The sequence below is a fragment of the Egretta garzetta genome, unplaced genomic scaffold, assembly GCF_000687185.1.
Source record: "Egretta garzetta isolate BGI_Z169 unplaced genomic scaffold, ASM68718v1 scaffold268, whole genome shotgun sequence".
NCBI lineage: Eukaryota > Metazoa > Chordata > Aves > Pelecaniformes > Ardeidae > Egretta > Egretta garzetta.
This window is the reverse complement of record NW_009260600.1, coordinates 2,635,242-2,702,683: the sequence shown is the minus strand read 5'-3', so window position 1 is coordinate 2,702,683 and position 67,442 is coordinate 2,635,242. Positions and strand designations below refer to the sequence as shown.

Genomic DNA, 67,442 nt, shown 5'->3' with positions numbered 1-67,442 from the left:
TCCTGCTGTATACAGAGAGAAATGTAAAGAATATATGAAACAGGTAGAAAAATTTGACCTTCAATAAATATTACTTATATGTAGCAAACTATGGCTTTAAACAGGCTCATAATGTCTAAGCAAAATCATTAATTTCTTTATGATAAGCAGGTATATTACTATTTCCCTTATAAGTAATACCAATTTGTTGGTATTTTACACAAATGATACATTCAAAATTGTCACGCACCAGGAAGTTCTTAGTTTAATTCTCAGCAAACTGAAAGACAAATCAACCTGTTCCTTGGTTGTGGAATGGATTGCTATTTTGGTAGACAAAACTGATTCCAGCTGTTCTGTTTAAATATGAAGAGTTTTTGCTGTGCACTGTAAGAAGATTACAATGGCAATTCTGCAAGTTTATGTTTTGTGCTTATGGTGACACATCACCAAGGAAAAGAAGCAGCCATTTTGCTGCTGCTTTGGTTTTTTTAAGGTATAACAGCAAGCAAGTGGTAAGAAAATATGTTCACAGTGATTCTTTGAATTATTATTATTTACACTTAGTCTGCACTGACTTTACAATTTATGAGTATTTTTCCTTCTTTAGCTATTGCTGTTATGGCGTTAAGTCTCTGAAAGAAATACACATCTAGTTGCCCAAAGTATGGAAGGGTGGGATTTTTTATATTTTTTTGGTAAGCATTTTTGTAGTAAAATAAATATACAATCACTATGTAGACAAATGCATCCTGTTTCAGGAAACAGCTTAAGGGCTTGGTATTGAAAATAGGCTGTGTTCAGTAGTTGCAGATGCTTGACCTGGCAAAGTTCCAGGGTTGCTAGTATCTTTTACATTTAAAGGAATTTTAAATAGTTGAAAAGTCCATATTAACAAAGATGCTTACTTAACACATACCTTAATGTCTGTGTGTAGATCACTTACGCAGAAGATGCATGTTATCTGCAGTTCAAACAAGGAAGTACTAGAACCATGGGAAAATATTTTTCGTGTCTTTTCTTTGGAAATAAACATACATGAACTAAAAACTGTCTGCAATATGGGAATTGTTCTCTTGCATCGTAAAGCATTTAGTAATTTTGAACAGTGTCGTGGTTTAGTTTCTGTTTATGTTCTGACATAATTCTGTGAATTAGTAGCATGGTTTATCTTCCAGTTTTTCAGCTTTCAAAATAAATGAATATACATTGTAGGACTTCTTAATGCTTATAACATTTGGTAGGAAGAAAGCTTTAGAAAGTGTCATGAAATCAGCTTGATCCTGAACCCTGCTGTGCTCTTAGCTTCAAAGATTCAAATAAATTCATTAAATTAGGTCATAAAGCCTTTCTTGCAAACTCATACTTTGGAACAGGCCCCAGTTTGTTAGTTTTGCCACCTTTGGCACTTAAATCCAGTTGTTATATCAATTTTTTTGTGGATGTTTAGCAAATAGTTTGGTGCAAAACTTGAGGACACCACCATCAAGAGACAAAAATCCTACTAGTTATAAAGTGAAATAAAAGATAAATCTTCCAGTAAAACTGTAAAGCATCTAACACTTACTTGACCTGGGGAATTCCTCATCTCCCTCCTTCCTGTCTTCACGCTTGTACACTATGTGAGTAAAATGCTGGGAATAAATGAATCTTTTTGACCAATTCCTGACCACCAGTGTAACAAGAGCCCGTAGCTCCTCAGCTTAATTTTTGATGTAACTAGCATGATGTATTGAAAGTCATGTAAATGTCTGAAATAATTTTCATTTGCTACTGTTTTCTCAAAGGTTAAGTAGCCCTGGATATTAAAACTATCTTACTTGCCCTTTGAAAATTTCTTAGTTTAACTTACGAGCAGCTGACCTTGGTTTGCCTTTTTGTGTGAAGGCGTTATAGCTACCTTCTCAGCTGACTGTAGATTGAGCCTCTTTAATTTCTTTCTGGAAGCTGCTTTCCATCCAGAAAATGTGCTCGGTTTCATAAAGGCAAAGTGGAGATGAAAGGTGTAACCATGTGCATGTCATCTTTTTTAGTCATCCAGTCCGTTCACTTTTTTCTCAGATTTTCATATCTCTGTTTTTAAAGAAAACAAGTCCATTTCATAAAGGAATAGATGTTAAGTTTTGCAGGAAGAAGCGTGCTCTCAGAATGTTTCTGCTGTTGTTTCATCTGAAGCCACATTTGTGCAGCGTGTGGTCTATTTCTACAAAATACCTAAAAAAGCAATTTTTAAAATGTGAAACTGCAATTAGAAGGTCTGCAATTAGGAATCCTTGTTTATAACTCAAAATTGGAATTACTGCAAGACATATCATAACAAAAGAATGAAGGAATGACTTCAGAAAGCTACTTAACTTTGTACTTTTTAGATATGGCAAAACTTCAGACTTGATTTTTTTTTTCTTGCTCTCTAATACGCCAGCTGCTTTTATCAGTTCCTTTTTTTTTTTTAAGATAAAGTTAAAACGTTTATTTTGGAATGAAGTTCCTAAAATGTAGAGCTAGGTGCAGCTCAGGTCCTCCAGGTTGATGACTATTAGACAGAAGTTTCTTCTTCAAGCTGTGCTAATGTGGGGGATGATAGAGATCTGGGAGTCATTCCGTTATCTGTTCTTGTTAAATATACACCTACAACATGTTACAAAGTGAATGATAGAAGTTTTGGTGCTGTTAGGACTTCTCAGTTTTGGCTTAATTTAGCAGATTCTGGGAACAGAAGAGAGACATGGCATTGCAGTAGGTTATTTTGCAGTATCTGTGTTTCTCCTATAATGGCCACAACTTGCTTTTAGGGTCTGTTGTATTTAGATTTTGTATATGATAATAGTATTTTGCAAACTCATTATTCTGCTACTTTAGAGTTAAGAAAATGCCTAACCATTTGGGTCTTGTGATTATTGTTATAATTCTTAGTTCAGGCTCTGACATGGGTCAAGCCTGGTTTTTCTCAGCAGTGGAAAGAGTAAACACAGGCTGTGGAGCTTCTTGTGTGACAACTGCCCAGAGAATTGCCTCATAAGCATAATGTTTAGTCCTGCCACATTTTTCATGCTTTACTGTAGTAGGGCATTGACTGATTTGAGGATAACTTCTTGCATGATACAGAATATAGAAGAAAATGTCTCCAGTCTAACAACCAAACTGTAGTGCATATTCATAGAATCATAGAATGCTTTGGGTTGGAAGGGACCCCTAGAGGTCATCTAGTCCAACCCCCCTGCAGGGAGCAGGGACACCGCTAACTAGATCAGGTCGCTCAGAGCCCCGTCCAACCTGGCCTTGAATGCTTCCAGGGGTGGGGCCTCCACTACCTCTCTGGGCAACCTGTTCCAGTGTTTCACCACCCTCATTGTAAAGAATTTCTTCCTTATATCCAGTCTAAACCTACCCTGGTTTATTTTAAAACCATTACCCCTTGTCCTGTCACAGCTGGCCCTACTAAAAAGATTTTCCCCTTCTTTCCTATAGGCTCCCTTTAGGTATTGAAAGGCTGTAATCAGGTCTCCCCACAGCCTTCTTTTTTCTCTGTCAACTTTTGAACTTGACTGTTTTAGAAATTCAGAATAGCATTTATGTGAAAAAAAATTGTCTCCTAAGGTGTCTTAGCCTAAAATAGAGTGTGAGGAAAAGTCTCTGAAATCATACTTGTTTATTCTGTTGTCTGAAAATAATTCTTCCTCTTGTCCCACTTGAGGGCTGTACAAGAAACAGAGAGTGGGGCTGGTATCAGAGCAGCAACTTGCTTCCAAGCCAGTGTCTTCTGGGAAATGCAACACGAAGCAGCAGCTTTCAAACCCTGCCAGCTCTTGTCATATTTTGCTCTATCAGCCTCTAATTTATTGCACTCTTTTTGGGAAATGCTATGTTCACAGCTAATGTAATTACCGTCATGCTGCTCTAATAGTTACTTACAAGTCAAATTAGAGCTGATCATGAATCCTCTTGACAAAATAGCTGTTCCATTAGAGAATGTTAATTAGTTGAAACCAGTCCTCCTTTTTAGGAATGTACATGCCAGACTTGATGGGAAGGGTTTTCTCTGCTGCAAAATGGAATTTCTAATCAAAGCCAAGCCTAGAATAGCAAAGAGTCTAGGGGTTTAATGATGCTCATGGGAGAGAAGATATGAAGCTTAAGAACCTCTTCTGTTTCATTAACACTAGCCTAAAGATGCTCCCTTTTCTATCAGTGTCTTTGGTAAGTACTATTCCCCACTGTATAAGCAAATAAATATTTTTATGTTTTGGCCAAGATAGCTAAACCACAACTGTCTCAGGTGTGGTATCTCTTGCGAGATACCACACCAATTGTGCGAGACAATTTTCAGATTTCTGGTCTGAATGGGACAGGAAAGTTACTGAAAGCTGGGTCTGTTCCTACCTAACACACTCCAGCTGTAGTCTTCATGTTTCAGAAAAAAGCCCGGAGTAGGGTTCTGTGTTTCAAAAAGATTTTGGACCTGGTGGCTGCCAAGCAAATCTACTTTTGAAGACAGGCAGATAATTTCCTGTGCAGCCTTAATACAAACCATTAGACATTTATATTACTTGAAAGGAATGTTTTTAGCTGACTTTCTACTGAAAGAACTTCAGAACAAAGAAATGAAACAGAAAACGTATGGAAAGATATATATGTGTGTGTATAAAGATGCAGTATCCTAAACGAATGTTTAAAAAAAAAAAAAAAGCTAACTTGGCTTGTAGTTGCTTTGATAGCTGAAGAAATGACTCAGGACACAGACATGGTAGTTATCTTTAGGCCTCAAGATTTGTTTAGGGTAGGAGGAGCTTGGTAGCAACTGCTATATTTAGGATGTCTGACAGTTGTTGAGTGCTCATGAACTTCTTCAATGGTTTCTGAAGCTCTGAAAGCTGCAGGAGGATTTGCTGAAGAGAATTACCTTTTCTTTGACCTGCAGTGTTCAGTCTCATGACTTCAGGTGTTTAATACTGGTATTTTGGTTTAGGTCTGAGAAAAATTCATGAATTGCATTTGTTTGTCTTACCCAAGTAGTTGTCATAAGACAACGTACACTCCCTTAGGTAAAGAGAACTGTTTTATCCTGTATAATTTATTCCTCTCCTGAGTTGCAATTGCTGTTCTGTGGTAGGGTGAATAAGAGGAGCTGAAATGGACTTTCTTCAGGTTTGGTGCTGGGAGAACATCAGCTGTCTGCCAGGACAGCCGTGCCTCCTGGGGCAGTGGCTGCCCTCGCTGCAAGGCTCTACCTAGGAGCTGCTGGGACAGCTGTGGTGAGCGGCAGAAAAGGAGCAGCTGCCTCATGAGGGAGCTTTTCCAAGTTCCAGAGCTGTGAGGAAAGATGAAAAGCTATGGTTCAATGGAAAGCACAAGATGCTGTGTTGGGCACAAGACTTCTTCCCCAAAGAGAGCTGCAGCAGATGTTTGAAATATCTGTACTCAGTTCGAACAACTCATCTTCGGATGAGGGTTGAGATGCCAGCCGATGTGGTTAAGCCTGAGGCTGAGACTTGAAATTGAGACCTTACTAATCCTGTCACCACAGTGTAACTAGCTTCTGACAACCCTGGTACACAAGTGTCACATGCGGAGTCATTGCTGTATCTGAGGCTTGTGAAAGACTATCTTTGTCTTCCTTTCATGCCTGTCTGAAAGCTGCCTTCTCTTACAGAAGTAGTAGGAAACAAATACCATGTTTTGGCAATTTGCGTGATAAGCACAGGAAAAATTTCTAGTCAGACATTAAAAAAACCCCAAACAACCCTACAATAGAAGCTGATTGAAATAAACCTTCCAGGGTTTTTGTGGGGGTGGTTAGTGACAAGAAGTAGTAAGAGAAAGACAGAAAAAAAATGTTAAAATGTTTGTTGGGTTTTTTTAAGTGTTTCATGTTGTGTCAGCTAAAGCATTGTTTTTTAAGATAAGCAGACTAGTAGGTCACATCAGTCAAATGGCAAGTTTTTAGACTTTTTCTTTTGAAAGCCTCAGAAATCACTTATTAAAAATCTATTAATACACAGTCAAGCATTGTGATCTTGGTAAACAACAGATTTATGATTGCTTAAGCAATTGCAAGCCATCTGCATATGTTTTATCCAAGTCTGCTTGCATGGTTCTATGTATTTTTATGAGACAAAAGTCCTATTAAGTGTTCAGAAAGAACAAAATCAGTGTTGGCAATTTATGCTGACAATTGTGAGTCTAGTCTTTCCTAATTTTGTAGACTTGTCTTTCTAGCCTAAATAGGTTATATAAATTTATAACAGTCTTTTTTATTATTTTTTTTTCAGGAGAGAGTATTGAAATTGTCACTGAAAAATGCTGAGGGCTTTAGGCAGTAGTATTTTGAAATTGAAGTTTTAACTTTTTTTTTGTAGAACGCTTCTAAAACTACTTTGTTCCCTAGCTTAACTACTTCTATTTTGACATAAGAACTGGCAAGAAATAAATGTATGTTGGAGAGCAGAAAGTTCCTACTACTGGAAAAATGAGAAGTTGGAACAGCCTTCCAGTCAAAAAATCAGAGCAAAAGGTCGCTTTTATATGGAATTTGTTTACACTGAAAAATATGATCTAGTTGCCAGCAATAGATAGAAATCAATTCAGCAACACTGTACCCTATGCTCTGAACAGAAGCAGAGTGCTTGCTGCTGTTACTTTAGCAGAGCACTGTGTTGCCCCACTTGTATTAGTCCCATATGTTTGCACCACATCTCAACAGATGCGCCAGACTGCGCCGCAGTCCTGACCTGGTGTCAGGCGGGGATTAGCCATCCGAGCTGACAATGCAAAGATGCCTAGATCAGGTACCTGATACGGGTTTAACGAGTACTTTCCTTTCGATCTCTGCCCATTTGATGTCCTCCAGGAGCTTTAGAGATCTATTAAAAAACAATTTTTGAGCGGGTTTTTTTGTGAACAGGATGAAGTCATTCATCATTAAGTGTGTTTCCTTTAGAAAGCATGTTTTCTCCAATGATTCTGAAGCGAGTTGCTGTGAGTTGGTTCTCTGCTGTATATCGGCACAGCTTAGAAAAATCTGTTTCAGACAAAGGCAGCTGCAAAGAGTTATAGACCAAAGAATAAAAACAGAGCACAGCATCAGCATTACTGTGCTGCCTCGTTGCTGGGGTGGAAGGAAAAGCTGGAAGTGATCCATTGCCACTCCCTGCTGCTGAGCACTCTAGTTGAGGTGCTACTTGGATAAAGCTGATGTTAGATCTATGATAAGATAGCAGGTATTTGCAAAAGGAGTATTGTGGGACATAAGGTGCTAGCACGAGGTTCTTTTATGCCTTTTTAGGAGGTCCTTTTTTAACACTCGCAGCTCCCCTTGACTTTAGAAGGCTGAGCTATTCTTAAATAACACCAAAATGGCTTTGCAAACATCAATTTAGCCTGGCCAAGTGGCATCTACACAAGAAAATAAAATTTCCTCACTGTTAAGCTTCAATGGTACTTTTCTGAAGTTGATGCAGATGATTGAAAGGAAGAGTAATAGGTTCTTCTTGGAAGTCCTGGTAACACCAGAATACTTTCTGAACAGGACGGAGCCAGACAGGTATCTTAAAATCATGGGTGTACTTCAAGTGCTGTGGGTGGGAAATGCAGGTTATTAGTGCCAGTAATTCATGTAGAAACCTCTATCTTAAACAGCATCTAAAAAACAGGATGTTTTTCTACCTCTAGAGTCCAGCTTTAATTTGGGGGGGTGGAAGGGGAACAACAAACCTTCCTTTTATAATCTCTTCACGGCTAGTTCCAAATTTCCCTGAATTGTTTATTGACGAGCAAAAAAGAACATTTGCAGCAAAAAGACCTGGGATTAATTCCATAGTGCTTTCAATTGGTTTACCAGTAAAATCCCTACACCAACGGTACAGCATAAGAGGTGCTTGTGCTCTTACTGGTACTTTGGTGTCTTAGTCTTTAAAAATCAGGAGATATGGTTGATGATGCATATTATTATGCTAAAGTTTTCAGTACATTGCTATTCAATATTGAAAATTCATGGTAGCATACTGGCTTTTGGAGAATTCATTACCTTTTTAGTTGAAAAAAAGAAGTATCTTGACTATAAAAATATACCACATAAAAAAAAGAATATTAAGTCCCCATAAACTGATACTGCAGCTATTAAAATTACTTTATTTCCCAAAGTGCACTGTGAAATGACAATGGTAGAGGCAACGATCTTGATCATATTCCACTTCAAACATGCCACATGTGATTATTTCAGGGAATAATTTTCTAATGTACACTAAAGTGGTATCTTTTGTTCTCATTTCAGCTGAGCGGTACTAGTGTGAAGTTGGTGTTTTGGTTTTGTCGGTTTTTCTGACAATCTTAGTTTAATGCTGTCCCACTTCCTGACTTACTGGTACATGAATCCTTTTATGTTAAGTTAGTTTTTATCTGTTGCCTGTGAACTATGGTCACCTCACAGGTAGACTGGAGATGAGCTACTAGTGCATAAAATGGTGAGCCTGTGAAAAGCCTTGTGATTGTCTTAGGCCATAAGATGAGTAAAGCTGCTTAAGTAAAGTAAATAAATACATGTAGCAGCAGTTTATGAATTGCCTAGTGCAATACCAGTTGCTCTGGTGAGGTTTTTTTATCCAAATGAACCAACATTTGTATTACTGGTCTTCATTTTTTCTTAGGGTGCAGTGTCTTCTGTGATGTGTATGTGGTGGTGGTTTTTGTGGCCTTTTCTAGATTAGGCAGCTATTTTGATTAACTAACAACCAGCTAAACATGGCTGTTTATGTTCATGAAAGATTGGATTTAATGACCACTGTGGTCATTTGCAGTCCAACAGTCTTGTCTGCTTGGATTTCTCAGTTAAAAATGTAAAATCTGTGTTATCACTGAGCCATATGCTTTAAACTGTCCAGTGCAAGAAAGGATTTCTTCTCATGGTTAACAATTCTTCAGCAGAGATGAGTAAGGAAACAGACTGGCTGAGCATTATCTTCTCTTTTAGCAGTGAGCAGTCCTAAATTTCAAACCAGAGAAGCTCTCTATGTCTTGGTAGAGAGCTGATCCTGTGACTACCCGTGCCGGTGCGTGCTTGAGATAGGCTCAAGATTTTGCTAGTGAGCAGGTCACAGCTGATCTGTGCAAACAGGCAGTGCCTGCTACCCCATGCCTCTGCAGGACAGAGCTGGTGTTCCCTGCAGGCATTTTATTGCTGCGCAGTTGGGGATGAAGAGGCACCTCCATCTGACCTCGTGGTGTGAGAGCGCTAGCAGCTGGGGACCATTCATGGTGGAATTCCAGCATTTCAACAAATATGTGCCTTATTTTCCATTACTGCCTGTAGCAATCTCCTATCAACTATGTTCTCATTGTAGTCTTTTTTTTGGTTACTGATAGGAGAAAAAGTTTAAAAAAGCCATCTTGAACAATAATATTGACAATACAGTTGATTCACTGCAAAGAATTAACATATGCAATAGCAAAGAGGAATTGTTTGGATGATGGTTCTTTTTGTCCGTTCCACTGCAGTTACTGCAGTTCCTTGAATCATAGATGATCATAATGATGTGGTTTACGGACTTAAAATATGAGCTATTGGCTTGTTGACTGCATATGTTTTTGCTGTACTACACAAAAACTGTCTTGGATTTAAGTTATGTGGTGCTCTGGCTAGCTGGGTGTGAGAGGGTCATATCAGAATATTTGCACTTCCTTTTGGAGGATTTCTTCTCTTCCTGAAGCCTTGAGTGATTCAGTTCAGAGCAAGCCAATGATTATGCTCAGCATAAAGCGATGAAAGACAGGGGTTTGTAGCCTTTGCGAAATAAAGAAATGGAAAAATTTGCTGCTTTTCAGAAACCCTTTACTGCCAACAAAGCATTTCCACTCTGATACTAGCCTTAAGACTGCTGACCTTTGTCAAAAATTACCCAACAGCCCCTGAAAACAACTGGAGGGAAAAACTAACAAATAATCATACCAAGTCAGGAAGGCAAAAAAAAAAAAAACCAACCGTTCTTCATCCGGGTAGGAAGATAGTAACGTGAGTTTTCAGCTAGGCATTATTTTTTGCATCAGTTCTTTGATTATCATATTTCACAAAATGCTTAAAAGGAATTTTGTCCTTTAGATGAGTGATTCTAAGTTTGATGGGGTAGACTGACAAAGTCTAGACTGATAGGACTGAATTTGTGTGTGTGTGTGCTGTGATTCACATTCTCTGATTTTGACAAGGCTACATGTGGAAAGCTTACAGCAGCAGGACATCAGCCTGCAAAACTGGGACTCAGCATAACTGGTCAATTAGAAAGCTTGTAGAAAACCAATTGAAACATCATACTTGACTCTTCCTATCAATACAGATGAATTTTATGCAGAGGAATACCCACAGATTGTGAGGAGTTTTGGAGAGTATGGTGAAGAACATGTTTTTCTTTAGGTTAAAGAGTCCTTATTGCATTAAATTAGTAGCTTATTTTTAAGCTTCTGGGTTTTATTTCAGAAAATAACATACACTTTCATTTTAACCATGCTTTCTATGTGAAATCTGAGTTTATTATAGATTACAATAAATATCTTCTATCTCAAAAAAAAAAAAAAAAGTCAAGAGATAAGTGTCCTGGGGACTTACAGATAAAGCTAGATGGTAGGAAACAAAAGTTATACTGGGATGTTCAGAAGGAAATGGTCTTCTGTAGCATAAGAGGGTGGGCCTAGAGGGGCACACAAAAATTGTGGGGACTTGAATGGAGTTAAGTGTTGATGGAAGAACTACATCCATAAGATGGACTGGAGATCACTGGAGACAAGCTGAAACATTTCTCTGGACTTGTTTCACTTCCATAAAGCTGCTAAATTTGCTAAGCCTCTGTATATCTGTACAAGTCTAGTACCTGACCTCGTAAAGTTTTCTATATGCGACTGCGTATTTCTAAGGCTTTTTCTCTTTTATGTGAGAAACTGCCAAGTGCTAAGAATTTTGCCAATGAGAGGACTACTTTCCAAACTTTGAACAAAATAGTTTTATTTTGATGACTGTCAACCCGGTGGGGCACATATTCTAGGTCTCTGCTATCATATTTCCAGAAGTTTTGCCTATTGGATTGTGTCACTCATTTAGGACCACATTACAAAGCGTTGATTGAGTATATTTTCAGGCTTCACACCACATTAGAAAGCTATTTTCCAGTACAAATTATTCAGTACAAAACCAGCAAAGGAAGCTTTATTTAAGGGGTTGTACAAAGCATTTAATTGGTTTTGAAAGGCATGTGGCTACTGAATCTGGAACCACTTTCAAATATTATTTCTTTGTGTTTTTGGGACATTTATCTAGTCTTAATAAGAAGTCTTTTTAAAAATTATTTGGTCTTGTTCCAGAAAGTCAGTCTTTTGCTCTTCAAAGGTTAAAGATTAAAGAAAAAATGCTGGAGGCAAAATTATACAAAGGTTCTTTTGTAGTCCTGAAAAATAAAAGGCTTGATTTAAGCAGTACTGAAAAAGTTTCAGAAGATGAAACTTTTTTTTTAATATACAGCTTTATTTGAAATACGCTGATATTTAGCCAGCCAGAACTGAATACAGCAGGAACTCCTACCACAGCCTCCTTGGCCTTCCGCAACAAGGCCAGAGCACTGTGGCCCCTGAGCTCACAGACGGCAATTGTACCACGCTGTCGTATTTTCTTCCACTCAGGATGTCTGTGACTGAATCTCTTTTTCATAAGACAAGACTGTATAATCCTGCAGTCCTGCAGTGATTTTATCACAAATGAAAAAAAAAAAAAATTAGGGGGAAAAGAAAAAACAAAAGAAGGGAAAAAAAAAAAAAAAAAAAAAGTGAGGATTCTCCCATTTGCTGGCCCAGCAAAGATTCACTTTCACGTGTTTGAGCCATGATTTCACAAATAGCATTTTTACAGGTATGTCTTTGGAGGAGATGCCTGTTTAATCTTCCATTGCTACCAGCCAGATGCAGTCCAGCCTTGAACCCAAAGCCACCCAGTGTTGTGTCAATGCAGCTGAAAAGATCCAGCTTTCAGGAGGTTTTATTTGCTGAGGCTCAGTGCTGCACTGACTGAAGGACACAGTTTGTTCTCTGCTGCTGGCTTGATTCCAGCTAGCTGAGAGCAGCAGCACAGGCACGCACATGCCAGCACTCAGTGGTATCAATTTCCTCAAGTGAAAGAGTTTTCTGATTGCAGAGGGTGATACTATTTGCCAGCATTTTGAAAATAAGTTTTTGTGGGAGGCCAAGCCAATGCTCCCAGTCCTGCACCCCTCACAAACTGTCACCAGCATCCCTATTGCTTCCTTCCATGCAGTTTTTGCTTAGTTTGTTTTCTAAGACCACAACAGAGGCAGGTAGTCTTTTGCAATATCAGCATAAAACACTTTTAAAGGCGATCAGTTACTGCCTTGTAAGCTAGGACATCCTTCCTAATATCCCTTAGCTTTCAGTACATTTTGATCAGATGCACTGTTCTGTGTTGCTGTATTGCACTCCTGTGTTGTTTGTGGGTCTTTAAATACCCTTACAGCAGCATTGGTTATAATACGTGCTTTACAAGACAATAAAGCATTTTTTTTTTAATTTTTATTTTTGCAAGACGTCCAGGTATATGAGAACTTCATAAAACATTTTGATCTTATTTTAATCCTCAGCTTAAATTTCTCTATCCTCTTTTATTTTCCAGGATAGAAGCAGTTTGATATTTTTTTTCCCTGCTAATAACTTTTTTTGAGTTTCCCAATATTTTCCAGTTGTGCATACTTTTGCAAGACATTTCTACTTGGTTTGTTGTCCTTCTTGATTGCACTTAGACCTGCTTTGTTTCAGTCTTTTCTTGTGAAATGCAGACGAATTTATAAGGACACCTGAAACGCTATAGCAGTAAGTGTGAAATAGAGCAAACCTTTGACCACATGCCAGTGGGGACAAGTAGTGCCCAGCCAGCATGTAAGCGCTGTTCAATGCAAAGTGCAGATTTGTCTTTTCTCATTTTTGCAAAAAACAATTGCATTTCTCAGAATAAACACTTAGAGGGTTTACGGAGGATGCAATTGTTATTTGCTACAGACCATAAAAGTATCCTAACTGCATTTACTCTCTTCTCTTGGATAAATCAGTCTTTGTGATGTCATTTATTGTGGTGATTTGCGATGATCTATTTTTCATCCATAAAGAGCCAGGCTTTGTTCTACAGTTCAGGTTATGTTTATGTTGCTCTGTTCTAGGAATATAAGGGTTCCTCTTCTTCAGTTCTCTGTTTGCAGAGGTTAGAGTGGCCAGGCAATATGCGAGTGGACAAGCGCTAGGGAAATCTAGTTTTGCATGATTTAGAGGCAGAATAGCCAGGCAGACAGCGCAAATGTTTGGTTAAAAGATCTCATTAAATAAAACAGAAAAACAATTATTAGTGGCTACTGGACAAGCATAAGCTACTACTCTAGGTTTGTAATAGAAATAATATTTGGTTTGTTGTCTTGGCAACTGAGTGCTAACTTTTCACGTATAGGTACAAACTGTGCTCAGCAAAGAATGCTGCATGCATCAGCTAGTGTTCTCAGCTTAAAACAGTAGCGAGAGGGATGTTGTCCCAGGTTTTCTACAGTGCCTCTTCCTTGTAGAATGTGAAGTTAAAAGCTGGAACTTCAGTTTTATCCTTTGATAAGCATGTATATTCTGCATTTCTGATTAGTGCTTTGACTGTATTCTTAGTCATTCTGTTAACACGACATGAATTGTGATTAAGTATATAGTCAAATATTACGTACCTTACAAAAAATGTATTTTTTTTCTCCTTAATCTCCATAACTCTCAAAAGAATCCTCTCCAGCTTCCCTGTAGCTCTTCTTTTTCCACTGCTTCTGCCAGTAGTCTTTTTAATTCATATACACAAGTTTGCTAGAAACAGATGAGATTGTGTGCATCTTAGACAGAAACTGGAAGTTTGGAAGAGTGCAAGCTAGGTATTGTTAGAAATACAACGTATCATTTTTACAGTCACAATCAGTGAGATTTTTAAACGTTCTGAATCATCAGCTCATGTAGAATGTCCTTTGTACTGAAAGATGAAACAAAATGTGAAAGCCAGGTTGCCACAAGTCAGTGGATTACTGTCAGTTAAAAGTATAATGTGGGTCACCGTAAACTCCACTTTACCATTTACCATTTGCAGATTTGAATGTGTCTTTGACTAGCAAGATTTCCTTTTACAGAATCTGTGGAAAAATGCAATAATATACCTTTAGATCTATTCATTATTTAGAAGTTAATCTTACACTGCTTATTATAAACCTTACTTTTTTTCAAAAACATTATGCTCATGATGTTTCATAGCACATGGAAGCCACAGAAGGTTGCATGATATTTGCATATTAAAATATGCCACACAGTTTGTGTATGAAGTCAAACTTCAAAGCATCTGATTTCTGGCTAAGATAGAATGGGAGGATGAAAGAACAAAACGATAGCCATACTGGATCAAACCAAGACCGTGTTTTGTCCAGTATCATATCTGAAGAAGTATATGTAAGCCGATAGCTAGAGACAAAAAATAAATGAGCAAGCATATATAATATTCCTCTTCCAGTTTCTGAATATTTCCAGCTGAGGGGATTTCCTGAACCAGATGTGCATTCTGTATGGTTTGTAACCTGCAGGGGGTTTGTCTTCCATCAACTTACTCAGTTACCTGTTGAATACATAACATTTAGCATCCGAAATATCCTTTGCAGACAAGGTTTACGAGTCTATTTTCTGCGCTGTGGAGTCACCTCCTTTTATTTCTGACCAGCCTGGACCATCTAGCTTTTTTTGAATCCTCTAGCTTTATTTTTTTGAAGAACCTTTATTATTATTGCTGGTTCTAATTTGACCTCCCCCAGAAGCACAAGGATTTGGGGGGTTAGTAGCAAATGGCTGGCATTTTTTGTCTTCTAATTTGCTTGGGTTACGATTTCATGTTTTCAAACCTGCTGTTACAGCTACGAGGATTAGAAGTGTATTCTTTAAAATGATGAGATTTGAGTATATCACATAACAGAATCAGGAAGCTTCAAGACCATTTAGAATAGTGAATGCACAGCAGAAATCACAGCATTTGTCAATACTGCACTGTTGTGAAGAAATTCCTTGTCTGTCAACAAATGGTGGAATGATGATGGAGGGTAACATGATGGAGCGTACAGAGCACAGAGTGCAGGGTTCACCTTTGGTAGCTTTAGGAGAAAGTGAATTGGAGGAGTTGAGTTGGAATCTGTGACTTTTAATGTTTCATATCATAATGTGTTTTAAATATCATTATGAGGTAAAAAAAAACATGCCTCTGAAGAGCTCTAGAAGGATGTTCGGTCTGTCTTATTCAGGGGCTAAAGCAAACAGACTTCTGGAGGCCTTCAAGAGGGCAGTCAACATAGATAGATTTTGCATCTACCTTTCTTCTTTAACTAAATAATGAACTTAGGCACTTACTTTAGCAAGCAATCTCACTGGAACTATTTCATTGTCTAGGAGGTAGGTTGGGAGTCTAAATGGCGTGGTCTGAATCGCACACATGGTGTCAAAAATAATAGTAGCAATTATTTTTTCTGTGAAATTTAACAAAAGAAGATTTGAACCAGTGACAAATTGACTGATTTTTTAAAAATCAGTTTTATGCTTTATTGACTGAGAGTCAGGGAGGAAAATACAAATTGCACATAAACAGGCATAGCAGAGTTTCTTTAAACATAAACATTTAAGGAAGACAAAAGATGCGTGGATTACTTTTCTGGTAAATTATTTCCTGTCAGACCATCAGCCTTGAATTTTTACTTACTGCTTGCAATGAATCTTTTCTGAGGAACAAAAGTAAACTCTGTTTTAGTTTATTCACTTCTTTGTATTTCCTGACTCTGACTGGAGGAAGAAAAGCTAAAAAAAAACCAAATGAAACTTTTCCTTTTTTGCTGTCCAGTGAAACTGGAAATACCTACTGAGTGATAAATAGTCCTTTGTGATAATTTTACTGCATTAAGCAGGAAATAAGATGCTGAGAGAGACAGATTAGCACTGACCATTTGGGAGCTTAATTATAGTAACAAGCTTTCTATGGGAATATCAACGTGTCAATGGTGAATAATACAGATGTATTTTAGTAACTGGACATTATTTAGACACTTTGACATGCAGTGAGTATTATGGATTTGGGTATTTTTATGTAGCTGTTAAATGTCAGCAAATGATCATGAAATGCTTCTTTGAAATGAAATGAAAGTTGTGTATAATTGTGGTTTTAAGTAATCTTGATGTTCTACAAATTCAACTAGTTTTTGGCTTTTGTGTATTAAATGCACAGCTCTGCAGCTGTTGCTTTTGAAACTGGCTTCAACAGGACAAAGATGGAGGAAATCACTGTAAGAAATAAAAAAATAGCCTTATTTTTATATATAAATAGTAATTTTGGCTTCTTAATTAGTCTCACAGTGGGTTGCGATTATCACTTCAAGCTGGAGTTTTCACTCTATACACCTCATTTTTCTGAAACATGCTATACAGCCATATTTTACAGTATTTTCCCTGATGATGATCAGTGGCCCTTAGGGTATGGGGAATCAGTCTGAAGAAGCATCTGCTGTCATGACTGATTTGACCATTTCCAACAACACTGTTGTAGAGCAACTTTTCCTAAGTGGGGTAAATGTTGGATTTCTGCAAATAGACACATACAGGTACTTTTTTGAGATAACAGCATCTGGTTGCATTAAAAATTTATTCTGTAATTTTCCAAATATGAAAGGTTTACAGGTACTCTAGAACAGAATTTGGAGAAAATAATGGGATTTTTTCTCTAATACAGATTAAAATTAAATACATCTGAAAGCTTTTCCTTGCTCTTTTCCTATGGGTGTCTTCTGCAAACAGTTGAAAATTAGTTAATTCTCAAATTTATGAAAACTTGAGAACTACTACCTTGAATGAGGGAAGGAACATTTTGTGTCAAATTCTTTGATTAGAAATGCATGGAGCTCTAAGGAGTAGAATAACTAGAAAGTTTTTTTATTTACTATTAAAGGTAATAATATTTTACTTTATGTTATTTGAACTGTAATTTATTAATGAGTGATGGACTTTGCAAAACAGGTTTTGGATACAGAAGTCCAGTTGCTAACATCTCTGAACTTAGCTGTGTATGTATGTGTAAGGAAGTACGTTTTAAGTCTCTTTCCAACTGTAATAAATATGCCCCAAATTCCACTTTCAACCCCTGTTTTGTACTCCCAGCTAAGTCATAACTGAACCTTGATTTCTTAAAAGTCTTGGGGTTTATCTGTATTGTTACTTTTTTTTTTTTTTTTTTTTTTTTTTTTTTTTTTTTTTTTTTTTTTTTTTTTTAAAGCTCTCTTTCACCTCGTTGGCTCTTCCAATGTTGATGTGAAAAATGCAATGACCTTCAGTGGGCCTCTGGAAGACATGTTTGGGTACACAGTCCAACAGTATGAAAATGAGGAAGGGAAATGGTAAGTTGTTTTTCTTTTCTTAAATGGAAACTCCAAATTATCAGGTATTCAGTGACTCAGGTGCTATGCTATTATTTGTAAGTATGCCTAATATGTAAGGGTAAGATTCTGTCAGTCATATTTCTTAAACTGATGACAGTCTTAAGGAAACCTGGAAAGATTGGGAGACTGAAAGATCCAAATTTATATCTACGTTTATTTCCTCAATGACATAAATGACTTCACAAGGTAGGTAAATTCCCTCATTGATGGAGCTGAGAAAGTTTTGTGTTATGACTGAGCCCTCTGTTTTCCTTTTACCAAATTAAACCATTATTTATCCATTATTTCCTTGTGTTAATGTATTGGCAGTGAAGTCCTGTTTTACCTAACTAATCTGCATTATGTATTTTTTTCTAAAGTTTTCTGTCAGAGGTTGTCTGAACTGAGTTTTTTAACTGGCAGGAAGATTTCCCTGTCAAAATATTTAATAATACAGTACTCCGCCCTCCCTTTTGGGGGCTAATTATGTCTTGGTCTTGCAGGTGGTAATATATTTGCATTTGGGACTTGGAGCTGTCTTCTTAACCCGCCTTTTCCTTCTTGTTGTTCTCCTGAATTAGAAGTTGCATTTTGGCATACCTGCTGGTATTTTTGCTTCTTGGTCTTTTGACAAACACCTGCTAATGCTTTTCCCTTGTAAGAACAAACTTCACAGGCTGGAGGGCTGAAATAACAATTGAATGGTAAAAGGTTTGGGAATCCCAAGATCTCCATCATTCTTTATGCATTGCTCTGGTTTTCCCAGAGCTTTGCCAGTAATTTGACATTCTCGGTAAAGCCAGGAACTCCCGAAGGCAGCCTGGGATGACGGGCACGTGGCTGCATGGCAGCCAAGTCAGACTCTTCTGCAGTGCCCGAACAATCCTCCGCTGCAAGTGCCGGGGCTGTCTGGCTCCAAGAACCTGTCACCACTGCGACACAGTGCTCACCATCAGCCATAGGGGTTGTTCATGGAAATAAAATTGCAAAGCCTGCTTTTGAAAAGGCTAGCTCTTGATTGCCCAGATTGTAGGAAGTTTAAATATATATCTGCATGAGGGTCATGGGAGAATAATAATGACCTTCTTTGGGCTAATTTAGACCTTCAGGAAATGATATCTAGGATACCATTCTAGGACCTGGGATTTTGCAAAGTAAGGTATTGTTGTTGTGAACTGTCCTGAAACCTTTCAATTGCAAAAGATAATATGAGCTGGAAATGGCAACTCTTCCAGTAGCTGAAGGAAGACAAGAATCTAAACTATTGTGTTCAACCTGAGCATCATTAAACTCCAGAGCTACTGTGAAATTGTAAAGCTTTCAAGTTGCTTTCAGCATAGCAACATCCAGAGCAGGAAATCTGTAGGTTGACAGTTAAAAATAAATATACAAAACAGCCTTGTGATGCTTTGCCAACTGCTATAACACTACCTAGATACCACAGATAGAGGTTTTCAGCAACTGATGTTCTGTAAACCTGACTGCAGTTGTTTCTCAATAAAACTAGGGTCCCCTAAAAAATTCCCCTGTGCAAAAAGACAAAATAGCCTTTCAGACCACTTCTCTCTGCTCGCGGGTCCTTTCTTTCTGGGAAAAGAACAGGATGGGGAGATAATCCTGCTGCGCACTGATCACCCCCCGTGGGATGTCAAGCACACTCAGCTTCTTTAGAGTTAAATGGAAGTCAAGCATGTGCAATACGCTGCGGTGCCTGTTTCTAAGTTTTGGTGTAAAAAATATGTACATTACTGGATATAGCTTGAAAGAGCAGTCAGATCCTGTATATACTTGGAGCATTTTATTTTCCTTTAGAATTAATTAATTTATTATTCATTAAAAATCTTAATGGATCACAATGAGCTGTTCCAGTCAGTTTTTTAGAAGCTGGATTGTGTCCTGTTTAAATTCTCCTTTCTGTCTTTTTTAAATCCGTAGGCTACATTTTACCTATTATGTCATTCTATTAAAACATCTTCTGCCTGGACTCATTAATTTACGATTAGAGGTTGAAATGATTCTCTCAATAACTCTTCACAATCATCTAAGAGTCCAGGAGCAAATCTTACTGAACTATTACTCTTAATGGCAGAATTTCTTTTTCCAGCATGTGCTGTGAATTCTAATTTAATCCAAGTTCTTCCTTACACATTTAATGGAGCTGGGTAATGCTGGGATATTTAGTGTAGCTAATACTTACAAAGTAGTATACGTGAACAGTGATTTTTGATCACACTGAATTTTGAAAAAAATGCACAGGATAAAAATCCTTAACATTTAAAAAATTTTAATTTTTTTAGTAACCCATAATAACTTTTTTTTTATTAATGAGAGGAAAACATAGAGGAAAAAATATATTTTACACTGCTGGCTCACATTATTTAAGACTGAATTCTGGGTGCTTGTGAGCCTCTCCTTTGGCATTTGGTCTCTCAGCACTGAAAATGCATTTTCTTCTAAAATATATTAAAGACCCAGGAGATACTAAATAAACCAGGTATTTCCCTCTTTATTACTTTTAATACTTGTCATCCACCCACCAATATTGCTTTTATCTTCTACTGCAATTTTTAAAAATGTTATTCTATTGTGTAGCTTGGTATTGAGGTATATTTTCTTTCTGTGTGCTTATTAAAGAGGGGACAGAATGGCTGCTTTTGCTTGTATCTGAACTAGCATAATAGACACTTTTCATGCTCTCCATCCTGTACTCTGAATGGACCTTGCTGCAGGTGAGCTTTCTCGGTAAATTTTATTTGCTGACTTTTCTGCCTTTTAAGAAAGAAGAAATTTCAGGTACTCATTTCTTTTGCAGGGTACTTATTGGTTCACCATTAGTTGGCCAACCTGAGAAAAGAACAGGAGATGTATACAAATGCCCTGTAGGAAGGGACAACCAATCACCTTGCATAAAACTGAATTTACCAGGTATGTAAGAAAATAAAGCTTTTGCACATGGAAGAATATTAGAGGTCAGATTTTAAGAGATTTTAACTAGTAAATATGCATTAGAATTGTTTCTATACAGAAAATTTACTTAGGACCCCAGAGCTAAATGTGAAGGAATTGTGTCCGTAACGTAAAAAATAATTTTATTTTAAAGCTTCTCATTGTCCCATGGAAAACATACTTATAGTTTTAGAATGGGCATTTGGCTATGTTATCAAAACTTTATTGTGACTGGCATTAATTTACTGTGGTTGGCAGTCCTGGCCATGGAGCCAGAAAGGCCATGGAGCATAGAGTCATGGATTACTCTTTCCAAAGCTCTCTGAAGACAACAAGAGCCTTCATAGTCCCATCAGTAGGTTTTTGATAAGAAAGTAACTAGCCAGACTAACTAACTAACTAACATAACTAGCCAGAATGAGGCTTATGCATCTTAATGTGATACAGATAAATATTAATCATTTTCTTGCTTATGTCAAGAGATATGCAATGTAGACGGGAAGAGACTTCACTAAATACACCTGTGGTGGTAGTGTTTTATCTCCTCTTCTCCCTTGAAGCCTAAATGTCAGTAATGTAACATAACAGTAACAAGTTAAAAGCTGTTGTCATTTATAGCAGGCCAGGGTAAAAACCGAATGTTTGTTTTCTAATTAAAAAACCTGTGTGAACAGTAATGTCTTGCTTTCATGAACGTGCTGGTATTTTTACTTCTTTTCTTTTTTGCGGTTCAAGAAAACTATTTGAGACAGCAACCCAGACAAATTTTCTGGGATAAAAGCCAGTCTCAGAAATTTTTCTTGATTGTTGCAATTGAAGAAGGAGGAGGAAGGGTGCTAAAATATTTGATGAAACCAGTGTCAGTCTGGGTTTTATTTTAGAAGCTGGAAGCTCCATACTAGGGGATATATACTTTAACATTTTGTTTTCATGTTCCCAAATACTTAACATTTTCATCTATTTATAGCTGCTACTTCAGTTCCTAACATCGTGGAAGTAAAAGAAAACATGACTCTTGGAACAACCTTAGTGACTAACCCAAAAGGAGGCTTTCTGGTAAGAAAGGACTTTTTGCCAATTTTAAGTCTGTTTTTTTCCTCAGGTACCATAACAAAAGCCTTTTACACTTTTTCATCTTTTAAAGGCATGTGGACCACTTTATGCTTATAAATGTGGGCGTTTGCATTACACAACTGGAGTTTGCTCTAATGTCAGCTCCACTTTTGAAACCGTCAAGGCGATTGCTCCGTCTGTGCAAGGTATGCATACCACAGGAATTCTCTTGTGTGTCTGAACATACAAAGTGCCAAACAAGAAAGACGTATACACATAGGCATACCAAAAAGTATGAACTGTTTAACTGAGCTACCAGCATTACCAAGTTAAGTAAATGTTTTCATTCTCCGTATATAACCTAAATTCTTGCTAGTTTGGGAATTTATCTCAGTATAAACAATCATTAGAGTGCTATGTGACATCTAAACACAATTGCTAAAAATAGTTGCTTATGTTTTTTACTTATGGCCAAAAGACTTTTTAAATAATGACGACGTTGAGACCTAAAACAAACTCAGTTTATTAATATAGATAAAAATCTTAAAGACCTGGTCCTTTGGAAGAATTGAAGAGGAACAGATTGACATTGAAGAAGATAGGGGTTGCTAGTAAATACTCCAGTTATGGGATCTTCTAGTCCCATTCTTAAATTTCTGTTTACAAGAAAGTGCATTGCTGATGAAGGGAACACAAACCATGTAAAATATAATGCAAAAGTTGATAAATGGCAGTTGTCAAACACATCAGTTCAGCCCCACTGCAGAAGGATATGTGTTTGTTACTAATCACAAAAGTAACTACAGCTGTGAAATATATCTGATCTGTGTTAGTATCAATTCTTATTGATTGCAATTTGTGTTGCAGAGTGTAAAAACCAGTTGGACATTGTCATAGTCCTCGATGGGTCCAACAGCATTTATCCATGGGAAAGTGTCACAGCCTTCCTAAACAGCCTCCTGAAAAACATGGATATAGGTCCTCAGCAAACACAGGTAACACAGTAGATATTTTATGGTTGTTTAATTTGCAAAGAAAAAAGGGGATTTACAGGAAGGGGGGTGAGAGCGTCATCTATGGAGCTCTTCAATTCCAAGAACTTACGGCAGTGGGGTACTAAAACAAAATAGCTCAAACCACAACTAAGTCAGTGTCTGCTGCCAAGTAGCAATGTCAGGGAGGCTCTCCCTCCCCCCACCACTCAGGCAGTCTGGAGAAACCGACTTTCTAACCTAGAGATAAAAGTTAAGTGCATTAAGTGAGGCCATTTGAGCATTGTCCTTTCCCACTTCCTTCCTCTCCACAACTGCTTCTTGTCTTCTTTTGTACTTTATAGCAGTATTTCTGCTCCTCCGAGGTGCATATGCATGGTTCAGACAGCATTTGATCATAAGCTTTTTGGAGCAGTGTTCAATATTTTGCACTGTGGAGCACTGAGCACACAGCTTTTAAACATTTGAAATCATAATTAACGAGTGCCTGTTAAGCTGCATGTTATTAATGTCAGAAGCTGCATTTATATAAGTGGAGAGGGCCAAGTTCCCAGCTGCTATAAATCAGCATGGTTCCACCAGAATTAATGCGCTACAACCAATTACCCCAGCTGAGGATCTGAGATATGTTTCACAGTCTGCTGAACAGAGTATGTAAATAGCAATTCCAGCAGAACTCAGGGGAAGGGGGAAATGTGGATGCTGGGAAACGTTTTAACACAGAAAGTTTTATAAGCAGTAACAGAAGAAACCAGGTCATCTTTTCAATGTTCCCTTTTCATCCTCCCAAAACCAAGGGTTTTCTGGGATCCTGGATGATATTTGATATGCTGCAGGCCAATACTTGGCAGTTTTTCTACTTCAGGTTAGTTCCTAACATTCGGCTCCTTCCTCCACAAAGGAGACTGTGAGAAAAGGTGTAAAGGATTCCTCTGTCTACAGAGAGTATCCCCAACGTTTTCCAAGTTAATTGGAGTTTGTGAGTTACCACCCAACTCCCCTGTTGACTGTACTGAACACTGGCTCACATAATTATTACTTGTAAACTGTCAACTTTACAATCGTGTCCTGTTCTTTTAAACATGTTGTTCCTCCAGATACTGAGAGGAAGAAGGAAAAACACTTTGTCAAATTTAGCAGAAAGGAAAAAAAAATTATGGATTCTTCCTGGTCCCTTTAGCTAGTGATTACTCAAACATGTGCCATCTTGGGAAAATACTTAAACCTCAACTTCCCCGTCCAGGGCAATGGCTGCACGGAAATCATCACTGCCTTCTGCCAAAAGGGCTTCATGGGAATAGTACACAGGGCAAACAACTCTACTGCACCTTCACCCCTCTTCCTCACCCTGCAATTCCTAAATTTTTACATTGCCACACCTCTGTTATGTTTGGTTTTGGAATCCTGCCTTGTCTGTGAGCTCAGCTCACACACAAAAGGTCCCTTGCTGGCCTGCACGCCAGCAGACCGCCATCTCCACCCACAAAATCCGTTCTACCCACAGTTTGGCATAGCTACTCCTCTTCTCACACGTACACTTATTCACTTGAGAATGTCAGCTTTGGCATCTGGTTGCTACAGAGCAGAAACATTTGAGAGTGAGATAAGAACGCGACAAGGGGGAGACAGGCTGAAAAACTGGAAATGGAAGGCGAAAGCTAGGTGGAATTTTCTCAGTTCCTTTTACCTTCCCCCTGCCCAGAATATATCCCATCTCTCTCTCCTCGGAGATCCCTGCCTGTGAACCCTGGCGCAGCCAAAGGTAGTAATGAGTTTATACTGTGTCCTCTGCCCCCACTGTCTCCTTTCACAGAAACTGTGTTTAAGTGACTACTGAATGGGGAAGAGGAGAAATGACAGAGCAGGCTTCTTTTCCCCCCTCTCCTCTGGGAGCACAGAATAGAAATACAGGAATAATTGTTTACTTTCTGCCTGTTTTAATTCATTTTTCCATGTTCAATTGGGGATCGTTGAGCACATAGAAATCAGTGGACTTGCATTGACTTTGTGTTGTTTGCCTCTTGCATGGGAAAGGAATGAGGTGATTATAGAACAACTCCTTAGCAGCTTGGGTGTGACTTGTTCAAAACAGTGTTTTGATTAGAGACTTGTGAGATTTTATTTTTTTCCCACTTACCCCCTCCATGAACAATCGTGATTAGAGTTGTGGCAAGTCAGAAGAGAAATTCCTCAGTATCCCATGTCTGGCAAATTTGAAAGTGAAAGCCAGAAGATTCAGATGTAAAAAGCCAAAGTTTACGGTATAATTTTTTCAGAAGTATTTCCTTCCCTTCCTCTTTCCGTTCTCAAGAAAATCTACAACACCATACTGATGGTTAAGCTGCATATCCTGAGCTTAGGGATAAAAGAAGTAAAGGGAAAGTGACGCTAGAATAGTGGAAAAGGAAGAAGGAATTAAATGAGCAAAAATGTTACAAGTAGGAACAAAGTATTTCTCCCAGCCTTATCCCACATTTTAATGTAACTGCAAAGCAAGATAGGGTTTTTTTTCCTTTTTTTAAACTTTTGTAGAGATAATCGTCTTTTTAATATGAGAGTGTGTTTTTTAATCCTTTACATATGAGCACCTTCTGTGGTAGAAGAATATTAAAAGAGAAAGCAGAATACTTTGATATGTTCAATTCCAGCTTTAAAGCTATGTTGGAATGGCCTTCAGAAATTTTCAGACAACTTTTATTTCTCCATTAATATATGACATAGGCAGTTATGGGTGTTTGGCCTGTACCTTATTGTATCTCTGAAGGGATTGTATCAGCGGACTAATAAGTCATGCCATGTCATATCTTATGATCAGTTTTACCTCCAGAAGAACAGAAGTGTATTAAAGTGGTATTAAAAAGATTCAGGATGAAGAAATACCTTTGCAGTAGTTTACAAGTCATTTCTCTCCGAGTACCTGGGAGCAAAAAAAATTTAGCTGAATTAATTCAACTTCGCTTTGATTCAGGTATTTTTAGTAGGCTCTCCATATGATAAAATGTATTACCAATTAGTGCTTCCCAAGGCATCTCTGCTTTTCTTTTACATTAAATACTATTTAAGTACGACGAAAAATATTTCTGATTTTCCTCCACATCCCAACGGTGAAAATCCTAGCATATAATTTCTATGTACTAAATGGTTTTCCTTTTTTTTTTTTTTTTACCAAATAGACTAGCTTAATAATTTATTGGGAAAGCCAGAATGTGCTTTCCAAATAAGGGGCTGTATTCACTTACAGAACAACAATAAATAATTTCCCTCAGAAATGTTTTGTCCCAAAGTAGAACAGTCCTTCACTTGCCTGTTCTCTCATACACTTTTTTCACAGGAACTGGGGACAATTAAAGAATTATTCCCTTGTGTAATATAAAAGCCATGGAATGCTAGGGAAGGGAACATAAAGTTAGGAATTACAAAGATGTTCAATAGATTATGGTCAGTAATGCTGGGAAAAATATTAGGTTTTCTGGAGTAGAGCAGAATTATGTCCTTCTGTGTAGTACCATTGCATTGTCCAGGTTTAAATCAAACATGCAAATGAAAACATACAATGCCTGTAAGCATCATTCTTAGCGGCTTGCTAAAGTTACGCAGTTTGAACAGGTTTATGTCCCGTAAAGGCACATTTGAATCACATGGATGTGTCATTTATAGTTTTTCATTAGACTAAAAATCTACCAAAGCTCAAACCTTCATTGCTATCTAATAGAGCATAATACTAATTTTACAAGGTGAACTTGATTCTGTAATCCTGGAACATGCAACCTAGTAGTATTATGTCAGTTCTGGGAAGCTTTTCATTACCCTTTTTTGAGGAATGGCTCATCTTTGATGCCATGAATCATGTAGAACAGGATCAACAGTGTTTTCAAAGCTAGTGCTAAGGAAGGGTCCCACAAAACAATTGTATCCCACAAGATAACCACATGCCCCCCTTCCTTCCTGAAATACAGGCTATGCAACACAGTGCAGTTTTCCAGACTCAGATGTTCTTCCCATTCACTTCCTGAGAAGGAAATGCACAGAATGTTTACTTGCTGTGATCATGGATGATGTTTCCTTTCAAATAGGAAATGATACAACTCAATGTCAGCCTGTAATCTTTTTTAGGAAAATGACAACACCAACATGGGTCTCTAGAATCGTGAAAGACTGGCAGATACTTTTCACACAGCAGCAGTCAATCCTTGGTACCAATAAAATCCTCAAACTGCAGATAAGGAGCCCATGAATCCACAGCGGCCGGCTCCATGGCTACACTTGTGCATGGTCCTGGAATTTTTAAGGCACTCCTCCTGCTCCAAAATACCAAACATAATGAAAACCTCTTGTTTATCACCAGTTAATGGCAGTCTTTAAATGACTAGAAGCACCCTGTTCAGATTATTCTGTATGTCACTTTGGATATGTGCCACAAAAGAGTTGTCTTGGAGGGAACGAGTTAAAAACTTCATCTTCAGCTTGGGGTTTAATTGGTGCCACATGACTGCTCTGTGCAGTAATACAGTGTGTGCCCCGGCCTGTTGTCTAAACACTGTAGAGGATTAATAGGTTGCTGCCCATGAGAACATGCAGCCTCTGGGTGCTCTTGCCTATGGGTGGAGGAAGCCATGCCCATGAGAGAGAAAAATATCTTAAAAGGGAGCAACTTGTTGTAACTTTTAACTTACATCAGTTCTTCCAGATTTGATTGTATTTCAAAATGATACAGAAATTAAGTGAGATAGATTTTGCTACCACATACCCTTATAATTATAGTCCCATAATCATATGACCATGATATTGATGCTTAGTATCAAATATTTATCCAACTCTAACCCTTCTACTACAAGCAAACACACATTTTGCAGAACTCTAGAGGCTATGAAAGTACCTCAAAAACCACCTATAAAGCAATTGCAAAGTACATACTAAGCTGCTTCTAAAATAATATGATGGCATAAACATCCCAGAGGTCTTATTGATCTTCAGTACCTAAATGCTAGAGTGCTTTTAATAATAGATGAGTGAGACATAAATATGCCACGTAATACTGCATTATCCTAAATAACACCTATAAATTGCCTTGTGCAACATAAAATTGAAATATGCTAATGGAACATTGTGTGAATTCTTCCCAGTAAAAGCTGTCAGGAACCTGCCAGAACATTAAAATTGACAGAGATGAATGAGAAATTAATTAATATTTAAGAATATTGCTTGTCTTTTTATTTCACACTTGTTTTTGCAGCAGGTTCCCTCAGGCATTTGTGGTTGGGTTCCAATCCCATGCGTTGAAGAGTCTTTCCATCATCATCCTCCGTTCCCAAAGCCACCATTTTACTCACATTGTACCCTCTGGCAGTTGTCAGGTGTCTTACTTTGGCTTATCTGGGAGAGTGGCCATGTCCTGGACTGTCCTGCTGTCTTCATCAAGAGAAGGGTACTTGGGTCTTCCTCTTACCCTGAGGGCCTAAATTTGTCACTGCAATGCTAGGTTTAGGGTAAATAAACTATTAGATGCAGGAATATTATATTTGGATGGAATGAAGAGAGTTGTGAGTGAACCAAAGCCTCATACGCTATAAGGAAAACTATTTTGAGGAGTTGTGGCTTGTGGTTAGGGTATTGGTCTGCTCTGGCCTAGAGGAGAGCAGACCTGTGGCGCAGATTACTGCAAGTCGGCAAGAGCAAGGAGCTGAGCCTGCTTTTGGCTTTGTTCCTATTTTTAACAAAAACAATTTAGAAACTTCAAAATGTTTCATGAGATTGAGTGCTTTCTAGCTAGTCTTGCTCAAATGCTTGTAGGTGTTTCATACTGAGGGAAACATAGAGAGTTCATTTCTTTTCTGCCTGTAGGTACAGATGGGCCTCTACGCCACTGCAGGAGACACAGATGCTTTCTTTAAGGTTAGTTGATTTTTAATATGAACTGTGTGTTTCAGGTTGGAATTGTTCAGTACGGACAGACTGTAGTCCATGAATTTTTCCTGAATACATACTCGACAACAGAAGATGTGATGGCTGCAGCCACAAGAATACACCAGAGGGGTGGCACACAAACCATGACAGCCCTGGGCATAGATACAGCAAGGTACATTCACAAAATATTGTCCTGCATATGATAGAAACAAACATAAACAGATATGGTGACGGTTCTGATTTTATAAATTAAAAATGTGATGTGGCTGACATCTGCCTTTATTTTAACTAAGCAAACAAAATTTAGGAGAAGTGTAGATAAACAGACTCTGTCCGGCATCTAGAGCAGTTGTATATGGCACCCTGAAGTGGCAGCTGTCTCTTGAATAGAGGAAATAGGGAATAAGAAGAGTCATGGAGCAAGGTTGTAGTCCTAAGCAAAGGGTTGACAATCATTTGATGTCCACACAGAACAGATAGGAACTGTGTGTGTAGAGGGATGAAAGAAACGAAGTTTTTCAGAGGAAAGAGGAAAAAACAGAAATTTTTAACATTAATCTTTCTTCATTCCGAAGTTTAAGATTATTACAGGGATTCAGCTCACAATTGTCAGAAAGCCTAGAAACGTTATATCGAAAGTCTTTGAAGCTTCTGGATCATTGGGAGATTAAAGATCTGTTGTAGCAATAGCATTATTTAGAAATGCTTCCTTTATGAGAAAAATGAAATCTGACTTTTGTAGAACAGGGAGTAAATGCAAAATCTCCCAGACACTTTTGAGTTGTACAGTGTTGTCCTGTATTTTTTTTCTTTCCTACTTTATTTTTCCGTCATGACAGCATGACTTTATTCCATATAAGATTGCATTTGCCCTTCGCAAACAATCATTTAGTGAAATATGTCAGCACCTTTCTGATTAACTGTTTGATTATCTGACCAAAGTTTTGTTGATATGATGTCTTAAATCCAATTCAATTCTTACATATTCACCAGTAATGTTTTCCTTAGATACAAGCAGAAGCTTGAGGGAGTCTGAACAAGTTCATGAAAGCAGAGCCAATTGAGAATTGCTCAATACTCAGAAACCACATGTGGTTCAGAAAAACCCTGTGCACCATGAACTGTTGCAGGCTTGTATATAACGAAACTATCAGCAAAAGATTCCTCTGTTCTTGTAGTCTTCCTATCCATCCACTTTTGGCCCTCATCAGCAGTAGATCTTAGCTTCCACTTGTGTGACCAATCTTACATTTCTGTGGTATTTTTCTTAAAAAAGGAAGTCGTCCTTTCTTCCTTCTCCTCCAGAGCCCTAATCCAACCTTGCCCTTTCTGGTCCCTCCAGAGTTTGGGTGAGCAGCTGCCCAAAACTACAGTGACCCTTTGCCCATCTGCAGGTGTAGAATTCAACAGGTCACCCCCATCTGCCTCTACTCACCTGCAACTTACTCCTGCCACATCCCCAACACCCAGTTTTGCTGTAGGTGCGCAGAGGTGTGCTGGTAGCTGAACAGTTTGACTACTTTAAGTGCTGCTGTAGAGTGGAAATAGGTTGAGGGTTTGTATGTGAACTTCGGGTGGTGGTGGTGGGGTGTTTGTTGGGTTTTTTTAAGCCGCCAAAAGCTGTTTTAAGGTGCCAGGAGTTTATCTTGAGAGGGGAAGAATTCTTCACTAACCAGCATTGTGTTTTCTGCTGTTCTCAAACAAATGAATAATGAATGAATGCTTGTGAAACTCTTTGGCTGTGAACTGTCATGTGAGTTCCAATTGTTGGTGTTTGTATTTGTTCATGGTTAATACTAATCTCTTTTTCCTACTTCTTAGTTAATATAAAGTCTTTTAGCTTATGGTTGACTATGCAAATATACACGTGCTAAATGCTGACATTGCCTTTCTCCAAACACTTTATGCTCTGTTTAGGAAAGAGGCTTTTACTGAGGCTCATGGTGCGCGAAGAGGAGTACAAAAAGTAATGGTTATTGTGACTGATGGAGAATCACATGACAACTACAGATTAAAAGAAGTGATTGATAATTCTGAAGATGAAAACATTCAGAGATTTGCTATTGCTGTAAGTGAAATTTAATAGGAAAATTCAGAATCTTAAAAGCATATTTCGTCTTCCAAATGTAGTTTCTGTTTAAAAAGTTCATTGCACAGAATCTTTATGGAGATATAATCATTTCAGAGAGGAAAAAAAAAGAACGAAGCAGAAAAAAAACATTATACACTTGCTTTCTGATTCTATAGCACATAAGAAAAAGCAATCTATCTGTCTTCCTGGTGATGACAGGTATGTGTGGATGTGAACAGAAAGAAGAAAGAGTTTGAGGGGCAGTACAAAATTGAATCCTTTTTGTTAAGAGCAATGTTGAACAGAGCGGATTAGTTCAAATCTTCTGAGCAATTTCGATAGACACCTATTACCTACTTAAAAAAAAAAAAAAGCAAATGTACACCATCAACAAATACCAGGTTTCTTATGTCTATTCTGTGTACTAGCATTCTAAAGTTGTCATTTTCATGCTGAGCAAACTTAGTAGCGGAATGAGAGGATGAACACGATGGATGTTAATCCATATCAAGAAATAAGGAAACATTAATGATGGATCTGATGTGAACACTGTATTTGTATTTTCTATACTCAGATCATGTGTTTTCTCTTGATAATTTTGAAGGGACATTGGATTGTTGCTTCTCCATTCCTATCTCTCTTTGTTTTGCTATAATAAGGTGGTACGGAACCATACGATTTCAAGAAATATGTTATCTTTAATTTAAGGAAAGACATAAACAAAAAGTTGAATCCAGAAGCACACAAATTTTCAGTGGTTTCCTTCATAAAGCTGGAGATCATTAAAGAAAAAATCACCCTTGAAGGTGCAATAATTTTTAGCAATAAAATCGCTGTCCAGAACCAAATTTGTATTGCTCCAGTGTCCAGGAATGCTAGAACATGGGAGTTTGTTTTTTAATTCCCTCTCAAAGCAAGTTAAATGTATAGGGCAGCTTTTTTTTCTATGAAAAATACTTGTCAGTCTGGGAATTGGAGAAATGAGTCATTCTGGTCTAAGTCATCCTCAGTTTTTGCAGCAGTGGTGTTAAAATTGCAGATGAAATCTGAATTCTTGTGCTATGATGGAATGGTTAACAGTGAATGCAATTGGTGTTGTTATATGTATTTCTAGGGAAAATCTGCACAAAAGAATTATCCTGTGCCTAATTAACATGTCGTTAATTGCTCCTGTACCGCATTATGACGAGAACTGCTGGTACATGTACAGAAGCTAGTGCAATTGTGTATTCTAATGTGGCTGGTGGTGTTTTGGTTTTTTTCCTAAATTAAGGCCTACTTCAACAAATCACAGAATCATAGAATAAATCATTAGAATTTTGTGAAGAAGGGAAAAAAAAGGACAATTGAGGATAGCAGACATTACACCATACAGTTGACTTTTTTGCTATTGTTGATATTTTCAGAAAAACAACTGAGATGTCATACAGTTCTTTTCTCACTGGAAAAGAATGGTTTCAAATAAATTTGAGGGAGGTTTTAACAGAACAAATTAAGGTTAGATATGATTTCCCAATATTCTCTGACAGCCTGCCTCAAAGGTATCTTTTAAAACAGCTAATAAAATGTATCCTTTTCTTTTTTTTTTTAATTCTCTTTAGATTCTTGGCAGCTACAGCAGAGGAAATTTAAGCACTGAGAAATTTGTAGAGGAAATAAAATCAATTGCCAGTAAGCCTACTGAAAAACATTTCTTCAATGTCTCAGATGAATTAGCTCTTGTAACTATCGTTGAAGCACTTGGAGAGAGAATATTTGCCCTAGAAGGTATGACATTATGTAAAATTTTACTTCATGCACGCATTACTACTGAAGCAAATAAAATACCACATGCTTTTATCTTCCTTTGCAACATATTGTGCTGCATAAAATGTTTTATGCATGTATTCTTATCATGCTGATCATAAAAATATTTTACAATGGACATCAAAACCATAGATAATCAGGTGAAATAAATTCAGATGGGTTAGAGCCTATGGAAACAATAGCCTAAAAGGGTAAGTAACCATTACTGTTTTAGCTGGGGTAAACGTGAAGTTGCATTCCCTTAGGTAAAAAAGCATTGCCAGACCATATCCTGATTACTCCATGATCATGTGTTCATCTGCCTATACCTTCGCTTTTTGGTTAGTTATTAATTACAATATATTGTTTTGCAATACAAGTTAGCATGGACTTGGTGTATAGAGTTGACAAGATACATTTTTCCTTTGGAAATGTTCACGATACTCAGATTTTAGCACAGAAAAGTCATTCTCTCATATCTGCTTACATTCTCCTTCCAAATTAGACAACACTGTCCAAATACCTGTTTGTTTCAAGCACACTACTGGTAACAGAAGACTGAGTTTATTAGTTATAAATTATACTGGCCAACTCTGAAGGGATTCGTGTCATACAAAGAAAACATCCATCTATTTGGACTTACTTTTTTCAACATCTCAACTTTCCAAGTAGCTGGAATAGTGTAGCTTCCAGCTGGAATAATGGAGCTTCCAGCTGGAACAGAAGATAATGTTGACTTGAATGGCAAGAAATAATACAAATGTAAGAGAGTATTTTGAAGTTTTTTAAATTGGAGCTATATTTCTCAGATATATTTAGGTATTTTTTTTAGTGTACCATTTAGCTTGATGTAATATTACTATTTTCAGCTAAATATTTTTTCCAGTTTATATGTTCTTATCTTTTTAGTTTCTGGAAGATTTTGTTTCCTCACTTTTGAAACAAATTCATTTGAGGAGAATTTAAACTCCCTAAAGCCCAAAGTTTAGCCTCCTTAAGCTTACTGAGTACTTAAAGGTCATCGAATAGGGGGCTCTTTTGTTAAGTCCCTGTTTATTGGGAAGAATACACCTTCAGTGAAAAAAATAGTTATTCAAACAGAAACTGAAAACTTAGTCTTCAATTTGTGCTTTGTACTTTTTCTTTCATTAGTAGAATAAAATCTGTTTAGTTATACCTGTTAAATGTAATGGATATAGAATAAAAAGTTAATCAACTGCTAGTCATGACACAGATGAAGGACCTAACATGACTCATTTTCTGGACATCTCTGTACTCAAATTCAAGGTTTCATGCTCAACCCTTTGAACAACTAGATGGCACTGGAAGAGATGGTCTTACTTGGTCCCACTCCACCTTGTCCCTTTTAGCAATCAGTAGCCATTAGGTGGTGCTTGTCTGTGACATGAAAGCCCAGCCTCCAAACAGTGGAGTAAATTGTGCTGGCCTGAACTCCCTGCTGTTGGGGAATGCTTTATATCATGAGCTGTAACCCGTCCATTGACTTTAATTATTAATTCCTCTAGTCATAAGGAAAAATTACAGAACATTTGAACATTAAACAAGTTCTATAGCTTAATAAAATATCCAAACAAATGTCAGTCATGCTGACGGTGGTGAAACTAATTGTTTGATTAAGTTGTAGAAATGTTATCTGTTTATATGACAGTCAGCTCTTGAGATTATTAATCCTCCTCATCATGTCCTCCAGTATTTTGGTACTTTAAGCATATTGTACCTCTTTAAGTATCAACAAGTTCTGAGTACTCCTTGAATTCAGCTTTAATTTTCTGCAAAAAGTGCAGTAACAGGTACCTAATTCTTGGATATTACTACTTTTTGTTCAACATAAACCTATTATAAACGGGTAGGATATTTGTGTCTTGACATATTTGCCTTGTTTTCAACTTTTATTTTATATAGACTTGGCTGTATTGCAAAAAGTATATGTTTGAAACAAAAAATGTGGAAAATCCTTTTCATCCACACTGTAAGAGGCAAGCTAGGTAATTTCACAACTTCCAAAAGGATTTCCAGGTTTTCAGTAGGAACTCAAGAGTCTGTGCTAAGATTTCTGTGTCAGGCACCTGTGATATGAGATAAGAAATGTTGCTTCCTCCACCTGTGAAAGTCCCAGAAATCACATGATCTGGCTGTGAGGGAAGTCAAAGTGGAAACTGGAAATGGGATCTTAGCTTTACGTCAAAACATAGCAAGGTTGAGCTGCTCCAGTGGGTTGATTAGCCAGGAGCTAGAAGATGCTGACTAATCAGTTTCTGTTGATTCTTCAGGCATGGTTCCCTGTCCCTCCAAAAGCATTTCAGGAGCTATTCTAGATTTGCAACTATGTCCATGGACACATTATTGTCACTGGGGAGAAAAGCAGATTAATTCTGTCCCACCCAGCTTTCTGGTGACAATCCAGTTTATTGGATGTGTGCAATGTAGGGAAGTTTAATTAACCCTATACACTGTAGCTGAATTAACTTCTGTGCAAAACATGGTCATGGGAACTTTAATTCTTGAAATTCTGTACCTGAATCTGTTTAAATTCTTAATCTAAATAACGTCTTGCTAGTATAATAGTACATTTGATATTTTTTTAATTGAATTTCTTGTTTTCTTTTTGATTTTTAAAAAATGCAAAGGAAAATTGAGAGAGAGTTGAAAAATCAAATCCAACAAAAACCCACATTTGACAGCCAGCAGATTTTTACACATAATCTTTTTCATATGCTTGTGTGTCTCATGGCATGGGCTTCAGCAATTTTATGTCTTGTCCAACCCGTAGGAAGGAAAAAATGTTTTTTCACAAAATATCCTTTGTAGGATGCTTGGCAGTTTGAAACTCAGTGGAAAGTCAGACTGGGAGCTGTTATCTAAGCAGCATTCAAAGCTGCATACACCAACAGTACCAGCATTGTCTTCTGCCTCAGACAGAGTTCTGTCTTTCTTAGCTCATTAAGGAGCATCCTTTACTGCATGAAAATATTGTTTATCAGCAAATGAGAAACTTAAGAGTTTTATGCTTAAAAAGGACCATTTTGTGTTTGAGATCATGTCTCCTTCCTATGCCTGGCCATAAATCCCAACAATTAGCAAAGACATCATGTCCCAGGGAGCAACCACTGTGGTTTTGTTGCTGAGTATCAAAAGTTCAGTATTATTTAATAATCTAGATGCCTGAAATTCATGCAGCCATGGCTTGCTATGCCTCAGTTTCATTCACAGAGTTAGAGGTTCGCCTCAGCGCTCAGCTGGTAGCAAATTGTGAACTCTTCCTGGACAAGCATCAGAGATTTCATAGTTCCCCTCTACTGCCCGTTACCATATCTTGCTTTCAAGGAGGAATCAAGACACAGAATGTAGTTACCTTATTGTGGTGCTTAACGTGGCAGAACAGTCCTTGAGTATTACTTTTAAGTAGAGGAGGAGGCAGACCTTTCTCTTCCCTGATGATATTTCTAATGTACCTGGGAGAAAAGCGGTCCATCAGAGTTTAATAACTAACATATGACTACCTGACAAGATACTGAAACTAGCACTAAATCACCTGGTACATTTCTTATTCAAAGTCGCTTAAGAAAAAATAGGAAGATTTTCATGTAACTTTCTGGGCAGGATTATAGTTCCCAAGCCCTTCTCTGAGGCTTATGAATTTTGGACGGCTGAGATTTTCCTATGTTGTTTTTGCAAAGGTTCATACAAACATCAAGTGTTTTTCATTTAAAGTTCTACCAGCTGCCTACAAATTTTTAGTTGCTTAAATACAAGGCCAGGGTTACATGGCTGGTGTTTTATTGTTCACTTAGCTGAAGTGGAAAATGGCTTAACCATATTAATCAAACATTCCAAACATATTTACCATTGGCCTGAGGTCAAATCTGGTCAGTTTTAGCCCAGAAATATTTCTTGGACAAGTTCTGAGACATGATCTTAAAATGGAAACTCTCATACTTAATGGTAGCATTTAACACAGATCTTAATTACGGTATTTATTATAAAAATCTATGGAAAATTATATTCACTGAATATTCTAGTTAATTATGCTATCCTTTACTATCATATGAGCATTCTCATTACACCATTCAGGTGCTTTTTCAGATTGAAACTAATTGATTTTTGAAACGCAATTTTTTCTGTTTAATAGCAACAACAGACCAGCAGGCAGCCTCATTTGAAATGGAAATGTCTCAAGCTGGTTTCAGTGCTCATTATTCTCAGGTAAACAGACTGTTTGAATATAGAAGCTCTTTTACTAAGTAGATGTCTGTTGGTGATGGCATGAATCTGGAATGAGTATGTCAGAATTCTTTGTACTGTCCTGTTTGCCGTTGGAAGTTTCCCATAATCCAGGTATTTTTTTTGTAAAAATGTATGTAAAGAATGATTATATACAATGAAGGTTTAAGAGAATAAGTTCCTTTTTCACATGAACTCTAAATTTAATGCTCCCATAGCACTTTCTATCAGGAAAATATTATATATTAAGAAAATAGTCTATAGTATGTTAAGAAAGACAGAGAAAGACTTTTTACCAGGGCCTGTACTGACAGGACAAGGCACGATGTTTTTAAACTGGAAGAGAGTAGACTTATATTGGATATAAAGAAGAAATTTTTTATGATGAGGGTGGTGAGGCACTAGAACAGGTTGCCCAGAGAAGTGGTGGGTGCCTCCTCCCTGGCAGTGTACAAAGTCAGTTTGGATGGGTCTTTGAGCAACCTGGTCTAGTGCAAGATGTCCCTGCCGATGGCAGGGGCACTGGAATAGATGAACTTTAAAGGTCTCTTCCAAACTCAAACCATTCTATGATTCTATGAACTATAAAAACTGTTCTCTCTAAGTGTTAATGTATAAATTGATATTGCATTGTATTGCTGAAATTGAGACAGAAGGTATATAAAAAGGGTTTTTCTGTCATGGATAGGACCTGCGTTATTAGTAACATAATATATTCTTAGTTCTATTAACACATTGAATACCTCAGTTCTCAGGGGGTAAATATTAATTAAACTGGGATGCAAAAGTCCCTTGGGAATTTGTATTAGCAGAAAATCACTCCCTAAGTATTTTGTTTATTCTTGAAAAATTAAAATGCATCCATTGTGATGATCTGCTCAGTGTACACAAATTAAATTAAAATTTAACATGAGATCAAAAGAACTGGGATGGTGACAGTGGAAAAGAACACAATAGGAGAGTAACTGAACTGAACAAACACCAAGCAATCCAAGACAAACTGACATGCATAGGAAAACCTTCAACATGGCTTTGTATACAGCTCAGCATATCACTGGTAAAAAAGATAATAAAAGACCTTCAATATGATTTAACATAAACAATTTATTGCAGAATTACTCTCTGCTCATTTTACTCTCTGCACTACATTACACACGGTTGTTCAGATGGTGTACTGTACCTTAGAAACCAGTATTACCCTGATAGGGAGCACAAGGATTGCTTATGAGATTATCTATTTGGTAGAGCATATTCTTGAAGTTCACTAACAAAGGACCTGCCATCATCAGAACCTCACTTCAGGAGTGGGTCTTCAGTCTTTGGTGCATTGACAGACTCAGGGTCTCTGGGTCCTATCTAGAAAGAAAGGTCAGCAAATCATTTATCATTGACAACAATCTTGCACAGTATATAAGCCTCACAGATTCAACAGAGAAAGGTCCAAATTTCCAAAAGTTTGTCTGGGGAATGCATTTAAGTGTTGCATTCCCTGCTTAGCTTTGCTAAATCCCTTTTATCTTTCTATTTGGTCTGGAAAGGTGGGCTGAAGTTGTAGGAGCTGTGTTTCATTCTGCTGCTTCTTCTGAATGGCTCTTTTATTATTTTTTTTAAGTTGGGTGCATTTTTAACAAAACGTGGGGGACGTGCTATCATAGTAGGGACCATACTATGATAGGAAAAGAATGGCTAAATATACAAGAAGCATTCCCCAAATGTAAGCATCGTGATCAATGAATGTCTAAAGATGGTTCACACAGAAACAGGCTTTTTGTTCTTCTCTGCATAAGGATTGGATCATGCTTGGAGCAGTTGGAGCATATGACTGGAATGGCACAGTGCTCATGGTGAAGGACAGTGGTATTTCAATGCCAACTAATGACACTTTTCGTGACAGGCTTTCAGAAAAAAATGAACCCCTTGCAGCCTATCTAGGTAAGAGAAATAACCCATCTTATAACAATTTTTGACAAATGCTACAAGACCTCTCTCAAATCTCATGCACAAGGAGTATCTTACAGAATATTATCTTGTATTCTAGGAGCCTGGGAAAATTTATAATGTATGGGCATGTCTACTATATGACTTCCTTCTTCTTTTTAAAGATTACTACTCCTACCATCAAAAAACTAGTCCAAACACTTACAGACCTAAGCATATATAGACTTTCCCAATAGATATATCTAATCTGTTCAGAGATTTCATAGATTCCTCTAGTATTCTAGTTTTTCTATGCCTTGATAGTTATAAAGTTTTATGCAATATTCAGTCTAAATCTTTGCTTAAAATTAAGCTGATTTCTGTCAGTCAATGGACAAAAATAACAGTTTACCACTATCTTTTTTTATAACAATGTCTTGCACAGTGGCAAGCTATTGTTTTCCTCTCAGCCTTTTCTACAAAAAGCATCAGTGGCCTTGCTCTCTTTTCTAGGTCTTGCTTTCTACACCTCATGGTTCTGTTTGCTCTGTTATCTCATTTAAACCACATTTTCACTGATGAGGAGTCAACACTAGAATAATTTCATTTTTTTTGTCCCGAAGTACACTGTTTGTCTTCTTTGCAGAATGCTGTTAGCTGTTTTTTTTAATATATCTAAAATATGGCAAAGTAATTTTAAATTTAGATCCTATCCTCCATAATACTTGCAACCTTGCCACAGCTTTGATTCATCTGTAAATTTTCTAAGTCTTCCTTCATCCAAGTTGTTAAATTGTTGCTAATATTAAACAGGACTGCCTTCATAATGTCCCTAGAATCACGTTTGGAAGACTCCATCGGTTTGATGGTGAGCCGGTGACAACAGTTCTTTGAAAGTAGCTTTTCAACAAGCTGTTCATCAGTTATTTCATCAGTACCACCATATCACACACTCTGTGAGAATAGCAAAATGAACATGGCCCACCAGCCTGTGAAAAGGTTTAATAACCTGGTGGTGCCCATGACTCTGAGACTCCAGGCAAATAACACGTCCAGCCCTTTCAATAACGATGCTATTATTCTTTAGCATAAATAGGCCTAAACATCTAGCTATAGAATAAGCCTTAAAAAGGCTCTGAATAACAGCCAGTATTTCGGATGCATTCTGTGTATTGCATCTTGACTTCTTTTCTGCTTCCTAGGATATACTGTGAATTCAGCATTGACACCTGAAGGTGTACTGTACATAGCAGGACAGCCACGATACAATCACACTGGCCAAATTATCATTTATAGAATGGAAGGAAGAGAGGTACAAGTACTTCAGAGGTTAAATGGGGAACAAGTAAGTATGCATTCATGATAACATATGAGAGGAATATGGCATGAGAAACAGAAACAAGTATTTCAAATGACAACTCTGTTTCAGAAGAGCAAATGAAACTGGGAGTTGTAAGCAAGATCAGAAGGAAGGGTTAGGTAGATGCTCTGGTATACTAAGTAATGGAAAGTGGACTCTGCAGTAGTCAGAGACCCTTGGAAATTTTCTCTTTGAAGGTTAAACCTTCAGCAGTGTCAAAGTGGTTGTAGCCATCTCTGTACTTGCAATTTGCTCTGTCTGCTGGGTGGAAGGGGTATGTCACTGGCAGGAAATGGGTTTGACATGTGCGAGAGCATCAGTTGGGACAGCATGAAATATTGAATGCCTGCTTGTTATATTGAGTAGTAGCTCACTGAGAGCTGTTCCTGCAGGAAAAAAACAACATGTAATCACATAGTTAAAAGACGGTAGTAAAGTATTATACACATGAGGGTTGAAAGACCTGCCTACTCGGGTCTCCCCAGGCTTCTTCTCCCCAGAACTACAAGCTTCTTTCAGGAAAATTCAGCTTACCTAATTTTCACCCATAGTTGATATCTGCAACTCAGCTAATCAAACAGTCCTTTTAGAGTCAATGAAGGAAAGCACACATTTTTAAGGTTTGAGGGATCTGGCTTACTTGAAGCATCTTCTGTGAGATGAGACGCATCTTGCACTAGAAGGTACTGCTTCTCATGTTGAACATAAAGAAAATGCAGGGTGTCTAGCTTAGTTGTGAAGTGAATGTATTTCACACTTTGTACCCAACCTATGAATGTATCTAGCTCTTTGTGTAGATCTTGTTCTTCTGTATTTAGTGGCAACTTGGGAATCTGGGAGACTGCCTGCACTGTGTTGTCTTGGAGCTTTTGTCCACCATCCTATCTTTTTCCCCTGGCAAGCCTAAGACAATTTATTTTGCTCCTTCTATGTATTACTGTTGGGACTGAAGAGAAAAATGGCTTCCCCAAGATACTTCTATTCAAATGCTGTCTTAAGAGGTGCTACTCCCCCTAGCAGGTAGAAGGCACCTTTTGTACCTTTCAAACTCAGGAGAGTTGAAAGTTGAATGGACCAGTCTTAAATAAAAAAATCTGTCAACAATACCCTAAAACAGAAAACAAGCTTAAAGGCAAACAGACCCAAAAGATCTAGACAACAGAATTTCTGTCTAATGGTTAACATTTGGCATTGTTGTAAGCAACCATATAACAGGTTTCTGAATAGGAAATGTTGCATGATGTTGCTGACTCTGATTTATACCTTACATTTTCCTGCAGATTGGGTCATACTTTGGGGGTGTTATTACCACAATCGACATTGATAGGGACTCATTTACAGACCTTCTTCTTGTTGGAGCACCTATGTATATGGGAACTGAAAAAGAGGAGCAAGGGAAAGTATATGTTTATGGTCTGAACAAGGTAAGGATGGTGTTTATTGACCAGGAACAGAACATGCTCCTTACTGTCTTTATATCCTTATTTTAAAGAGATATGATAATTTGAGCTGGGGAAGATGACCTGTTGAAAACTGAGAAAGATGATTTTGACAATTGAACGTATAATACAGACTGGGTTTTGAAAACTTTCTTCTCAAACTCTTGCTTTCTCACTTTTTTTTTCTAATGGCTTGTGTTATATAGATAGGCACTATATCCTGTAAGCTGCAATATGACATAGAAGCAAATTTATAGGGTTAATTTTATATCACATTTTATTTTTGCTTTCATGGATTAGGGAACAATAGGGGTCATCCATCCTAAAAGTGTGTGCTCCAGTAAATTTGTGACTTGCTTACCAACCTAGAGGTAAACCCCATACATCCAACAACTTTTATACGTGTCACAACTAGATTGAGGAATCTACCAGCTACACTTCAACTTCATAATTTATTAAGTGTCTCCTTCCAATGTCTATGCATACTTTTTCTTCTTTTTTTTCTTCTTTTAGTCCTGTAGCATTGCGTACTGTTATAACAGTTATCAAAGCATGTCCTAGCAATGATGGTCTCCTAAAATACTATTGCGAGAAAAGGACCTGAAGAGACTGGATCTATCTGACAAGGAACTCTTCCAGTTTCTACATGCATGTTGCTAACAACAAATTGCTGGTGAATAGGGTTGGCGAGAAAACAAGAATTCCATGTCCTTCAGTAATGTGAGGGTTTGAAATTTGTTTTTCCTGTGCTTCCCTTTATCCATCTCCAAATAAAGGAGATGCAGCAACTGATTGCTGCTGCTAATCTCTAACATGGAACTCATGGGGCCAATCTCTTGGAAAGATTTGTTATATACCATACTGTGTGTGCCGTTTTGATCTAGCATGCATACTGGACCGAAAGAATATGTATGTTAGGCCATGGACTATGGGGACAGAATTCAGTCTATGTAAGAGAAATGCTGTCTTTTGTTCTGGAATAACAGTATTGCCATCTGTGTTTCATCAGAAACTTGGTTTACTTCTCAGATTAAGAGAATGCCTTTAGAAGAATTCTTTACACTATCTTAAGAATGAATTGGTTTACTTACAATAACATCCAAATATTGTTATGTTACTACACTTTCCTGTGAACTTTGTAACTTCAAGAAATATGCGGAAGCATCTAGATGCAGAAAGAAAGGGAGCAAGAATGTCTTTCCTACCCGCTGCTCAGAAAGAACATTGAATTACAGTTACTGGATCACAGTTTCTACAGTGCACTCAATTGCTAGGAATAGGATGTAATTTTTTCATTTACTTCATCAGTTTGACTTCTGGACAGGAGCTCTTAAAAGCCTGCATTGCTAAAATGTTCATGGAAATCCACAAACTCTAAATCTGTTCTTCCACAGACAAAGTTTGAATACCAGATGAGTCTTGAACCTATAAAGCAAACATGCTGTTCGCCGTTAAAACAGGACATTTGTAAAGTTCTTAAGAATGAGCCTTGCGGTGCACGCTTCGGGACTGCGATTGCTGCTGTGAAGGATCTCAACCTTGATGGATATAATGACATTGTAATAGGTTCTCCCTTAGAGGATGATCATCGTGGAGCTGTTTATATTTATCATGGCCATGGAAACACAATCAGTCAAAAATATTCACAGGTACAAAGTAAAACTTTACAGATTGGCAGCCACTGTAAGTGTATGTAGCACAAATCCTCTTTTCCCATGTCTTTCTGACATAGAATCAAATTGTGACTTCACCAGTCATGACAGCTTCTTTTTTAAAATGCTCTGTACTTTTAAACTCAGTCTGATTTAACTGAATTTGATTCTAACAATATTAGAAAATATATTTGCATGTTTTCATTAGAAACTTTCTGAAATGTTCTGTACAGCCAGAAAAGTAGACATTTTGCAATTCTGAAAATTTATAGTGTATTCATCACCATGGTAACCCTTTTAGGAATGTTGTCATGAAAATTTAATATATTTGAAGGGTCTAAAAGCCATCTAACTGCCAACAAATGTGCCTTCAATTTTCTTATAAAAACCTTCAATATGCACTGCATAAACCTCTTAATGATTTTCACAGCGTATTGCATCAGGTGGAGATGGGGAAAAAGTGAAATTCTTTGGCCAGTCTGTGCACGGAGAAATGGATTTAAACAATGACGGGCTGATTGATGTCACCATTGGAGGCCTTGGTGGGGCTGCCCTCTTCTGGTACGGATACTCACAGGCCAGAAAATAACCATTTGTCTTTGAATATCAATGTAACTTGTATGCATTACTTTTTGGGCTGTTGTGAGGATACTGGTTTCATCTCATGCTTTGACACTGGCTGTGAATCTCCATATTTTCATGTCTCTCAGGAGGAATGAGAATAAAACTTAACGGATAACAGTAACAAATATATGAATATTTTAGAAACCTTGTTAGCTTGTTCCCCTAGACCATATTCAAAATAGAAACTGATTCTACTTGTGGCACTAAGTAAATAGAAAAAAAACCCTAACTGTTCTCTTTTTCAATATATTGCATATTATCTTATTAGCAATATCAAGGACAGGTTCAAATGTGAAGGGGTCACTAAGAAAACTCCTTTGACTTCCTAATAAGAAAATTCTAATTTGGCTCCCTACAGAAAATCTTTCTGGTTAACAGTGAATTAATGTTCTTTAAAGAAGAGCATGATTCAGATGGCATAATGAGCAATATATTTTTTAAGCGACAAGAGAAAAATACCAGTAAGAGAAATAAAGAAAGTAACATGTAATCCCTCATTTCTAATGCACAACTAAAACCATTTCTCTCTCTGGTAAGGCAATTGTTAGGCCAGCTCCTTGCTTTTCCTGTCCTGCTCTTCCGCCTAACTCACCTGCTAGGTGATCCAGTTTGTCAGGTCTTGCAACCATCCTCAAGCTGCCAGCTTCTCCTCAGCCCTCATCTGGTCATTCGTCTTTCTAAAACCTCCGTGTGTGCATGCAGTGAGATGCCCCTTCACTGCATTGCTTAGATCACAAATCTGCAGAAAGCTGTTTTGCCAGCTAAATTTTCTGCTGGTTTAGTACACTGTAATACTCTGTCTCAAGCCCAAAAGGGAATTGAGTCAGAGCAAAGGGAGAGGCAATGATGGGACAAGGGCAAAGGGGGGAGTCAAAATGAAGCAAATTGGTGGTGAATCTCAGCCTGTTTATCTACCCACAGCCTAAGAGGTGGCACACTGCCTTCCAGCTCATGTGTAAGACGTTCATCTGTGGATGCCCTCAAGGATGGATCTGGGCCTAGATTCTGTTTTAAAATGGGACTGGCTGTATAGAGTTGCTTAAATGCTTTTGAAAATACATCCTTTCATCTGGTATCTGTTCTGAAACAAATACAGCACTGTGGAGAAACCCTGTGACAGTTTTCTCTGTAATTTGTAGTTTACTGGTACTGTACAGGGTTAATTATTTGTCTAGACCATCACATATGTGTATTTTAACATTCAACGTTGCACATTTTGTAAGTTCATTCTTAAGTTAAAAAATGTTCCTGCTATGATTTTCAAGGCACTTTCTCTCTTTGTGTTTTTGTTAAGGTCTCGTGATGTGGCTGAAGTAAATGTTTCCATGCAATTTACACCCAAAAGCATCAATATCCAACAACAAAATTGCCAGATAAATAAAAGAAAAACAATATGCATAAATGCCACAATTTGTTTTAAGACCAGACTAAAGTCGAAGGAAGATATATTTGAATCCAGTAAGTAGATAAGCACTGAGCCATGGAATCTTTACGCTATAAAATTGCTATGCTTGCATTCATTTATTTCTCTAAAAATGGACCACAAGTCTTCTAAATTCACTGTTGCAAGTGCATATAAGATACTGGAGGGGGAAAAAGAATGTGTAGAGGCAAATGGGTTCATAATATTGATCTCGAGGTTTTTTGCAGGTCTGCAGTATTGGATTACTCTCGACTCACAAAGACAAATATCTCGAAGCTTGTTCACAGAAAGCCATGAGAGGAAAATGCAAAAAAATATAACTATCCGAGGGTCAGAATGTATTAAACATAACTTCTACATGTTGGCAAGTAAATCATTTAAAGTGTTTTCCTCGTGTTGACATTATAACAACCCAAATGTATTCGATTAATTGTAAATTGGACAACAAAATCTGCATCCAGAATTAATCTTAAGAAGTACACATAAAATTACTACTTACGATTTGTATATTTGTATATGTGTATAGATATAAATTATTTACTTATATATACAGTCTATTTGCCTTTGTCTCTTTGTTTGTATCTGTCTTAAGAAAGAGCATAGCACAGTGGAACCAGGCAGGTATCGTGGTTAGTAGCTTAGGTGCATTCAAAACTCAGCAGGAGGATGTGAGCTGGAAGTCTAGTTTGCATATTGGTGCAATTCCTCCTTCTAAAATATAGTAAAAAAATTTGCAAATTACATTTGGGATAGAGAATCCTTACTGTGTATACACTTACCTACTTCTCTCACTGTGAAAAAGAAATGTAATTAGCAACTGTGAGTATGAAATTGCCCAGACTGTAACCAGTGTGCAGAATGAATGGATGTGTATATTATAAGCTACCCACATTTAAATTATTTAGTGACTTCGCAGTTGTATCATAATGCAAAAATAATGATAAATGATGCCCGAAATTTGCTTGACTATGCAATACATCTTCTAACAGCAGGCCTCAGTTTGACTTCACACAAAGTGATACTGCTGCTGTTCACCTTACTGATCCTTTAAACACAACTAAAAGAGGAAAGTATTCAAGTTGGCTATTCTGAGACATTCTTAAATGAAACCATGTTGGATATGCTCAGGCTATGTAACATTTTTATGATGAGATACACAAAAGCATTAGTAGATATTTATAAGGATTGGATTGCACATTAAATGCTTTATTATCAATTGCAAGTATTCAAATGCTTCCCTAGCAAGGATGGCAATGGTGTGACTAAAAAATGTTTTATCTCAGCACTATTTGGGTTTTTTTAACTTCCATAGATATTAGAGTGAATGTCCATAATGGGAATTTTGTTTTCTTTATGTTCTAGGATAAGCCTGACTTTCAGGACTCTGTAAAGGTTTTGCTGGAGTTCAATTTTTCTGATCCAGAGAGTGGACCTGTTCTTGATAGCAACCTGCCCAATTCAATATCTGAATATGTAAGTCATCACAATACTGTATTAATAACCAAAGTATTTAAAGTAAAATGCATAGCCCACACAAGAGGTGAAAGTATTGTCCACAAATTGGCTGAAGAGGTCGTTGACTTTGGCTAGGAAATGTTTCCTCTAAATGAGTATCCGGGAATGAAAATTCAGTGTTCTTGGCAACCAGCCTGGGGTTTTAAAACTGACCAGAGTTAACTGAAAATAGAAGAGAGTACAAGCCATTTTATTGTAATTTTTTACACAGAGAGAACAGGAGAATGTTACTCATATACTTTGATGGTGCTTGACATAGTTCATACTTCTATTATGGCCTCATTTTCTAATCTAGATGAATCACTTTGAAGGGAATGAGTAGAAAGGTTATGTTTCACCTGTGCATTTTACAGCATATTGGCATGTTTAACTTATTTATATTAGGGAAGACTTTTTTGACTGTCAAACAGATGACCTTATATAAAATTAGATAATGAATTAAAATGCAAGTATTTAATTTTAATAATAAATGTAATAAAATTGAGAATAAAAATACTATTGTTGCAGATTCCTTTCACAAAAGATTGTGGAGCCAAAAATAAATGCATTTCAGATCTTGTTCTGAATGTAAAAGCAAGCATAGCTGGAGACAGGTAACTACACTGGGTTTACTGTATCACTTGATATGTGTACAAAATTTCTTATGTAAATTATAAATTCTGTAGTTTAATAAGATAATGTTGTAGCATAATTTCCAAATATAGTCTGGACACTGGAAGAAGTTCCTCTTTATGTTAAAAACAGATTCAAAAGTTAAGATGTCCAACATTCTTACTTTATTTTACAGCTCTTCTCCATTCATTGTAAAGTCACGCAATGATAAGTTCACCATCCAGCTCTCTGTGAAGAACAAAAAAGACAGTGCCTATAATACCAGAGTTTTGGTTCAGTATTCTCCAAATATTATTTTTGCTGGCATTGAGGTAGGAATTTTTCACATTACCATATTTATCATAACCTATATTGCTAGAGAGATCTGAGGAAGCCTTTTTATTAAGCCTGAATTTCACTGCTCTGGCTTCATCTCTGTTGATTGGAAGAGATTCCCTGGGAGTGCTGTCCTTGCTTATCCCTCTAAAAGAGTGTATTTATTTTGACCTGGGTGGAGTCTTGCCTAGCCTCCCTTAACTAAGATGCAAGTTTCACAGTGACGCTTAGACAGTAAGTGCCTGCATCTTAGATGAACGTCAGCACCATGAATCTTCTTTACATCTGTATAGCCAGAAATGCCCTGTTATTCGTCAGTACAGCTCCTGAGTCTGTAGGATTCTACTTTTGCACATGTAGAGAAAAAGTACTGTCTTGGTAGGGCAGCATAGGTAAGTGCCTGCCTCATCCTTACCTCAGATAGCATTTCCACGTAGCTGTTCTTCTGCCTGCCTCAGCAGATATGCTGCGAATTCACTTCAGTTCAGGTAGGAAACATTAGGAGAAGCTGTTTTAAACCAACAGTCCTGCTGTTGCACATTAGGAGAAGTCAGTCAGGGATCCATAGCACTATTGCTGACCCTGTGGCAGTAATTTATGGAGTATGAGTGTCACTTTTATTTCCAAGTTAGGAATGCATTTACAAAATTACATGTAAAAACTCTACTTATACATATGTTGATCTGCTAGACCCCATGACTAATTTGCATGATGTCCAGTTCGTGCCTAATTGTGAATGTTCCAAACACTTTTACTGGATGGGAATAATGGCTTCTAATTGATATACATGTCTATAGATGGAAACTGTTTTGCAGAAGTTGTGGCTTCCTATTTTTTGTTCCAGTTCAGTTAAGGCTTTGACTCTTACGATGATTCGACAATGAAAAGCAGCAATGGTATATGTTCAACAGGCCCTTGATGCTTAGTCAAAATGTAAAAAGGGTTTGCACAAGGTAATGATTTCACTTTCTTTTTCCTTTAGGGTATTCAGAAAGATAGCTGTGAATCTAATCACAACATCACCTGTAAAGTGGGATATCCATTTCTAAAAACTGCAGAAGAGGTAAAAAGTCCCCCTGCATGCAAGTTCTCATTGCTCCATGCTGTTCTAAGGCCAGGGCAGTCCCTGTCGCGTCTGAATTTCTCTTCTCTGTGTTCACTCCAAAACCTGTCCATGCATGTTTCCCTAGCTGTCCTTGATTTAAACTGCACTGAGCCAAATAGGAAAACATGAGGTCTTCAGTAGCTGGGCAGTCAGCTGTGGTGTGGGAAGAGGTAAAAGGTGCCATCCTTGACACCATTAGAAGACAAGTGGCACAGCTGGCCAGAAGGGTCTGTCTCCTGATATATATGATACTTGTTAGGATATACTGATAAGACATTAGATACTATGGCATTCCACAGGTTGGACCCTATGTCTTTAGTTATTTTTTTAATAAAATTTAATCAGATGATTGAAAAGAGAATAAGCTGCTATGTGGAAATACTAACCTGGATCTGCCAAAGACAGACCTTAAAAATGAGTTCCAGCTTGAATGGCCCCAGTGATAAAAGTCTGAGCTGAAAAATCCTGTACAGTAACAAATAGTAAAACTTTTGTGTCATATAAAATTGCCCTTAAATATCAGGATATGAAGAGGGACATGTTTGGGACAATGTTACTAAATCTTGTGTAGTGAAAAATTGTGATAAATTTTCCCTGGTTATAAGGAGTAGGGAATTTTTGTGAGACCCAGTAGTCATTTATTTACACTGCAAACATTTCTGTTCAGTATTCTAGGTGTTTTACTATATTCTAGCAGCCTTCTACAGACAGCTCATTTTCACTGTAATTACCAGGCTTTGAAGCTATGTTTCTTCCTCACTGAAGGAAAAAATGTTTTTGATTGCAAGACTGATTGGTTTCTATTAAGAGTTACTTAGCTATGTATTTTTAATATACTATATAATGTTTTGCTGATGCTTCTTGGTGCTGAAAATTTGAGGCTCCTGTTTAATAAGTGATAACCATTAGATTTCCTTCTTGGTTGGGACAAATTCAAACCAGTGGATTCATTCATAGAAAAGTATTAAAATGTGAATAAGGATTCGACAGATTAAAGTAGAAAAATTTTGCTCATTTTTCATCAGATCAAACCTTATTAGTGTGCTTTTATAGCTTTTTTTTCCCCCTTTTAAAATGTGTAATGTATTTCTCCAAACAGATTTCTTTCAAAATATCATTCCAATTCAATGCATCTTATCTCCTGGAAAATGCTACTATTCATGTGTATACAACAAGGTTAGTTGCAATCATTGCTTGTTTACCTTCTGATTATTTTTTTCTTAGAAAGCTCTATAGCTTTGTGTCTCACAGTAAAACAAGGATGACTTTTCTGAACTCAGAAGTGGTTAAGCAATCTGTAGAGCTGGCAGCTTTACGGATGTACTCGGTCCAGCAGTGGACTGAGTGGACTAAATAAATAGCTGTTTGTCTTTAGAGCCTGAGAGTCATAAATGAGTTGTCATTTCCAGTAGTTTTACCTTCAGAAAAGGTTTTTTCTCTTACAAAATTACTGCATACTTTAGCGTGGATCACAGTTTATCCTAAACAAAAAGGTCTGGCCTTCAAAGAGCAAAAGCATTGCAGAAGTTGTCTGTGGTAAAGTAAAGGAATGCACTTGCCCTCAGTGTTTGCTGTCCCTGCAAAACACAGGGATGATGTGAGAGCAGTGGCCCTTGCTTGACCCATTTTCATTCAGTCAACTGCAGTCTGTAATTTTAACAAAGATGAGTCTCTGAGCTGGGACTGGTTCAGGACTTAACTTTTTAGTTACTGTAAATAGTCTTTTGAATTTTTTTTTAGGAGATAGAAATTAACTGGAAATGGGTATTACGTTTTCATACCCAGAGCTGTAGGAATTTCAGTTTCTTAAGACCCCTTTACGCCTAGTAGTCTTGTTGCATGCACAGATGACTATCACATTTTTATGGTCATTATTGTTTTATTTTAGTGACAGTGAAGAACCACCTGAGACCTTAAGTGACAACACAGGACACGTTACAATTCCAGTAAAATATGAAGTAGGATTGATATTTGTAAGGTATTGATGCTTCTCTGTCCTTCTATTTACTAGCACAGTAAAGAGCAGGTGTTCAAAGAGAACATAGTATTGTTTTGTTGTTGAGCTGCACTCAGTATCTACAAATGACAGCTTCTAGGCTCATGAATAGGAAGCACAGGCTTCACTGAAAAGAGCAATTACGTGAAATAATGGAGCAGTTACTATCCCTATCTTGCTGTGGCACTGCTTTATCTATATTTGAGCTGCAGTTTGCACAACCACAGCTTTTGTTGATTTTTGTACTTTGCTCTATTCATTCAAAGGTGTTCCGGGTACATAAGAAGGCAAATACTTCCAGCTTCCTGATGGCCACGAGTTTGTATTGCTATAATATCGTGTTCTGTGGTGTTTGATTTCCAACGTCAAAAAATAACCTTAATTTTAGATTCTTACAGCTTTGTTTTTATCAGTTCAGACATGAACTTTAATGCAGGTCTTGTAGTACACTTTATTTTCAGAAATAGCTAGAATTCAGTTAAATTCCACCCCTGAAAAACTTTGTAAATATTATCAGTAGAGTACATTGCACGGTGTTGAGGTGTAAATAATTAAGACAAATTCATTTTGGATGCATTTCATGGTTCAAAACCAAGCTTTGTTTGTCCCATAGGGAATAAGATTGAGTTTAGAACATGCTGGTTCTGTTCTCATTTCACTTGATTCTGTCTTTTATAGGGCCCTGCCTATTTCACATGGCAATACTCAGGATAAGACACTCCACATCTAGAATAAGAACAGCAAAATCAGGCCCTGATGTATTATTTTTTGGGAACAAGATTGCTCATTTAGTAGTTTTATCTAAACAAAACATTTAAAATATACATATTAAAAAGTGAGTACTACTCAGAAAATGGATGAGTTGAACTTCAGTGAAAGTAGCAGTGCACACTTAATTGCAAGACTAGTCCTGGAGGATTCATGCAATAATGAAAAGACCTATATCATTAACTGCTAGAGTTTTTATGAAGTTTTTGTGCTTATTGGGACTTTTTTTTTCTTAACCCACAGTATTTTCAAGGAGCACCATGTTATAATAGCAGCAAATGATACCATCCCTACTGCTATTAACACAACAGAACAGATTGGGGATGAAGTTGCTCTACATTATAGGGTAAGAAACAATTAAAACCGCATGATATCGGTACTGGCTTCATCTTTTTTTTTCATTTGGTTTGAATCACTTAGTGTGGTAGCCTATTACTTAAATAGCAGCTATGCAATATGTTGAACCTTCTACATGGGTATTTTGTGTATAACATTTTTTCTCTTGCTTGCTTTGGAATAAGGTGAGTCTGACGTTCTCAGAGTCGTCCATCTTCTGCGGAGTAGTTCGGACAGGTTTTAAAGCTGCTGCCTTCAGCAGGGAAAAGAGAGCATGCCCTAGTAAATGAGAACTTGACCTACATTCATTTCGTTGCAGTTTAGAACAGATATTTCCAAAATCCCTTCAGCTTTGAAAAAGGCAAATGCCGTGCTCCAAGAATGCTATCCTCTTAATGGAATGAATACTGCAAACTAAAATCACTTGGGAAAGACATTTAGTGGACTAGAAGCCCACCCTCCAGCTGCAGTAGGACTGAATTTAGTTATCTTGAGAGCATCCTTGTTTCTCAGTGTCAAATCTAAAGCTGAACAAAGGTCCTGTATACAAAGGTTAAAAGCCTCTGAATCAGCTTTCTCTCTGTAAAAAATGGGCCATGGGAAAGTCCTTGCTCTCACTAAATAGCAATGGCAAAGGTTGATTTTTTTTAAAAATTATTTTTTAGCTCACCTACATTGTTGTACTCATCTACTTTTTTTAGTATAAAAGTTCAAGTCCAATAATTTCAAAGCTTTTTGTGGATGTTTAAGTTATTTTTCATCTAATTTCAAAATCTTTGCTTTCTGAATATGAAAGCTGGTAGACTGCAGAGCATACCATTTATGGTCTCGTAAGCACAATTCATCTCTGCAAGCAGCTTATCACAAATGAGTAGTTAGAAGAAGAAAGTCAAACAGGTTCTTCAGTATTTGCTAGGCTCGTCCGCTTCAGAGTCACCAATTCCCCTGCCAGAAATTCCACCTAGGCATTTTCTCCATCTTCGGCCACAACAGGCACGTCCAGAAGGAGCAGCAGCTTACAGATATGTCATGTGATCTTTTTAGAGAAAAAAGGTGAGAGATGCAGATGAGCAAGAGGGCTGTGGCCTAAGCACACCTGAGGAGGAACCAGCAGGAGCCACCGCTGGTACAGTGGCTCCTCTCCCATGTTAAAACATTTTGGGGCCTTTATTAAAAATTGAAAGGAAATTACCTTAGACAGAAGTCCCAGATGATAAGAGGATGCAGTAAACAAGATAGCAAAAAGAAATTTATGTCAAAATGGCCCCTTTCATCCTCATAATTTGATTTCCTTCAGTAGAGCATTGTATTACCAAAGACCACAGAAGAATGTGTCTGCTAATTCACAACAGGCTGTTCTTGGGGAAAAAGTAAGAGTTCATCACATCACTTTTTGCATAACTGACTGTGGAAACATAAAAAAAACACAGAAGAAAAGAAAAACACAGGAAAGGAAAAAAACTCCCAATCAAATACCAACAAAATAAGGAACATACTAATCAAAACGTTTTTCTTTTTTTTTAATAGATTGAAAAAGGTGAACACTTTCCAATGCCAAGCCTCACACTGCAGATCTTATTTCCCAATGTAACAGCAGCCAAGAACACTCTTCTCTACCTTACTTCATTGTCACATTCCCAAGTAAGCTAGGAATTTGTGTGCTTATGATTAATTTAAAGTTGGATTTTTTGTTGTAAGGAACTGCAAAACACAAACATTTGGGATTATGCCTTGCTTCAAGGTAGATACTGCTTTTAGTCTAAAAGACAAGATGCTGCTGTTTTAAGAGTAGGTACAGATGTGCATAAGAAGACGCAGATAAATTTTCTTAAAAGGACACAAGGAAAATTAAAATGGTGTTGAACAATAACTGGACTATAACAAGGTTAATCTGTCATATTACCAAGTGATGAGAGGTCCAGACTGAGATATGAGTGACAGGAATTTCTTTCTTAGTTTTGCCTGCCAAGCCTCAGATTATCTCCACTGTCAGATGTGCTTTTTGCAAATGCTCTAGTCCTGCTGTCTACATCTAGAGCTCAAACTCCTGTTCAGTCCTCCTCCTTCTGTTGCTGAAATTAGCCTTCCTGCACATCTGCTTTCCAGCACTAGCCATCCTCTGGCTTCTTCCTTCTCTGGGGCACTAAGACATCTTGAAGGGGACAGTAGGTCATGTCTTTCAAATGCTCTTCAATGTGTTTGAGGTTTTCCATTTCATTCCTCCAGAGCAGCTGGAGGACATCACAATTCCAACAAATCCCATGATTCCAGATCTGTGGATATTAAAACTAGAGCTATATCAATAACTGGATGGCTGAAGAACCCAAATGTTATTAAGTGGTGACCTATACCTCTTTTTTTTTTCCTTAATCTTTCCCTCAGAGACACACACATATGCCTCTCTCTCCAAATATTTCACTTGGTTTTGAGGTGTTGCACCACTGAAAAATAAACCAAATGGTCTAAATGAAAGTTCAAGGTTCACTTTAAAACAAAAAAAAAAATCCAGCCCCTCCCCCCCAATATTTAATTTTTAGAATACAAGGAAATTGTGTCTGTTCTTAAATTCCTTCCTCCATTATTTTCATTCCTAGGCAACCAGCACATTTGACCCAGGTTTACACATAAGCTCAACAAATCTGTGCTTTTTCTGTGGGTATAATTCATCTACCACTAGCTACACCCAAGTGCACTGCAGGGGATTTGCAATCCTCTTCATGCTGGCAATCTGAAAGGGAATGACTCGACTGAAAAAAACCAAATTCCCCCCACACAGAAGACACCAGAGGATTTCCCAGCTGCCTTTGAAGGAGCCATGGAGGTCTCATGGTGCTCTAGCACCACCACCCCTTCCCTGGGCGCTACAACAGAGGCTCCTGGATCCTGCACTTAACCTGTCTGTCTGCTTTCTAAGGCAGAACCTCTGTGGATTCCTGTAAAAAAGCCATTTATCTCCTTTTATAGCCAACTCTTGCTGGTTCATGTAGTGGTCATCTTGCAGGAAGCTCATGTTTGCTTCTACAGATGTTTAAGCAGCTGGATAGAGTTTAGCTTACATTATCTCATAAAAAGCTCTTTTGTTATTTGAATAATGATACTTCAACACTTACACCATCTGAATTTCCTATTCTGCACTCTTGCAATATGCAGTTTTATTACATTTAGTGGTTAGTAAATATTATTAATGTTGTTAAATATTATTGATGTTGGCTTGTTTCCAGAGCATTTTTTGTAATAGGTGGCATAATCAGACAATAAGAATATTTGTGTTTCTGCTAACAGAATGCCATCTGCCAAACTAGTTACCCTGTAGATCCCTTAAAGATCAGCACTGGGAAACCATTTGTGTTGCCAAAAATAAAAGAACCTACAAAGGACACAATTATGGTAAGCATACATATAGTATATATATTCACCCCAGATATTAACCCAGATCTTTAAGCTGAGTACTTCTGCAATAAATATATAAAAGCTTCTCTCAAACTGTATCCTACAGAAACTCATTTTGTCTTCATAGCCTGAAAAGCCATCTTTACATAGATTAGCTATAGTTTTTATTTGGCTACAAAGCTGTATGTGGGCCTGAATTTGGGGGGTGAGGGGGGTGGTGTTTGGTTTTTTTTTTTTCAATTTAGCAAATATGTAAGTAACAATAGCTCATTTGACAGCTTAGTAAATCTTTACCTTCTATATTTCCATAGTAATTAATAAATAGTAATATTTTAAAGGCTTCTCATCTCCCTTGCAACATTTTAGGCATCCAGTTGAAAATACTTTCAAATACTAGCACTCTGGTCTGACAGATTTTCCATGCAACTGGTAGGAATGTAATTGATGATCCCATTTGGAACGGATTAGCCTCTCACATTTAGGTGGAAGAGTTGCAAAGTAATTTTGCATTTATTTTAGTTATGTTGGCATGTCAGGGGGACAAACATCATACTACCTCTTCAGCACAGAGGTACAAGTTGAGTTTCTGGTGCAAATGAAACCATGCCATAAGAAGAGTATTTTGCCGTGCTTATCATAGTCCTTCAAAGAGGTGATAAAGGTCTACGCTAAGCAAATGTTTCTGAAGTGCAGAACATAATTCTGCTGCGCTCCCAGCTAGCAAGTGATACAGGGAAGCAAAGATAGTTAAATTTTCACACACACATCCTGCCTTGCTTGGAAGATCCATGTGTCCCATGATTTGAAAGGATCGAGAAACTCTGCAGAGAAGCCATAGCTTGTGCTGGCAGAAAAACACTTGCTGTTACAGGCTGTGCCTCCTTTAGGAGCTCTGCTGATGCCTTTTGTTGCATACCTGCAGTAACAGAGCTTCCTCAAGGCTCAGCGACCCTGCAAAAACTGAGTCTATTCTACCACAGCATGAATATCTCAACTCGTTTTATATACTGCAGTGTCATTTTTACATTAAAAGCCCCAGTAATTAATATCAGTTTAGTATTGATGCCATAGCAAGTCTGTGATCCTGTATATATAGTAGTTTACATAGAATCATAGAATGTTTTGGGTTGGAAGGGACCCCTAGAGGTCATCTAGCCCAACCCCCCTGCAGGGAGCAGGGACACCGCTAACTAGATCAGGTTGCTCAGAGCCCAGTCCAACCTGATCTTGAATGTTTCCAGGGATGGGGCCTCCACTGCCTCTTTGGGCAACCTGTTCCAGTGTATTACGGGCAATGATCGTGTAAATGTACATTTATGGCTTTGTCAATAAAACTGAATGGGCTCTGGCCAGAGGTGCTCCAGCCCTCGGATCATTTTTGTGGCCCTCGTCTGTACCCGCTCCAACACTTCCATGTCCTTCTTGTGTTGAGGGCTCCAGAGCTGGACGCAGTACTCTAGGTGAGGTCTCACCAGAGCAGAGCAGAGTAGAGGGGCAGAATCACCTCCCTCCACCTGCTGGCCACGCCTCTTTTGATGCAGCCCAAAGTACGGTTGGCCTTCTGGGCCGCCAGCGCACATTGCCGGCTCATGTCCAGCTTTTCATCCACCAGCACCCCCAAGTCCCTCTCGGCAGGGCTGCTCTCGATCCTTTCTTCCCCCAGCCTGTACTGATACTGGGGGTTACCCTGACCCAGGTGCAGGACCTTGCACTTGGCCTTGTTGAACCTCCTGAGGTTCACACAGGCCCACCTCTCCAGCCTGTCCAGGTCTCTCTGGATGACATCCCGTCCTTCTGTTGTGTCAACCGCACCACTCAGCTTGGTGTCATCCGCAAACTTGCTGAGGGTGCACATGTTTTGATTTTAGTAATGTGAAGAGTTTCTTCCTATTAATTCATATTGGTGCCTTTTATACAGGACTGTGATACATACAGATGTGCATCTATTAATTGTGCCCTTGTCCCATCTGACATATATGTAGTGAATGTTTCATTAAGAGTATGGAAACCTACCATCATAAAAGTAAGTAAATCCCACTTGTATTCACAATGCTCTTGGGTTTGAGAAACTTAAGCCAATGTTTCTAATGTCTATCAAAATCAGACCTTCCATTTCTTAAGTCTCCACAGTCCCCTAGTATTTGAAATAATTTCTCTTGCTATTTTAAAACTTCCTCAAAACTAAGTTACATGCGTTTTGCTACCCTTAAAGTAAGTACTTAGAACTTAGCAGAAATTTCAAAACATGGTAAGAAGACACCCCTTACTTATGCTGTATTGATGGTCCTTTATTTAATAGCTACTGAGGCATCCACAATTTCCAATTCAGCAGATGTAAGGAGGGGTACATAGCAGCAGATAATTTTTAAATAAATTCTAATCTGGAAAGATTTCTCAAGTCTAGAAAGGATTTTTTGATCAAAAAGAGCAGAAGAGAGAGTCCACTTCAAAGCACACTTCAATATTGTCTGACGGGTACAGCAATGACCAGGCTGTGGTCTATTTTGCTCAGCTGATAAATTTTTGATACTGAGTTCCTGTTTTGTGCCTTGTTTTTCTCTGGAAAATAACAGGACAGGAGGGGAGATACAGCAGAATTCTAGAAAGCCTGAATCTGTCCCTGTGGCCAAAGTAGTATTCCAGGATTAATTAGTATTTCTTTGGAATCTCTGCTCTCTGTTCTTTCAAAGCTGCATTGCTGTCTTGCAAACAGTGATGGTGTGTACTGAATGTGACACACACAAGCAGCTTCACTGACTTTCACATTTTCAGCATCTCCCAAAACTTGAGGATTAGGTTTTGCTTTCACCCTTCTCATTTCTACAAAGCTTTCTACTTCAAAATGCCTAATTATAAACCATAGCCATTTCTGTCTTCTTCCAGGCAAGTATTCACAGCTTAACCCTTGTCGTGAAAGCATTACTTAGCAGCGAGAACTCATCACTGATTTTGAGGAATGATCATCAAAAACTGGAAGTAAGAACATGATAACTCATAGATTTACTCTTCATAGGATTTTTTATGCTACTGAATCATTAATTTTCAGTCATTACTAGTGAACTCGTTACCTGTTGTAATGTATTATCCTACTCTAAATAAAAGCAAGTGATTTCATATTACAGTAGAAATTTCAGAATTCATCAGATGGTGATACCAAAATCCCACTACCCACCAATGTACCTGAGTGAGAAGAAGCACTGTCTGAAGTATTTCTGCCTGCTGCAGTATAAATGCTTCCTGCGTCTATGTAAATTAAAAGCATAATTAAAATTCTTCTGAGGAATCAGTAGTATTTTTTAAATTGTCCTGGGTCATTTAGAAGTGATCTTACTTTGTACATTGTATTTTCTTTAATATTTCTTTCTACTTCGTTACCCAGGATATATATTTGAAACAGGATCTTTTATTTTTCAGAAGCTCCCTGCCATTTTCTTAGATAAGAAAGTATATAACATTATAGTAGTAGAGTGAGGTATAAAAAGAAATGTCTTTCAATTTCTTAGAGTTGTTATTTATCCTTTAATATTCTTTATTCCAAGAGATTTATGGTGGTTAATGCATTGCTTTTCTGTGATAACTTCTACATGCAGGGGCTTATTTACTACAATGTACATTTTTAAGCAAAAGTCTCATTATCTGTTATTATTGTTAATGCCCCCAAAATTTAGAGCAAAGTAATACTCAGTGTGAATTACATCTTGTGCAAAATATTTTGGAAATACAAACATCATAGGTCAGCTATTAGCTGGTATTGCAACCAGGGATTTCTTTTAAGTGATAGATTAAAATTCAATCCAGGAGTGAAACCACAGCTGACAGGCTTGCAGATAATGAGAGCTGCCTTTACAAACCAAGGAATTTCAGAATTAACTTTTTTTAAGACATAATTTCAAGTTGAATATTTAGTGTTCAGCTCTTCAGTGCATTTTTGAACTATAAAGTTGTGTCTTATAAGGTGCAAGATATTATGTAAATACAGGGTTTCATGTTGGAGATTATTTTCTCAATTCCCTCCTATGAATTGCTGTACTTAGAATAAAGTGGTACCCTGCAAAATCACTGCTTACTGATAAAAGTCATGCTGCTCTGTTGATGTTTTAGAACGACAAGTTATTTATTGCTTACATTCTGAACACTTTGCAGACCATGATTAAGATTTCCAAAGAACTCCACCCAGGTACAGTGCCTTTATGGGTTATCCTCCTGAGTATCTTCGCTGGACTCTTGATTCTTGCACTGCTTATATTTGCTTTGTGGAAGGTAAGCTGCACATTCTTGTCTTCATGAAAATAAAAAAATATTCTTAAATTCCCTGCCCTCTCCTTCTCAAAACTACAACCTAACAGACACTAATATTATCAAATAAGTAGTGTGAAATCTTATAGAAATGACAAAATAATTAATAACACTACGTTCTTCTGATGTGTAACATGCAATGCTAACCAATTGAAACCTGTATTTCCAGTATGTTATGAAAAGAAATATTTTGTTATAATTATTTATATTTTAGTATGACTAAGGGTGTATCAAGCAGTTTTTTAATTAACTTTGGCTGTGGCCTTTGATAACCAGGTTTTCTCTTTGTGCAAGAGATGCTAGGCCTGTGGTGTAAGTATTACCACAAGTGGGCACTCTTCTCTAAGCTAACTATTTAGTTCATACCTGAGTTAGGTTACAGTTTATACATTTCAACATGCATAAACTCTTAAAAAATTTGAGAAGTATAAAAGAAAGTATTATTTATTCAAATGGGTACCAAATATTTTTAAGTGTTTTAGCCCTTTGACATTATCTGAACATAACAATGATTCAGCTAATTCCTCACTATATATTGACTGTACTTCTTTTGTCTGCCTTCATGACGCGTCTCTTTAGTTTTTCCGTTCCAGGAAAAACAATGTTGTCATTCAGTGATAAAATAGTAAACAACTTTTACTGTACTGGAAGTATTAAAATAGTAGTAAGGTCCAGCACATGAATGCTACCAATACAGGCTGTGTGCTTTGAACAGTTCTTAGTCACTTTTTTCTTTTCTGCAGGCTGGATTTTTCAAGAGACCACTAAAGAAGAAAATGGAGAAATGAAGAAAATTAAAAAAAAAAAAAAAAAAAAAGCAGAAATTTTTGCTCAGGTCTGCCTCAAAAATGTTGCTGTAAATTTATAAACTTAGATGCAGTGGTCACAGTGTTTTCTAAACTCTGGTGCATTAAAAAAAAAAAAAAACCAGAAGCAAAACAACAAAAAGCAAATCAAGCACACATGCAAAGGAATGATGCAAAGGAAGAATAAACAGCCATATGGCATTTTGTGATACTCAGAGACACACTCTCAAGTGTTACTCATTTTTGGAGAGTAACTGAGTTCAAAGATTCTAACATTTTTTAATATGGAAAACACGTAATCATATTTTTTATATACCTATGTATGTGGAATCATTTTTCATTCCAAATTATGCAACAAGTCAGCTTGTATGTAGCAATCCCAGTCTTTTTTATTACATTACGATTTTCAAAAGGAAAAAGCACCATTTTCAAAATTTCCTCCTTATGTCAGTTGTGTGAAAGCAGACTGTCAGTTCATGAAGCAGAATATGCAAACTTTGAGAATGCACCAAATACTGTATGATATCTGATGTAATGACAATTCAGAAGATAGCAGCACCTGCAGAATTTTGGGTGAAAATTACTGAAATACCTTGGACTTCTCTTTTTGCTCGTTTTAGTGCGTCCAGCTGAACCCAGGGTACTCCAAAAAAGAGATTTTTATGGTCAAGCAGACCATAAAGGATTGATCCATTAAATTACATAACTGTTTGAACATGAAACAGATTTTTGGCAGGCCTACAAATGTATGCACAAAACATTCAAGCCCATTTGATCGCGCACTGTACTCAAATAAGCAGGGGCATAATTGTATCTGCAAACTGAAAAGTCCATATTTATGCAGAACATATTTTGAGGTACCCTGAAAGTTTGGCTCTTGCTGTATATCTTGGAGTAGCCAGGAGGGTGCTTCATAAACCATCACTGTAAATTTATTCTGTGGCTCTTTAATCCAATGAGTTTTAAGTGTACAAAATGATAATTAACAAAAGAGCACAGATAGGAAATTCAGCACTGGCAAGCTTCTTCTAGTATTATAGTCACATTTCATCTTTGTTACTTATGAGTTTAAGAAGCGATGAAGAAGTTTCATACTAAATAAGCACTTAAAAATGATGTTTATTTTGTGTCAAAGATAAAAAGTTTATATGAGAATACACTGAAATGTAGATAGCAAAAGGTTTCTTTAAGAAATTTTTTCCTTCTATTTAAACTGTTCACTTTCCTCCTTTCTATCATGCACTTGTCCTCCTTCCACAAGGATCTCTCCATGGGGTTCTTGGACCGTGCCTTGTCCTTGAGAGCTTCCTATATTACTTGCAGCCACACAAAATTAACAGAAGAAATGGAGGCTTGCTGGCAAAGTGCAATGTTGCCTCAGCATGAGATGACTTGGTATTGACTGCCAATAGATCAAGAAAATATTGAGGAGACATACTAAGTTCTATAAGACATATTTGTTTGCAGAACAGCTTTGCCTTGCTGTGGAAGCCAGGAAAATTTGTGCCTCCTCCTGGTACAAATGTCACTGAAATGGAAAAAAAAATAAAAAAATAAAAAAAATCATTGCAGTTTTCCAAAAGGTTTTAACTTAGCACTAACTTTATAGCAATAGCTTAGAAAGCAGTAATATAAAGATTTTTCTTTAAGAAGAGACTATAGATTGGGTTGAACATACTGGCAAGTACAACTCTGGAAGTGTGCCAGAAGGTGCTTTATTGTTTGAAAGATGCTGTCACTCTTACATCCCTTCCATTTAGTTCCTAAATTAGAGAGAGTAGTTACTGGGAAAGGCTGAGACTTACGTGAATGCAGCAAGTAGGATTAAGTTTGAAAGTGTTTGCAATTTCTCCTTGTGTCTGTGGGAAAGGTGGTTATTTCACAGCCACAGCCTGCCGAAGGTAGCAGCATGACTCAGAGGAGAGGGCAAAGCCCTCCGTGGGAACACTGTGGGTGGCTGTGCTTTGGGGAGCCTGGGAGAGCCACCGCAGCAGCGGACTTGCTTGCTGTGCTCATCTGCACTCCTGAAAGTGCACCCGATCCAAAGGGGTGCGAGGTGGGTTGCCCTCGTTCTGATCGCAGAAGGAAGACTTGAATGGAAGCAAAAGAAATGACGTAGAGGAGTTGTGGATGGAATCCCTGCTTCATTCATTGTGCAAGTTAAATAGGTCCTCGAAGGAAGGCAAAAATCCATTCGTTGAACAGTGAAGTTTAATATTTGCAAAGGTGCTTCAAGTCCCATGTGAAATGCAGGTTTTATTTTAGGAAAATGTATGATTATGCCAATTTGTTTGAAAGATTTAAATGGCACTTGTCACCGGAGCATCTGAACGCCTCAGAACTGTAAATGGTTTTCCTTACAGTATCTCTGTAAAGGCATAGCAGTGCTGTTATCCTGTTACAGTTTTGTAAAGGAACAGAACTCTGAAGGAAATGTGACTCACCTATGCACACACAGAAATTTTGTGGTAGCAGAGGAAGTATTTGTATTTATTATTATTTGGTGAGTGGGTTAACCATGGGGTCATTTTTCCTGGCTTCATAAAATTACTCACAAGTTGTGCAAGCCACACATCATTTCTATGCAGCATTCTTCTGTTTTGCTTAAGTGTTTCATTACTTATTTTAAACTATCAGTCTAACTGAAAAAAATGTAAGTCAATAGAACAGTCTATTTTCCTATATAAAGGCTAAGCAAAAATACATAAGTATTTTATCAATGCAAAGACTGTTTAAGATCAGTGTTCCATTCTTTTTGACTTGCTTTGTACTGTAAAAATGGTAATAAGCTTCATATAACCACACCGCTTTTCTCTTTGTCATGATGCTCTCTGCCTTTCCACATTTGTCCTATTATAAGTTTTTCAATTATAATATCTATTTAAAATATAAGTATCTAAAGGGGATAGCACTATAGCACATTATTCTTACACAGGCTAAATTAGTAAAATCACTATTTTTATCCAAAAAAACCTTTTCCACACAGCACTGCGAGAGCAGTATTTTACTGCTTTTCACTATATACGACAGAAAACCCTACTGAAATCAATATTGCAAACATCAGGAACATCTCACTGAAATTTGGCAGGCACAAAAAATATCAGAACAGCATGCAATCTGTTTTGTTCCTATAAAAAGACACATTAGGGTTGTAATATGATTCTAATAACTAACAAGCTAAACATTTTTTGTTCAAATAAAAGCCTGTTAAGAAATAATAAACTGGGTGTATAACCAGAGCCTAAGCAATGGAGCAAGTCTGGCCCAGCTCAGTTCCTAACTTCAGCACTGAAGTAGCTAATCTTAGAGGGAATGGACAAGCTGTATTTCTGTAGCATAGAGCTTCTCTGGAAAGGAGCAAGACCATTAAACCACCACTCCCGCTTCAATCTGAGGCTGTCCCAGATGCTGTTAATCCCATATGTAATTTTAGAAAACAGCATCTACCTTACAGCAACCTCCCTGGGCTGCTGCTTATGTTCCTGCGCTTGTCTGGCGCCACTCTAGGTCTGTAGCATGAGCCCTTGCTACAGACACAGCCCACGTATCCTTAACCCTTAGCCCAGACCTTTAGTACATATCCTGTGCTGAGTCATTTTGAGGATGTTCCTCTTCTGCAGAGCTTGAGTCAGGGGAATCCACCTTCAGCGGGAGCCAAGCGTTTATATCTCACTTGGCACCGAGAGGCTGGAGTTAGGGTCGCATCCATCGGTCACACCCATCCAGTGAATTCCACATAATCTAACTGTTTTAATTTCTCGAATTAACTATCATATAGAAGATGATCCCATTCAAAACTAAAAGCAGAGCAAGAGAATCATGATGTACCACTGTTAATTTTACCACTTAACAGGAATAAGAGGGGATTTGCTTACTTTTTAAGAAAATTGCAACATTCTGCACAGCATTTTCTTTTTCCTGTAAAAAAATTGTTCCATGTGTTTTATTGATTAAAAAAAAATTTAAAGCATCTAGCGAGCCTCCTTTGTAGTTTGTTTGCTTTTCATTGATATAAGAATAATATAAAGGCATCTCAGTACCTAAAAATAAATCCATCTACCTGTCAATAGAAAGCTATCGTAGAAATAAGCATTCTTGCACAGCATGACATCAGGGAAAGCTTGAATGTGGTCAAGTTGCCAGAAGTACATTGCCATTAATTGTACAGATTCAGTACTTACAGCCACATTTGAAAGCCTTTCAGAGGACCATATGACTTCCTGACATAGATCTGTTTTCATGACATTACATACATAAAAGTTGGAGACACAGTCATTCATCTAACCACTTCTCCTCTCCAGTGATTTTTCTGTGCAAATTGCTCCTGTGACTCAAATAATCTGTTGTGTTGCATGGTTGTAAGTGATCCACATCATCCCCCTTAAAGCCTAGTAAACATTTATATCAAAACTTCCTAGAAGACAAAGGTTACACCTTTTATATCACAGTTAACTTTTAGAAAGCATTACAAACCATGTAATTACTTAACTGTTATCTCATCCGAGACTACTTTGATAGTGAATCATGATTCGCTAACAGCAACATCCTGTCTAGTCATGGGGGAGTGCTTACCAAATGTCCTACTCTGTATATATCTGATCGCTAGAGTTTGCTGGACATTTTCCATGGGAGTATTTCAATGAAGATCAGAATAAAAAAAGCCATTTCTATTTTGGTTTGTTTGTTTTAAATTGCTTTTCAATGGAATTAAAAAAAGAACTAGAATCACTTTCTTACAGCAAGAAGTGTGTTTTGTATCATTTGCACAAAACTGGATTATAATTCACTGCATTTAGCAGAAGCAGCCCTAGCACTTCACAGTTCAAAGGCAACAGCAGTTCATGCACTGGATGTCGTCTGAGCCCTGCAAGAATGAAGAGGCATAAAGATTAAAGCACTGATGAAGTTTTACTAACAACAGGCTGATACCATGGCTTAGACAGCACAACTCTATTCTGTTTAAAGAAGCAGATGATAAAGTGAACATGTTTTAATTACAAAGACTGAGGGCTGACACCCCAGAGATACTGGACTTTGCTCATTCAGTCAAAAAAAAGGCTAAGACCCTTAGGCCGATTTTTCTTCTGACTCTAAGACAGTGGGGCTTAGTGCTCCTTTACTGCTTTTCCCCTCTCATGCACTTAGCCTTCTGCCCTTCTCCTTTTCTTAATGTTGTAAGTCTTCCCAGAAAAGACAGACATTCCTCGATGGCTCACTGAATGTTGCACCTCCTAGGGATTTTCAAAGAAATGGGAGAGGGAGCAGAAGTATTCAAAGTCGATTGCCCATTTAGGTCTAGTGGGCCAGTTGTCTTGGCGCACTTTGTCTATCGCCTTCGCACACTCTCTCTTCACTTTCAGCAGTGGCCATGGTGAAATCCCACTTCTCAGTTATGGTTCAGCTTGATTTAGTACTGGGAGTTAATATTTTTTGCTAAGTTTCACTTATTTGGTTCAGTATTACATATGGTCCACAAGGAGATTTATTCATGTTAAGGGTGCTGTTGTTACTCCTCCTGGGGTAAAGGAATGGGATATCTCTCTCTCTAGTGAAAGTTTCTTCATATCATCTTCCATTACAGAGCCTCATCTTATCAGAGAGGAGATGAAAAACAGAGGATCTCCTACTTTTTCCCTAAAAAGCATTTGCAATTTTGCAATTTTGTAAGAGTAGACATAGTCTGAGAAAAGTAATTCATTTTCTTTCCTTTTGGGGAATTGTGTACACAAACCTTCCCGAATATTGTCATCTCATGGCCCAAATTAATAGCCATTAATAGCTCACTTTCTTGTTTGCCAGCTCATAAAATCTCACTGACAAGAGGCTATTACTCTGGCCTCAGTCATTTTACACTATGCCACAACAGATGCTATTACATCTCAAAACTTCTAGGGTTCAGCTGAAATTTCCCACTACCCTGTTAGCTAGAAAAAAAAATAGTTCTGGTGGTATTGGTGTTGTAGGTTTTGAGACTGTTGGGAACCTCAAAAACTACTGAGTTGCTTTTTGCCACTTTTTTGAGGGATCTGCCAAAATTAATTCACAGTCTGTGGCCTCCTTTAAGTTATGAATTTCCAGTATTTGGAAAGACGCCTATAGCTCTTGGCAAACAGCCACTAGCAAGTATATTTAGAGAGCACAGCGTGTCTTAAAAGATACTGCTGCAACATAATTCGCCCCTTCATGCAAAGCACCTACAAGTTTCCTTGCAGTTATTGGGGGCAGGCCTGGTTACCCCCCCCTCCCCCCCGCCCCCCCCTCAAGAGAATTTTCCTTATAGGATGAGTAAGAAAGATTTCTGCAATCTGATAAGGAACACTTTGTACATCCAGTCAGCTAGACAACACTTGATCCCATTACCACATTTTATCCCCATACACACCTGCCTGATATTTCACCTTTAACTCAAGGTTTAGTAGCTAATGGTAGATAATGTAGCAAATGATCAGTTGAGAACAGGTCCAATTCAGCAGTCATGTACATACCAAAATGTTGGGGTTTTGTTTTTTACATTCAGTTTTATTTTTTATTAGCTTAACACATTTCAGCTGCAAAGAATATGAGAAAGAAAAAAGGGGAAAAAAACTGAAGCAATGCATTAAGACTTAAATTTTTCTCACCTAATTAATTTAAAATTCTGTGTGATTCAGTGGGAATTGTTAAGGTAGACAGGTTTCCTAAAAAATGCCTACCAAATGATTGAGCAACTTTTTGTGACTGGCAAATAAAAAGGAAGAATGGATAGGTCTTAATTCCTCAAACCAGAAAATAACTACTATGTTTCCAAAATAGAAATTATCAAAAATGTAAATACAGGCATCTTCTGTGGAGACAGACGTTCTCGTCTTCTCATCATGTACTTGTAAGTCCTCCCTGAGAAGTATTTTCAAGATACCCACTATTTTTATGAGTTCAAGTGGTTATTGGAGCTGTATCAAGGTTAATGCTTTGGTAAATGGGCTGAAGTTGCTGAGGTAGCACACCAGCTGCTCTAGAGAGCATAAAATTATGTAGGCTGCATTTGCAGGCTCCCAAATAGGGCCTCACTTTCAGTGATCACAGGTGAATGGGAACATTTCTTCACTGGCTATCGTATTTCCCTTTAATACAATTTCCCCATGACAGGCACAAGCTTTGCTCACCTGGAAAAAGAATTGGTAAAATATGTATATTCTCTGTGCTAAGTAAGACATAGCTCAGTCAAAACAGCGTGAAAGAGGTAAATGTCTGCTGGTACGTCTAGAGTAGGAGGCGGTGCTGTGCATCAGGAGTAGGACTGGAGAGTGACGCAGCTATTGCTGAGGAGATGACACCCACACCAAATGCCTTTTGAAGGTTTTACTTTGAACCCTTCCTTGAATATCAATTTCATACTAACAAGGCCAAATGCCAGGTCCTGCACTTGGGTCACAACAACCCCATGCAACGCTACA

At 37.6% G+C, this 67,442-nt stretch overlaps 1 protein-coding gene across 1 annotated transcript; it reads left to right on the top strand.

Moving 5' to 3' along the window:
- The first annotated feature begins 16,527 nt into the window (after nucleotides 1-16,527).
- On the top strand, nucleotides 16,528-59,991 carry ITGA1 (integrin subunit alpha 1). Its single transcript, XM_009644820.1, has 30 exons — nucleotides 16,528-16,612; nucleotides 17,321-17,441; nucleotides 20,275-20,387; nucleotides 21,376-21,464; nucleotides 21,553-21,667; nucleotides 22,329-22,456; nucleotides 28,381-28,529; nucleotides 30,275-30,425; nucleotides 32,030-32,195; nucleotides 36,364-36,437; nucleotides 38,243-38,387; nucleotides 39,575-39,717; nucleotides 41,013-41,156; nucleotides 42,566-42,820; nucleotides 43,254-43,384; nucleotides 44,742-44,905; nucleotides 45,098-45,234; nucleotides 46,233-46,343; nucleotides 46,893-46,978; nucleotides 47,173-47,308; nucleotides 48,295-48,375; nucleotides 49,517-49,593; nucleotides 50,306-50,395; nucleotides 51,425-51,527; nucleotides 53,045-53,158; nucleotides 54,800-54,904; nucleotides 56,826-56,930; nucleotides 57,791-57,883; nucleotides 59,051-59,167; nucleotides 59,947-59,991. The coding sequence occupies exons 1-30, from the start codon at nucleotides 16,528-16,530 to the stop codon at nucleotides 59,989-59,991; spliced, it is 3,573 nt and encodes a 1,190-aa protein (XP_009643115.1).
- The last annotated feature ends 7,451 nt before the right edge of the window (nucleotides 59,992-67,442 follow it).

Excerpts from the sequence above, each read along its gene's own strand:
- ITGA1 (XM_009644820.1), top strand. The coding sequence starts at position 16,528 with ATGGGGAATCAGTCTGAAGAAGCATCTGCTGTCATGACTGATTTGACC. Across the intron at positions 21,668-22,328 it reads GATTGCTCCGTCTGTGCAAG|AGTGTAAAAACCAGTTGGAC; the intron begins GTATGCATACCA and ends TTTGTGTTGCAG. Across the intron at positions 48,376-49,516 it reads TTCTAAAAACTGCAGAAGAG|ATTTCTTTCAAAATATCATT; the intron begins GTAAAAAGTCCC and ends TTCTCCAAACAG.